At 33.9% G+C, this 70,104-nt stretch overlaps 9 protein-coding genes, 1 non-coding gene and 1 pseudogene across 12 annotated transcripts; 7 read left to right on the plus strand and 4 right to left on the minus strand.

Annotated features, from left to right (window-relative positions):
* The first annotated feature begins 14,686 nt into the window (after positions 1-14,686).
* LOC120196412 (NEP1-interacting protein 1-like) lies at positions 14,687-16,335 on the plus strand. The gene is made up of 5 exons (XM_039198222.1): positions 14,687-14,900; positions 15,332-15,510; positions 15,640-15,723; positions 15,814-15,981; positions 16,085-16,335. Exons 1-5 carry the CDS (start codon positions 14,747-14,749, stop codon positions 16,205-16,207), a joined length of 708 nt encoding a protein of 235 aa, XP_039054153.1. The 5' UTR covers positions 14,687-14,746; the 3' UTR covers positions 16,208-16,335.
* Positions 16,336-19,697: 3,362 nt separating this feature from the next.
* On the plus strand, positions 19,698-22,250 carry LOC120196946 (CSC1-like protein At4g35870). Its single transcript, XM_039198616.1, is given in 2 exon segments — positions 19,698-21,275; positions 21,278-22,250. Coding segments are annotated over 2 exon segments (2,406 nt in total). The 5' UTR covers positions 19,698-19,759; the 3' UTR covers positions 22,168-22,250.
* An 856-nt stretch (positions 22,251-23,106) lies between these two features.
* LOC120196906 lies at positions 23,107-23,810 on the plus strand. The gene is made up of 3 exons (XM_039198587.1): positions 23,107-23,320; positions 23,492-23,543; positions 23,631-23,810. The coding sequence occupies exons 1-3, from the start codon at positions 23,160-23,162 to the stop codon at positions 23,808-23,810; spliced, it is 393 nt and encodes a 130-aa protein (XP_039054518.1). The 5' UTR covers positions 23,107-23,159.
* Positions 23,811-24,277: 467 nt separating this feature from the next.
* On the plus strand, positions 24,278-33,006 carry LOC120196974 (aspartyl protease family protein 1-like). 3 transcript variants are annotated; one of them, XM_039198640.1, is made up of 10 exons: positions 24,278-24,694; positions 24,813-24,948; positions 25,232-25,467; positions 25,580-25,804; positions 25,917-26,052; positions 26,124-26,197; positions 26,287-26,386; positions 26,477-26,534; positions 26,711-26,782; positions 26,858-27,210. In XM_039198640.1, exons 1-10 carry the CDS (start codon positions 24,408-24,410, stop codon positions 27,067-27,069), a joined length of 1,536 nt encoding a protein of 511 aa, XP_039054571.1. In that variant the 5' UTR covers positions 24,278-24,407; the 3' UTR covers positions 27,070-27,210. The 3 variants fall into 3 exon arrangements, with proteins under 3 accessions (XP_039054571.1, XP_039054570.1, XP_039054569.1); XM_039198639.1 differs by lacking the exons at positions 26,711-26,782; positions 26,858-27,210 and adding exons at positions 32,473-32,544; positions 32,629-33,006 and having other exon boundaries at positions 24,313-24,694; XM_039198638.1 differs by lacking the exons at positions 24,278-24,694; positions 24,813-24,948; positions 25,232-25,467; ... (5 more) ...; positions 26,711-26,782; positions 26,858-27,210 and adding exons at positions 29,854-30,195; positions 30,642-30,777; positions 30,909-31,144; ... (5 more) ...; positions 32,473-32,544; positions 32,629-33,006.
* Positions 33,007-35,628: 2,622 nt separating this feature from the next.
* Positions 35,629-36,930, minus strand: LOC120196427 (aquaporin PIP2-7-like). The gene is made up of 4 exons (XM_039198237.1): positions 36,572-36,930; positions 36,180-36,475; positions 35,958-36,098; positions 35,629-35,860 (listed from the first exon to the last, which is right to left on the minus strand). The coding sequence occupies exons 1-4, from the start codon at positions 36,843-36,845 to the stop codon at positions 35,741-35,743; spliced, it is 831 nt and encodes a 276-aa protein (XP_039054168.1). The 5' UTR covers positions 36,846-36,930; the 3' UTR covers positions 35,629-35,740.
* A 1,467-nt stretch (positions 36,931-38,397) lies between these two features.
* TRNAE-UUC lies at positions 38,398-38,469 on the plus strand. Its single transcript has one exon. It is a non-coding gene; the product is annotated as a tRNA-Glu (tRNA).
* On the minus strand, positions 38,459-56,386 carry LOC120196733 (ubiquitin-conjugating enzyme E2-17 kDa-like). The gene is made up of 7 exons (XM_039198466.1): positions 56,275-56,386; positions 56,072-56,199; positions 55,717-55,995; positions 51,638-51,642; positions 50,826-50,833; positions 44,694-44,698; positions 38,459-38,470 (listed from the first exon to the last, which is right to left on the minus strand). Exons 1-3 carry the CDS (start codon positions 56,342-56,344, stop codon positions 55,747-55,749), a joined length of 447 nt encoding a protein of 148 aa, XP_039054397.1. The 5' UTR covers positions 56,345-56,386; the 3' UTR covers positions 38,459-38,470; positions 44,694-44,698; positions 50,826-50,833; positions 51,638-51,642; positions 55,717-55,746.
* LOC120196732 (SKP1-like protein 1B) lies at positions 38,484-54,710 on the minus strand. Its single transcript, XM_039198465.1, has 3 exons — positions 54,354-54,710; positions 53,383-53,574; positions 38,484-38,580 (listed from the first exon to the last, which is right to left on the minus strand). Exons 1-2 carry the CDS (start codon positions 54,642-54,644, stop codon positions 53,401-53,403), a joined length of 465 nt encoding a protein of 154 aa, XP_039054396.1. The 5' UTR covers positions 54,645-54,710; the 3' UTR covers positions 38,484-38,580; positions 53,383-53,400.
* A 6,110-nt stretch (positions 56,387-62,496) lies between the features above and the next one.
* On the plus strand, positions 62,497-64,499 carry LOC120196907. Its single transcript, XM_039198588.1, has 5 exons — positions 62,497-62,886; positions 62,964-63,266; positions 63,341-63,507; positions 63,678-63,802; positions 64,003-64,499. The coding sequence occupies exons 1-5, from the start codon at positions 62,497-62,499 to the stop codon at positions 64,497-64,499; spliced, it is 1,482 nt and encodes a 493-aa protein (XP_039054519.1).
* Positions 64,500-65,674: 1,175 nt separating this feature from the next.
* Positions 65,675-67,336, plus strand: LOC120196731 (L10-interacting MYB domain-containing protein-like). Its single transcript, XM_039198464.1, has 3 exons — positions 65,675-65,774; positions 66,169-66,540; positions 66,633-67,336. Exons 1-3 carry the CDS (start codon positions 65,772-65,774, stop codon positions 67,182-67,184), a joined length of 927 nt encoding a protein of 308 aa, XP_039054395.1. The 5' UTR covers positions 65,675-65,771; the 3' UTR covers positions 67,185-67,336.
* Positions 67,337-67,467: 131 nt separating this feature from the next.
* On the minus strand, positions 67,468-69,413 carry LOC120196908 (annotated as a pseudogene).
* Positions 69,414-70,104: the final 691 nt, after the last annotated feature.

Consider the following 70,104-nt stretch of genomic DNA (forward strand, 5'->3'; position numbering starts at 1 on the left):
TGCAACTTGAAGAATCATTATTTCAAGAAAAGGTTCGTTTAGGGCTAATGATCTCAAAGAAAGTAATGAGGAAAATGCTTCACTGCGAAGACGCATTAGAGATCTTGAAAAATTCGCACAATTTTCAAGTCAGAATCACTGAAGTAGAGCAGACTCTTGAAGAAATGAATGAACAGTGGCAAAAGTCAACTGAGTTTTATGTGGAAAGAAGTGAAGAAGAAGAATATGGTGTTCGAGGCCATGGGTACAAATGAGCGAAGTTGCTAGATATGTTGGGGAACTAGCTGAAGCCAAAATAATTGAGCATCATGTTGATCCAGTCTCTAAGTGCGGAAAGAAGGTGTCATGGTTAATGAAAGAAATTATAGAGCTTAATAGGAAAGCTAGCCTTATCTGTAGTTATGAACTATTATAAAGAAACTTTTGTATGCCGATTGAAAGTTGTTCTATGACAGTTAACTTTTTGGGATCAATACCTTTTTGCATACATACATTTGCATACATTCATCATTCATTTCATAATTTCTTATGAATAATTTTATTATTTTATTTTATTAAGATAAAATTCATTAATTAAAATTTGGAAAAAATAATATTAAAGATTTTTCAATCGAGTTATTCTGGCCAAACGAGAAATACAACATCACTACGTACTAGACAAGCTACTAAGAGAATATGGAGGATAAAAAACAGCGTATTAAGGAACAACATCATAAAGAACAAAAAGAAATGAGAATGAAGTTGGAAAAAATTGAAGCCAGTATTGCAAATTCACAAGACAGAATGATGCAAAAAATAGAGGACATGTTTAAAGGCAGGCTATCATTGGAAAAATGCTAAAATCCTGATCAAGAATCCTATGTATCCTCTAGGTTTTCCACCAGAACCAATTTATCACTCTGGTACTACACCTATACAAATCAATGCTCGTACATCTGCTTACAAGAAGTCAAACACATGAAGATCAACAAGTGAATCCTGCATCTTCAAGCAAAAATCCGCTTATATCAGATGTGAAAATAGGGGATCTTAATACTGATCATTTGATCCCAGATTGATGAGCTGAATGAGAAACAAAAAGTAAATGAAGAACTAACCAGACAGATCAAGAGCTTAGAAGAACGAAGAAATCCGTGGAAATAACTGAATCATTCTATGGGTTTGAATGCTAGTGAGTTGAGTTTGGTTCCAGACCTAATCCTCCCATCAAGTTCAAAGCTCCTGAATTTGATAAATATGACGGTACTACATGCCCTTCATCCCACATTACATGTTTTGTCGAAGAATGGCAGGATATGTGAAGGACGAGAAATTGTTAATTCACTGCTTTCAGGATAGTTTGACAGGACCGGATTTAAAATGGTATACTCAATTGACTAAAGCTAACATTAGATCCTGGAAAGATCTGGCTAAAGCATTTAGAGCAGTATCGCCACGTAACAGACATGGTTCCGATAGATGCTCCAAAATTTGGAGAAAAAGAATAATGAAACGTTCAGACAATATGCCCAGAGATGGCGTGATACAGCAGCCCAAGTTCAACCACCTTTGTCAGAAAAAGAGGCCACAGTAATATTTGTTCATACCTTGAAGACTTTTTTGTTATCTTGTAAAAGAAATTATGTTAAATATAAGAAATTTTCTTTAAAATTTTCAGATGGCAATTCTTTACATTTTCTTACATTTTTACATTTATTTATTTCATAAATTTACTATATTCTTTCGGAAATATGTCCGACTTAAATTTGCAGGTGTCACCATGTTAATAGCATGTTTATTCCTAAATTTAATCCAGTGATAAATTTAGAGCATCCTATATGTCTGGAAGAAATCAATGGGTGTGAGGATGAACTGGAATGTGATGTTCCTACTGAACTATTAAGATTGGAAGAAAAAGAAGACAAACAAATTCTACCCCACAAGGAAGAGATTGAGACTGTGAATTTGGGAACAGATGAAGAAATAAAGAGGTGAAATTGGTACTACTCTGACAATCCAGATAAAACAAGAATTGAAAATCTCCTTCAAGAGTTCAAAGATATCTTTGCCTGGTCTTATCAAGATATGCCTGGTTTAAGCACAGATATAGTGATACACAAGCTTCCAATCAATCCAGAATATAAACCGGTCCAACAAAAGCAAGCTTAGACGAATGAGGCCAGAAATGTTGTTGTAAATCAAAGAAGAAGTAATGAAACAGATCAATGCAGGTTTCCTACAGGCAGCTAAATACCCAGAATGGGTAGCCAACATTGTTCCCGTACCGAAGAAAAATGGGAAAGTTCGAATGTGTGTGGATTACAGAGATCTCAACAAAGCTAGTCCGAAAGATAGCTTTCCATTACCCCACATAGACACATTGGTGGACAATACTGCAGGGCACGCATGGTTTCATTTATGGATGGATTTTCAGGATATAATCAGATAAAATGAATCCTGAAGACATGGAAAAAAAAAAAACACATTTATAACCATGTGGGGCACATTCTGTTATAAAGTGATGCCATTTGGATTGAAAAATGCAGGGGCCATATCAAAGAGCCATGGTAACTTTGTTTCATGACATGATGCACAAGAGATTGAAGTGTATGTAGATGACATGATTGCCAAATCCCGAACTGAAGAAGAACATATTCAAAATCTGAGAAAACTTTTCCAGAGATTGAGGAAATATCAATTAAAGCTCAACCCCGCAAAATGCACTTTTGGGGTAACTTCCGGGAAACTTTTGGGATTTGTGGTCAGCAAAAAAGGAATTGAGATTGATCCAGATAAAGTAAAAGCAATTCAAGAGCTCCCACCACCCAATACAAAAAAAGAAGTTCAAGGCTTTTTGGGAAGATTAAATTATATATCTCGGTTCATTTCTCAATTAACTGACAAATGTGATCCAGTGTTCAAATTACTTCGAAAGAACAATCCTGAAGTCTGGAATGAAGAATGTCAAGAAACTTTGGATATTATTAAGAAATATTTATCCAATCCCCAATTTAGTATCACCAATGCCTGATAGACCATTAATTCTCTACCTGACGGTCTTCAAAAATTCGATGGGATGTGTACTAGGACAGCATGATGAACAGGAAGGAAAGAAAAAAGCTATTATTATCTGAGCAAGAAATTTACTGATGGTGAAATTCGATATCCACCAATACAAAAATTATGTTGTGCTTTGGTGTGGACTACTCGAAGACTCAGACAATATATGTTATACATACTACTTGGTTGATATCCAAACTTGATCCTTTGAAATTCTTGATGGAATCACCAGCTTTGACAGGCAGAATGGCTAGATGGCGATGTTATTATCTGAGTTTGATATATATGTCAACCAAAAAGCGATAAAAGGAAGTATATAGCTGATTTTCTGGCCAGTCGTGTATCAAATGATTATCAGCCTTTGAACTTCAATTTTCCCGATGAAGATTTGTTGTGCTATCCATGAATGAAGAAATCAGAAAAAATGACACATCTGCATCTTGGAAGCTTACTTTGACGGAGCATCCAATGCTTTGGGATGAGGAATCGGGGGCAGTGTTAATTTCTCCAGAAAATGTTATTATCCCTTTACGAGTAGATGGAGTTCTTTGCACAATCTATGGCAGAATATGAAGCTTGTGTCATGGGATTGAAAGCAGCTATAGAAAGAAAAATCAATTTCTCAGAGATATATGGAGATTCATCGTTAGTGGTGTATCAATTGCGAGGAGAATAGGAAACAAAAGACCCCAAATGTGGAATACCAAATTTTACACTCGAATTAGTGAAAGAATTTGAGAAAGTTACCTTCAATTATCTCCCTCGAGAAGAAAATCAAATGGCAGATGCTTGGCTACATTAGCTGCTATGTTTCAGGCAACTAAGAAAGTTGATGATGCCAATCAAAATGCAAGTATATGAAATTCCTGCACATTGTTATAGTGTGGAAGAAGAGGTAGATGGTAAACCATGTATCATGATTCTGCAATATATCAAAAATCAAAGTTATCCACCAAATGCATCAGAGAAATGATAAAAGAACCTTGAGAAGAATGGCTGCTGGATATTTTCTTGATGGCGAGATTATGTATAGAAGAAGAAGCAATGATCAAATGCTATTGAGATGTTTAAATTCCAGCGAAGCTCGAAATGTCATTGAAAAAAGTACACAGTGGAATATGTGGAACACATGCAAATGGTCTTTCCCCAGAAAAATAATGAGATGGATATATTGGGCTACCATGCACACAGATTGCATTGATTATGCAAGGAATGTCATAAATGCCAGATATATGCAGACAAGATTCATGTACCCCATCTCCTTTACATGTAATGACAGCACCCTGGCCATTTTCTATGTGGGGAATAGATGTCATTGGTGCAATCACACCAAAGCATCGAATGGACATGCTTCATCCTTGTGGCAATTGATTTTTACCAAATGGGTTGAAGCTGCTTCATATGTCAATATTAAAGGTCCACAGTCTGCAAATTCATAAAGAAAGAGATAGTTTGCCGGTATGGCCTACCAGAAAGGATCATTACAGATAATGCTCTGAACTTGAACAACAAAATGATGATCGAACTTTGTGCACAGTTTAAGATCAAACATGCAAACTCAGTGGCATATCGTCCAAAGATGAATGGGGCAGTTGAAGCAGCAAATAAGACCATCAAGAGAATCATTACAAAGACCACTGAAACTTACAAAGATTGGCACGAAAAGTTACCTTGCTCTATATGATACCGAACTACTGTTCGAACATCTACTGGGGCAACGCCTTTTTCTTTAGTCTACGGGATGGAAGCAGTTACCAATTGAAGTTGAGATTCCATCACTCCGAATATTGAGAAATAAATTGGATGAATCTGAATGGATCCAAGCTAGATTTGATCAATTGAACCTTATTGAGGAGAAAAGATTGAAAGCTATTTGCCATGGACAGATGTATCAAAAACGGATGATGAAGTCTCATGACAAAAAAGTACATCCAAGAGAATTCCAAGAGGGTGATCTAGTACTAAAAAAGATCTTGCCTATACATAAAGATTTCCGTGGGAAATGGATGCCTAATTGGGAAGTGCCATACGTTGTAAAAAAGGCCTTTTCCGGAGGAGCATTGATCTTGGCAGAAATGGATGGAAAAATTCTGAGGAATCCAATAAACTCGGATTCTGTCAAGAAATATTATGCTTGAAGAAAAAAAAAGAAAAAAAAAAAAGGGGGTCAAGGTGAAAACCCGCAAAGGGCATTTTGTAACCAAAGGAAGAATTTGAGTTGAAAACCTGAAAAGGCGGCTCAAATACAGATTGATATTAGGCATCCGGCAATTGAACTCTCTTAAGATTTTGACAGTTTGGAAGAAACTTCACATCTACAAGCATTTCGACAACGTTTGAGATCTTCCAGACAAAAGCTTACATCATCTCTAAATTGTGTCAACTTGATTAATTTAGAAATACTTATGCTTATAATTTGTTGAGACATTTGAATTTTTATCATTCTTATGCTTGCCAGAACTTTGAATACAATTCTATCTATTTTCAAGTTCAATTTATTTGAGATTCAATTTATTTTTGGAAATTCAATTTATTCTTCTATGAATTAACATATTTTTGAAATAATTTAAAAATTTCTGAATATTACTTTATGTTAATACTTTTAAATACATGGAATATAAAGTAAGCAAATCATCACCATCTTAAAGCCATGAACATCAAGATTGTTACACGGGATGTTACCGACAACAAGGTCGAATCCGCCAAATCTACTCATCAATTGCTCCAACCGATCACCATTCAGTTCTTGCACCTCTGTTTTCAAAAATATACTAAGACAATAAAAGGCGATCTTTGTAGCATTGATTTCAGCAAAAAGAAATAAGACATTGATATCACTGGGAAACATGTCTCTATACAGATCCTTGTGTATGGTTTTTAAGGAAACCTAGAAGCATTTCCACCTCATCAGGTTCAAGTGAAGCAACTTTATTCCTTCCAACCCATACTAGATTCCATTTTCAGCACTCATCAAGAACATACTTTTGGATACTCAAAGGTGGCTCATTGTCATAAGCTTCAAGAGCCTTACAGATCATTTCTGTCAATTTGACACTTCCTGTACATGTTTATAAACAGTTCAACTTGTTTCTTGGATCATGAAAGACATCATTTCTTTGTCAATGGAAAAGCATCAGCACATGGAGGAAGCAGAATAAGAGAAAATCTGTTCTTAATTGGTAGAATTATGAATATAGCCCTTTTTAGTGTAGTAGCATGGGAATGCTTCGAATCTATAAATTCTGGCTCTACATCAAATAAATATTGTGATATCCTAGTCCAAACATTAACTGAAAGATGAATTTGCCAATAGCATCTTCTGGAAGTGTTCTTTGAGTTATTTGATCTGGTTTGACAGAACAAATCATTGAATTTGGAAGATGAATGTTCATAGCATCTTCTGGAAGTTCTTTGAGTTATCTGATCTGGTTGGACAGAACCAATCATTGAATTTGGAAGATGAATGTGCTCATAGAATCTTCTGGAAGTGTTCTTTGAGTTATCTGATCTGGTTGGACAGAACCAATCATTGAATTTGGAAGATGAATGTGTTCATAGCATCTTCTGGAAGTGTTCTTTGAGTTATCTGATCTGGTTGGACAGAACCAATCATTGAATTTGGAAGATGAATGTGTTCATAGCATCTTCTGGAAGTGTTCTTTGAGTTATTTGATCTGGTTTGACAGAACAAATCATTGAATTTGGAAGATGAATGTGTTCATAGCATCTTCTGGAAGTGTTCTTTGAGTTATCTGATCTGGTTGGACAGAACCAATCATTGAATTTGGAAGATGAATGTGTTCATAGCATCTTCTGGAAGTGTTCTTTGAGTTATTTGATCTGGTTTGACAGAAACAATCATTGAATTTGGAAGATGAATGTGTTCATAGCATCTTCTGGAAGTGTTCTTTGAGTTATTTGATCTGGTTTGACAGAACAAATCATTGAATTTAGAAAATGAATGTGTTCATAGAATCTTCTGGAAGTGTTCTTTGAGTTATCTGATCTGGTTGGACAGAACCAATCATTGAATTTGGAAGATGAATGTGTTCATAGCATCTTCTGGAAGTGTTCTTTGAGTTATTTGATTTGGTTTGGTAAGAACTACAGAACCAATCATTGGAATTAAAAGATGAACTGCATGATCATCTTCATTAAGAAGTTTCTTTTCAAGCTTCTTTTATTCGTTTCCTAAAAATCATAGCACAAGTTTCGCCTTTTCTTGTAATTGGGATCATCACATAATGGCTTCCCATCTTTTACCGGAAGAAGTGCGTCAGCATCTTTAGTCATTTGAGCAGCACATATAAAATTTATCAATTCTGCAATTGATGAATCTGGACCACGTCTCTACATGGCTATTGAAGCTTCAGCATCTGAGAATCCCATTTTTGTCAAGTATAACAGTTTATTCTCCTCAGCAGAATCAGAATTCAAGATTTCTCGGTATTAGAAGAACTATCGATATCTGTGAAATCATCTTGAAAGGTCACTTCATAATCAGATGAGTTGTTATTAGAATCAACATGTTGTATGAATACAAGTTTTTCAAGAGCCTATACTATTGAGTTTATTCTCAAGGTTTTGTTACATAATATCTACATCTATTTGTCAAAGATGATAGATTCTCTGATTTGAAGAAGAAAGATCTATTGGGTTTTTACAATTGAAGAAATACTCAATTCACCGTCTGAAATCAAATAAATTAACATGCATCATATTTTAGGTGTTTACAAAAATAGGTGCATTTTCATTCATTTTCATCTATGTTGAATTTTTAACAGGAATTTCAAAGATTTAGCAAAGATTCAAATCTATCATTTGATGTATTGACATTTCCAGAGAAGGTTCATAATGAGAAGAACTCATCTGAAGAAGGAAGAAGAAGTTCATAATGAGAAGAATTTGTTCAACCTTTTGTCTGAATTCATCACTTGATGGATTATTTTTGCCAGAGAAGGTTCATAATGAGAAGAACTCATCTGAAGAAGGAAGAAGAAGTTCATAATGAGAAGAATTTGTTCAACCTTTTGTCTGAATTCATCACTTGATGGATTATTTTTGCCAGAGAAGGTTCATAATGAGAAGAACTCATCTGAAGAAGGAATAAGAAGTTCATAATGAGAAGAATTTGTTCAACCTTTTGTCTGAATTCATCACTTGATGGATTATTTTTGCCAGAGAAGGTTCATAATGAGAAGAACTCATCTGAAGAAGGAAGAAGAAGTTCATAATGAGAAGAATTTGTTCAACCTTTTGTCTGAATTCATCACTTGATGGATTTTTTTGCCAGAGAAAGTTCATAATGAGAAGAACTCATCTGAAGAAGGAAGAAGAAGTTCATAATGAGAAGAATTTGTTCAACCTTTTTGCTCAAATCTATTACTTGATGGGTTATTTTTTTCAGAGAAAGTTCATAATGAGAAGAACTCATCTGAAGAAAGAAGAGAAAGTTCATAATGAGAAGAACTCATCAAAAGCTTATTCAACCTTTTGAATGACTCTATCACAGAAAAAAAGGAGGTCATCATCCCAGCAGAAAGTTCATAATGAGAAGAACTCATCTGGAGAGAGAGAAGAATTTATTCAATCTCCATTATGATCAAGTGAAGCCAAATGGATAAAAAATTTTATTATCTTTTCATCTTTGCCCTATTCTTGTTAACACAAGAATGAGCAAAGAGGGGCAGCTGAAGATACTAATTTTTTACCCATATTATTATTATATTATTATTATTATTATTATATTATTATTATTATTATCATTATTATTATTATTAATATATTAAAACATATATAAATAATTAATTACAGACCCAATTACAACTGGACCGGCCCAGTTACAAACAAACCAGAACCGGTCCAGACCAACCAGAAACCCTAAACATTTGGGGGTTTCAGTTAGGGTTTCCTAAACCCTAATCCCAGCCGCCTCAGCTTGCTGCCGTTGGATCTGGCAAGATCCAACGGTCCAGATGGCTCCAGATGGAAACCCTAGGGTCTGATACCCTAGGGCCACGCGGCCGCCGTTGCTGTTCTCGCCGCCTCCGCCGCTGCCACGTCCCAACCGAAGGCTCCAGAAGCTCCAACGCCAGCCGTCCACGCCATGGCTACGGGGTGAGTCACCACTGGTAGTCTGGTGACTCACCGAGACCCCCTCTTCGGACCGGTCTGATGGCCACACCGGTGGTGGCTATAAAAGCCACCACCCGAACCTGAAAAAGAAACCAGAGACAGAGACAGAGAGACCAAAAAGAGAAAAGACAGAGCCGGAGAAAGAAAAAAAAACAGAGAAACAATAAAAAAAAAACTACTACCAACGATCTCAGTCAACATCCCACAACCAGCAACCAAAAAAATAGAAGAAAAAGGAAGAGAGAAACTCACCGAGGAAGCCGACCGTCGGATCTCACCAAAACCTTCGAAAAACCGAAGGTATTTTTTTTAGATTTGCTCCGATTGGGAGCCGTTTAAAGGAAAAGATCATCGGAACCGTCATTAGGACGGTCCGATCTACGTTTCGATGTAAAAAAAATTTTCCGGCCACCGAAGACGGTGGCCGGCGACGGTGGTTGACGGCGGACGAACGCCGACTGACGGCTGCCGGCCGGCTGGCTTCTCTCTGTTTTAGAGAGAAGCGAGAGAAAATTCTCTCTCTCAGAGAAGAGAGAGAGAAGGAAAATGAAGAAATGAAGCTGGCCCTTCGGGCCAGCCGGTTTTGGACCTTTTATAGGCCTTCCCGAACGACGTCGTTTCGGGAAGGACTATGCGCGTAATTAGACAATAGTTAAACCCCGTCCGCCGTCCTCCTAACTTGTAAACTTTACATTCTAGTCACTAAATCGATTTTATAATACTTTTAATTCAGATCTTAAATTTTAATTTCTTTTATTTTAGTCATTTTTATTAAAATAATATATTTAGGATAAATAACAGATTTAATCCCTTAATTTTAATAAATAATATTTTAATCCCTAGTTTATATTTTTAATTTATTTTATTCTAATATCCGAATTTTAAATAATTTTATTTTAGTCATTAAATAAATAAAATAAAGAAATAGCATGTTTAATCCCTATAATTTTGATTAATTATAAATTAGATTTTTAAATTTTATTTTTACTATAATTTAGTCATTTATTTCATATGTTTTCATTTATTTTACTGCTTTTAAAATATATTGTTTTAGTGGTATTTTATTTGTTTATATTTTTAAAATATTTTTATATTCATAAATATATATATAATAAATAGTAATTTTTAAATATTTATTTTTAATATCGAAGAAAAGGACAGTCTTAATACAACTGGATGTCCTATTCTGATATTTTAAAATTAAAAATTAAACAATATTATTTAAATTAATATTTATCAATATCAAAGAAAGGAGCTGTCTTAAGGCACCTAGAAGTTCTTTTCTGATATTTTTAAATAAATAAATATTTTTTATATAAATTTGAAATAATAGGATTATAAATTAAATATATTTTTGAATTTTTAAAATTTTAATAATAGAGACAATTTATAATTAAAAAGTACCAATTTTTGGGCGTTGTAGGGGTGCTAATCCTTCCCTAAATGTAACCGACCACGAATCCCTTTTTATTATTAAAAAGAACGAATTTTTGGTTATAAAACGCAGATCAGTTCATTTTGTTAATTGATGTTTTCTTAAAACTCTTTTAAAGAAAATAATTTTTAGGTATTCGACCTACCTGATCCAAAAGGCCGATGGCGACTCATAAATTATTTTCAAAATTATTTATTCACATCAATTTCCCTGCCAAGTATAATATTTCGTGCCCAGACAAAAACCGGTTACGACACAATCAATACACATTTATTGGTGCTTTAATCAATGAGGAACCATGCAAGCAATCATTTCAATATATACCTAAAATTCATTTTCAAAGGTGATTTTGGAGTGTGGTAAATTGAAACTTAGAAGGATGAATATATAACATCAATCATGTAGCAACGATGATGCAAGTGCAAAGGTTGCATCATTTTCCCATCAATGCCATCATCATCTTAACTTGAAAGGCATGCAATAATTTAGTTGGTTTCTTTTGATTTTTGTCAACTTTTTCTTATTATTTTTTTTATATGATTTATTTAATTTTGTTTTCCTTTTCCCTTCTTTGATGAATAAATAGATTTTTGATGAATTTATAGGAATAATACTAATTTCAAATAAAACTATTAAATTAGTATCTATAGTGCAAAGAAATCGATATGACTTTTTACATTAGAAATGTTGAGATCGATACGTACAAAGAAATCGGGAAAAAAAATCCACATACTCATTGATGAACTCTATGTGAATCAGTTCTATAGTGCGGTCGTCATTGATTGCACACTGGATTTCTTAGTATTAGATGGTCTTTCACATGATCACCATCGTCATTTTCATTGTTACTGACAGTTTACCCAAAATCATCGTGTACTAATGGGGTAGATTGATTCATTGGTCTCCTAGTCGTACAGTGATGGATAATGATCAGTGAAGAATAGTGATTGCAGAGGCATCTGATCAACAATTTCATCATTAATGAACTCGGTAAAAATATAAAGAATGACATCGATGAATAAAAGGTCGGTAACTAAGATTCTTGTGATAGAGGAGCAATCCTAGTTAATATCGATGCACATGCAACATACATCGAATATGACAATACTAATGTAGAAAACCCTTACATTGGATACGATGGAGATGGAACATACTACATTAACGAGGTCGATGGCAACGAATGTGTAGAGTGTAGGTATTGATGAGGATGAGGCAGAATGGTTCCCTCTTCTCTGATTCCTTCTTCCCTATTTAATTGGGGTCAATAGTATTGCATCGTTGGACATTTTTTCCTTTTTTCTTGAATTTCTCGGGCTCGATATGGATCAGATAATAGATACCCTTGCCATAACTCATAAATCATGACATATAAATTTTAGAAATTATCATATCAAGTCTTCAAATTAGTTTTTGATAAGGTAAAAAGGTATCAGAATGAGTCCCATATCACTAATCATTATGTGTGCTTTCAGGTACAATCTATATTTGGTTTAGCTCATTTATGACTCTGCTTTTTTTTTCCAAATCCATAGTTGGCCCAGGAATATATTGAATGTATTTAATCTGACGTAGCACATAATCAATTAGATACCACTTAATAATAGTGTAAAAGATAAAAGGCACGATCGCATGTCATATGTGCGATGTAGCCAAAATCTTGGTGGGATACATGCCATATATTATTGATTACAATATGTCATCCACTCAAACTATGATATATTAATATTCATAAACTAATAAAAGAATGTATATTTATTATGATATTTGTATGAAATTCGTAAATATATATATCTTTGCTCTTTCTCTTTGCTTCATTACTAATCGAATAAATTTTAATTCATTTACAATATGCTTATATCTTATATCGGTGAAAAAAAATTACATTAACACGTATGAAATTGTAATTTAAATAGTAGTTTGTTTATTTATAAAAAAGAAATTAAATTAACTAATGATGAGAGGAAATGAGATTGAAACATCATTACATGGAAGAAGAAAAGACATTTGATATCGTACTCATTAGATTGGTCTATCTACGCATTTCTCTAAGAAGAAATGCTAAGATAATTAATTATCGATATATGTGACAACTTCTTTGCAATCTTTTAAGTGTTCTATCCATATTAAATGCACTTAGTTGTAAAACTTATCAAGTAATAAGATACCTTGATGATCTTCAAAATATGTGCCTGAGCGAATGTATTTGCCTCCTTTTATGAGTAGTCATTCTTTGATGTATCAAAATTTTGATTTAGCCAAGTCAAATGAATTTTGCCACCATTGTATTCTTTTAAGACCTTCTCAAGCAAGTTTTGACACATATCATGCATCTTCCAACATTCATACTAGTTAGAACATGATCATCGACTATCATCTTTAAGAGTAATTATGCACTCTCCACATAAAAGATAATGCCGCAATAGGGTTTTAGACAAGGGGCGGGCGACAATGAGAGCAAGGATAATAATTAGGGTTAGAATAGAGAAATTTAGGACGAAAAAGAAATTTTGGGGTTTTTTTTATTTGAAGATGGTGAAAAAGTAAAGTATTGAAAGTTTGGGGGTAGTAAATAATATTTTTATAACATGTCATGTCATCAAACTAATGGGTTTAATGGTCTAATGATTAAAATATTATATATCGATAACAATAATGACCAAAATATTACTTTTTTAAAAATTGGTAACCAAAATAAAATAGACCAAAAATAAAAAGAACAACCAACATAGTTTACCAAAAAATCAATTAGGGCGAGTTTATGAGAGTAAAAAGCAGGCATCTTACTTTCGTGGAAAATAATGTTGACAGGAAAGGACAAACAAACAATTAAAAAAATATAAAAAATATAATAAAAAAAAGATGAAAGCAAAAGTAAAACGATCAGTTGAGTTTTGCTTGACTAGATAATGCCGATGAATATAAAATTATAAAACCCCCAAAATAAATATGAATATGCACTTTATTTTGTGGTAAACTATAACATTAGTGGTCAAACTAGTATCATTTTTATATTTTAGTCACTAGACTATTTTTTGGAAAAATCATCACTAATACTTTATTTTCCCCCTATTTTGATTACATGTCATTAAGTTTGACCGCTATTTAGCATAAATTGAGGTATGATAAAATAATACTTTTGATCCCTAAAACTTATAAATTGAATTATAGTAATTTTAATCACGTGTTATAATCTTATTGGAGGGTTAAATTTATTATATTGTTAAATTATTAAACTGATGACTAAATTGATATGATTTTAAATATTAATGATTTATTAAATTATTTTAAATTAGAACAAATTAATAATATGTATAAATTTTAAGACTAAAATTGTAATTATACCATATCATTTCCTTTAATTCAATTGTTAAACCCTTGATTTTATATCAACTAAGTTTATTATTATTATCACTACTATTATAAGGGTAAACTACACATTTAATATTTAAACTATTATTTATTTCAAAATCATACTTAACGTTTAGTTTATGTTTTAATTTAATATTTTCCGTTAAAAAATTAACAGAACTACTGATGTAACATTTTGTATTTTTTTAATAATGATGTGACATTACTTTATGATTACAAATTGACATGTCAACATCACCATTAAGCTTACTAAAATGAAACTTAGATGAAACATTAGGTATTATTATGAAAAAAATTAAAGTTTAAGTACAAAAATAAAATAAAAGTAATAGTTTAGATACTAAACATATACTTTAACCTTAGTGTTGCAATAAAGAGTAAGATTAGTGTTTAATCGCTTTATTTTATGTATGTATTTAAAACCCTTTGTTGGTGTATTAAATTGAAACACAGGCAAAGAGAGAGAGAGAAAGGAAGACTGCAAGTCCGACAATTTCATTTTTCAAAGAGAAGTGGGAGAGAAAGAGAGAGCCCTCCAACAAAGATAATCAAGCCTTAAATGCGAGTTGGTTGATTTAACTTTCACTTTTCATCTCTTTACCACTAAGCATCCATAAGCTTTCCTCCTCTTCTACTTTTTTCTTTTTCAGTTTTTCTTTCTCGTATAATAATAGTATATATAAGCTTTTCCTTACTTCACAAATCCCCCGAGTTGTACATCATCATAACCTCTATTTGGGGATTTCATTGAAAGAAAGTGCAAAAGGGATGGAATTTCACGAATTCCCATCTCGTTTACCTCGGTCCTCGCCTTCTTTGCTTGGAGATTCCATTGAAAAGCTTAAAGATTTTTGCAGTTTCGCCCTTTCTGCCATTATTGGGAACATTTTCTCTGCGATCTTAACCTTCTTCTTTGCATTAGGTTCGTTTCTTTCTCTCCTCTTCTCTGTTTTGCTTCATTGTTTCTATTAAAGCTTTTTCGATTTCTCGTTGCAGATCTATTTTTTTTATAATTTTGTTTTCATTCAAAGCATCCATACTGCAATAAATTGAATTTGATTTCTCGTTAAATTAGATTTCTCATATTGGTGTTTTGCTCCAAGTATGATATTATGTGGATTCAAGATAAATCAAATTTTGTTGCTGTTCTAATTTTGTTGGATTACAATACTGTGAAAGTATTTTGCTTGCAGACAAAGCAATTTTTGGATGAATTTGTTCTTACATTTAGCTCCGAAATACACCTAGAGTTAATGACAATGTTGTTTAGTTTCCTACAATTAATGCTTGAGACTGAGATTAAGCTTGATGTAGTCAAATATTGGTGAAGAGATTGATATTTTATGTGTGCAGTGGGCACCCTTTTAGGGGCCATGACTGGGGCTTTGATAGGACAAGAGACGGAGAGCGGGTTCCTCCGAGGGGCTGCGGTCGGGGCCATTTCTGGAGCGGTTTTTTCTATCGAAGTTTTTGAATCTTCTCTTGTTCTTTGGCAGTCTGATGAATCCAGGATCGGATGTTTTCTCTATTTGGTGAGCAGTTTTGTGTGTTATCCTGATTTCACTGGTTTGATTTGGTTGATGGTTTCTATGTCAATGAAAACAGGGATATAAAAGAAAATCTTGGCTGATCTAAACTTATTTTCCCTGCAACTTGTGTAGATTGATGTCATTGCAAGCCTTCTAAGCGGGAGACTTGTCCGGGAACGAATTGGTCCGGCGATGCTGAGTGCAGTCCAAAGCCAGGTAATATGCAAAGGGTAGTGGTTTGTTTGCCACAAAGTGATGGTTCTATCAAATAGCATTTTGCTTATGATATTCATTTTCTGTTATCAGATGGGAGCTGCTGAAACAGCTTTTGAGGAGGTCCAGAACATCTTTGACACCGACGATGTTAAGGGATTGGCTGGAGATTTGGTTGAAAAAATCCCAAAGATCATAATCACTAAAAATAACATTGTTGATGCTTCTGGGGAGAAAGTTTCCTGTTCAGTTTGCCTTCAGGTCCAAGTCCAATCACACACACATATATATATATATATATATTCGATTTTAAAACGAGTAACATAGAAGAAGCTTATCCAAGTTCTGTTTTATCTTTACGCAGGACTTTCAGGTTGAAGAAACGGTTAGGAGCTTGCCGCAGTGCCATCACATGTTCCACCTTCCTTGCATAGATAAGTGGCTTCTTAATCATGCTTCTTGTCCATTATGCAGAAGGGATCTGTAATGATATTTTTGTAAACTATACGATTAGATGAGTTGTTTATGTTTTTATTTATACCATGCTCTTACATGACTGGGCTGCTGCTTGTATTTATTCATCAAATCAAATGCTTGCCTATTCTGTCTAGGTACGTTATATATCGCAGATAGGGATGACCATAAGTTGGGTCTGCGATCTCAAACATTGTATAAAAGCTTTTCTCAAACATGTAATTACCCATCTTCATATTGAATCCTGTTTCCTTCCATAAATGACTCTTGTAAACAGGGTCTCTGGGTGTAGGTATTTCCAGTATGGAGTAGGTGCTTCTAGAATTTCTAGTTGAGCTTTTAACCATGTGATCAGTTTCACATGATTGTTTACACTATCGGTAGTATGCCTTTTTATTTGAATTAATCATTAATATCCGATCTATTGACCGATTAATCTAGACCGGATCTTGTATAGACCTATTATAGGAACGATTCTCAACCCAGTTTGCTTCATTTATAAATGTCGGGATTTGAACCTATGAACTTGTTTAAAGAATCTAGTGTCTCATCCCACTAGACCAATTGATTGTTGGTGGTATCATTCCACTAGACCAATTGATTCAATTGTTGGTGGTATGCTTTTATTCATACAAGAACATGATTTCAGTTCTATTATCTTTCACTTTCCAACATGACCTTAATGAGTTGACTTTGATGTTAGAATCTCATCCACACCGGACAACTCGTGAATTTATCAACAAAAGATCCAACCTTTTAATATGTGGATCTAAGTAATTTGTCCTAAAACTTGTCAACCGGGCAAAACCAAGAAATTACGATCTACAATGGCCTCGAAATTTCAACGTTAAGGAAGTCGACAGATGAAGGAGATCACAAAAAGGGTCATGAGATGGCTTTATCAAATTTGCTTTAGTATTTAAGTTCATTCATGTCCTCAAACTATGAGTCAAATTTTAAATTGATTGTAAAGTTTTGAACATTTTAATTAGGGACGGCAGTAGGGTAGGCCTAAAAGTTAACTTTAATGATTTTATTAAAGTCTGAATTTAATTCGATTTGTTTTTTTAATAATATAAGATGATTACAAGTAAGTATATGTTCATAATTTTTGTCATTGGCAACACATACACATTTTGTAAAAGTAACTGTTCCAACTCGGGTCTTCTAGGGAGAACAATAAATATTTATAATATTATGATATTATTTGATTCTAATTTAAACATTTTTATATTTATTTATGATATACATATATATTTCTTCATATTTTTCGTATGTGATACATATATACCATGCAAAGTTGAGAGACTTGAACTTGAAAATAACTTTACTAATTATTAAAAAATTTAGTTATTCGAGTTCTATTTTATAACTCAACTCGAATTTAAAATTATTTCGAATCGAGTCGCATTTATTACAAATCAAGTCATTCGATTTTTTTTGGGTTGAGTTTAGTTTTATTAACTCCTATATCTCAATACTTTTGATTTGAATTTCTTTTCTTCAGGTTTCCCAAAAATGAAAATATGTTTCACTTTTTATATCACTGGACATATAATGATTTAAATTTTGAAGTAAAAAAAAACATTTTTCTTCTTTTTTTTTTTATAAATTTTTTAAAAATAATTTATTTTTTCTTTTACTACAAAAATGTAATTCTTACTTCTTGATAGCAATATGTGAATCCAAGTGAAAGATTTTAAGCTGAAATTTCAAGTGAGGAGTCAACAAATAATTTTGTTCTTTATAAATTTGTAATAGGCTACATATCAATATGTAGACATGTAATCGGATTGTTAATAATAGTTAATCTTTTTTTAACAATTAAGTTACGGTTAATAAAATTTAACTATTATAACGATTAATCGAATCGTTTAAGTTAAATAGCATGGTTAACCTACCGTGAACATCCTTAAATTTACTTAACTCTTAGGTCAGTGAATTCGTTAATAAATAACGGCTGGTGACTTATATACTTGACAAAATTTTAGTTTAATGATCAAAACAGAATCGAGTCAATAGTTTAGTGACAATGAGAGTAGTTTAGTCATTAGGATAATAATAATCCAAGAGCTGTCGCAATTTGCAAGTTGTAAACAGGTACAAAAATATTGGTGTATGGGTACGTACGACATGGTTCATGGGTGGTCCCCCCCACTTGTTTCACGCCACAAATCAATAACACAACAAACCAATAAATAGGACCAGAAATGGAGAATAAAAGTAGACGAATTAAATCATGCTAATTTAATTGAATGAATAAAATCTAAAATTTTAACATAATAGAATAATTAAAACCATATATAGGCTCATACTTTATAAATTAAGATTTTATATATATATATATATATATATATATATATTTATTTTTAAAAATAGAATTTATATGAACCGATTTATTTGTTTTTATCCTTTGATCTCAGGTTCAAACATTATGTAAGAATAAAAACTTTCATTATTTAAGGATTTAGAATCTTTAAAACAAATTTTATCATATATTCACTGCTTAGATAAATATACATAGGCATAATTTCAATTCGGCCAGTGACTATCGGCATCTGATTCTCTTTCTAGAAAGTGACTGAAAGAATATTTTTTTAACAAAACATACCATTTTATCACTATAAAATTCAGTAAAATTAATTCCATGAGTAAATAACATAAAGAAAGCTCATTTCTTCGATACTTCACCATCTATTTTGCCATCCTTTGATGCCTTCAATCCTTTCAAAAACTTATGAGAGAATATTATAAACATAATAAAAAATTATAACATAATATTTTTTTATTATGATATAAATTTAGATTTTTGGTATTTTTATTTTTAAAGGAATGTTAATAATAATTTTAATATTATAGTTTAATTTTAAAGGAAGTTGAAGGATTTTAGGTTAGATTTGTTGAGTCCCGAGTATTTTTTTTATACATAGACATCGAATTTTCGTTTTGGAGGTCCAAAATGGGTTGATTGTAAATTTTGAGTTTAACGATCGCCAAAGATGACGACCAACGACGATTGATGACGATATTGATAGTGGTGGCAGGCAATTGTGCACTTTGATCGAATTCAAGGGTTAAATTAATATTTTATTTAAAATTTAGGAGTCAAAATGATTTTTATTTTTAAATTTAAGGGACAAATTAAAAATTAACCCATCTTGATTAACATGACACGTTATCAAACTAACATAAATTAACTGCTCAATAATCAAAATATAACGATGGATAACATAAAGGATCTATATTTAACAAATAGATAATATAAATAATTAAAATATATATTTTTTGAATTTAAACAATAAAAATGTACAAATATAAAAAAGTGATTAATCCTAGATGTAATGATTTATTTCAATTAGGATAAAATCTTTTTTTTTAAATTCCCATTACAACTCATGAATTACAGAGTAAATATCTTATAATTGTCCTAATAACCAAATTCTACACCCATAACTATTTAGAGGAAGCAAAACGACAAAAGTCTCCCTTCTCCCCCACACATTGAGTCGAAGCCCCAGAATCCTATTGCCAAACCCCTAATTTTTCTTCTATCGACGAATATCCGATGAACGACACGTTCCCTCCTCCGCCCTCCCCTTCATCTGACGAAGATTTCGCCATCGACGGAGCGTGGTATGGCAACATCCAGTATCTCCTCAACATTTCAACCATCGGCCTCCTCTGTTGCGTCCTCATCTTCCTCTTCCTCAAGCTCCGCAGCGATCATCACCGTATCCCAGGCCCCTCCGCTCTCTTCTCTAAGCTCCTTTCTGTCTGGCACGCTACCGGCCCTGATATTGCCCGCCACTGTGGAGCTGACGCCGCCCAGTACCTCTTGATCGAAGGTGGCAGCTTCTCCGTTCTCTTATCTGTCGCCGTTTTGGCTGTTTTCGTCTTACTCCCCGTAAATCTCTACGGCGGCACTGCTTTATTAAGGGATGAGTTCTCCAAAACCACTGTCAGTCATATTAGTAAAGGTTCAGTGTTACTTTGGGTACATTTCATTTTCGTACTACTTGTTATTATTTTCCATTATGGAATGTCGGCCATTGAAGAAAGATTAAGAATTACTAGGTTTAGGGATGGGAATGGAAATTTAAGTGATCCCAATTCCAGTTCGACTGCTATTTTTACGATTATGGTTCAGGGTTTACCTAAGAATCTAGGGGTTGACAAAGGTATTTTGCTCGAGTATTTTCAGTATAAATATCCAGGGAAAGTATACAGGGTAATTATGCCTATGGATTTATGTGCATTGGATGATTTAGCCACTGAAGTAGTTAAGGTCAGGGATGAAATTACCTGGTTGATAGCGAAAATTGATTTGCGTCTTCTGCCAGAAGAAAGTGAAGATGATGTGAATGGAGGTGAAGGATTTTTGGGTTGGATCCGTTGGTTGTGGAGGACAATCCAGCGTGTTTTTGATCAAATTATGAGTAAATTTGGGTTTTCAGATGAAGAAAAATTAAGGAAGCTGCAAGAATTGAGAGCCAAGTTGGAGACTGAATTAGCTGCTTATAAGGAAGGACATGCGCAGGGTGCTGGGGTTGCTTTTGTAATGTTTAAGGATCTATATACTGCTAATAAGGCGGTTCAAAATTTCCAGAATGAGAAAAAGAGGCGGTTTGGGAAGTTTTTTTCTGTCATGGAATTAAAGTTGCAGAGGAACCAATGGAAAGTTGAACGAGCCCCTTTGGCCACTGATATTTACTGGAACCATTTGGGATCTACAAAATTGTCACTGAAACTGCGAAGAGTGTGTGTGAACACATGTTTGTTGTTGATGCTTTTGTTCTTCAGTTCACCACTTGCAGTAATCACTGCCGTGCAGAGTGCTGCTCGGATTATTAATGCAGAAGCAATTGATCATGCACAGTCGTGGTTGGCTTGGGTGCAAAGTTCAAGCTGGATGGCATCTCTAATCTTTCAGTTTTTGCCCAATGTAATTATATTTGTTAGCATGTATATAATTGTCCCGTCAGTTCTTTCCCATCTTTCCAAGTTTGAACGGCACCGCACGGTATCTGCCGAGCAGAGAGCAGCATTGCTAAAGATGGTTTGCTTCTTCCTTGTCAATTTGATCTACTGAAGGCTCTTGTTGAGTCATCATTGGAGAGTGCAATCCTCCGGATGGGTCAATGCTATTTGGATGGAGAAGACTGCAAGAGAATTGAGCAATACATGAGTGCATCATTCCTTTCAAGATCTTGCCTTTCTTCTCTTGCATTTCTAATCACAAGTACATTCTTGGGAATATCATATGATCTAATGGCTCCAGTTCCTTGGATAAAGAAGAAGCTTCAGAAGTTTCGGAAGAATGACATGCTTCAGTTGGTCCCAGAGAATAGTGAGGAGTACCCGTTAGAAAATCAAAACCTGAATAATTTGCGGAGACCACTGTTGCCAGAGAGTTTATTCGACTCTCCTAGGATGGGTGGAATTGACATTCAGGGACAAGATCTTTCAGTCTATCCTATCAGCAGCAGAACGTCGCCTATACCCAAGCAGACATTTGACTTTGTGCAGTATTATGCATTTAATTTGACAATATTTTCCCTGACCTTGATATATTCTTGCTTTGCTCCAATCGTGGTGTCAGTGGGTGCAGTCTATTTTGGATATAGGTATGTGGTTGATAAGTACAACTTTCTGTTTGTATATAGAGTCCGTGGATTTCCTGCTGGAAACGATGGAAGGCTTATGGATACGGTATTGTGTATCATGCGGTTTTGCCTCAACTTGTTCCTCCTCTCGATGCTTTTGTTCTTTTCAGTGAAAGGAGACTCCACAAAGCTGCAAGCCATATTTACTCTTGGATTGCTAGTAATTGACAAACTGTTGCCTTCTGAGAATGATAGTTTTCAACCAGCCCTGTTGGAAGGCATGCAAAATATAGACAGCATTATAGATGGACCGATTGATTATGAGGTTTTCTCACAACCTAGATTCGATTGGGATACATATAACTTATGATTGAGACATTGACGTTCAATTAATTATTTCAATATTTGTGTAGTGTACCACGATGGCTTTTCTAATGAAGTATTTTTTAGGTGCAAGTATGCGTAAGCTTATTAATATTATTATTGCTCCTCCCCCCACCATCAACACATACCTGCTTTTATGGCTCTCGTGTATTCATGGATGTACTTCATGTCAGTCAAACACTTGATGTCCATTTGAAGCATTGAATTTATGCATACAAGTTAATGTTTAGTCAAATGTCCATATATAGTTCTCTTGATTTGTATATTTTTTGGGTTTATTTTTCAATCTAACTTAATGATCATCTCTTTGTTCTTCAGATGTTTAGACCTTTGTAAAAAAAAAAAAACACACAAACACACACACAGCTCCCTTGTGTGTAAACAATGGAAAGAGTCACTCGGTCGCATGTGAGTAAGAACTAAGAAGCCATGGAAACTACTATAAAAACACTGTAGCAGACATGATTTGCATTATATGATTATATGTGCGTGTGTATATATATAACGATATTTGGCAGAAAACAAGAAAGATTTGAAGCGAAAAACAAGGCCGAAAGTACCCCATGCAGAAATCGCTGTAGCAGGCTTCAATGGGAGTTTGTTTGAGATGTGCTGTGATAATTATTCTATAAAAAGCAAAGAGGGTATGCGACAGAGAGAAAATATGTGAAACAGTCCTGAAATAGGAGGGAAGAAAATTTCCAAGGGTGAGGAAACATGGACGAAATAATTTGTAGGCAAAAATTAGAAACCGAGGAAAACTAGGAGATCAAAATGCCAACTTGTCACCACCTTGTCTTCTTCACTCTCTGGTCTTTATATCAAACCACGTTTCTTTCTTAATTTATTTTCCATTCCCAATTGAATGAGAGATTAACTAATATAATAAACTCAGAATTAATAGACACAGACAAAAGTCACTGTGTGTCTTTGCTTGTGACTTGGAAGAATTTCGCTTCTTTGTTTGGAGAGAGAATCATGCAGCGTTTACCAGTTAAAAGCAAGCTTCTGGATTCAGATTCAGACACGACCAAGTTGGGGTTTGGAAGCTATGATCAGCAGCCTCTTTGCCCTAAACCTCGCCGCGTTGGACCTCCCATTCCCGAGTTTCTCAAGCCCCTCAAATGTACCAAGCACAGGTAGGCTTCACTGTCATTCCAATGTTTTTCTCACTCTTTCCTTTTTCTATTTTCAAGGTGTTAGTTTCTTCTTCCCTAGTTCCTCTATATTGGACCAAGGATTGACATTCTTGTTTTCAGAATTCCAACCACTGAAATAAGAACTAATTTGGTCTCCTATGTGATGAACAGCCAACAGAATACCGATGGGAGAAGTGGAGTTCTGAACATGATTGATGACAAGGTTAGGATTTCATTCTTCAAACCATAACATGTCTGTGTTTAGAGATATATAAATTTTCATTCTTTTAATACCAACATATGAACTCAGAAAACTGATGGAGCATGCACAGGTTGTTCGCCAAGCTGTTACGCAGGGTCACCGCCGGGAAGAACAGGCAACCCTTTGGTTCACGACGTGCATTTCGTTCATCGAATGGAGCTTCTCTCACCCTTCACCAGAACCAACCTTTCAGACAAATTTGGCATCCACTCTGCCTCTCCTGCTTGACATTGCACCAACCTTTTTCATGGGGATCTCTTGCACTGGATGGATGAAACTACCCTTATCTGGGATTTTTTTGGTAGCTTTAAGCCTGCCTTTGTTTTTTATCATAATCTATAATGGTTGTGGATCTTTAGCCTTTGTTTTTTTGTTGTTGTAAATATTATGAGTTGAAATGGACTCCGATGTCTCTTGTACATAAAAACATTTCCATCATCTTTCGTTTTCGTAAATTTTGTTTCATTCCTATACTTTTACAAAGGACTTTCAAAGAAAAAACACAAGGCAAAGGAAGAAGAAGAGAAAACCGCCACGGCCAGTTCAACTTCTTTCACTGTCGTTATATATATATATAAAACAAAAGAAAGGTGGGCCCCACCGCAGTCCACATTTCACCTCTACTGTAACAACACAAGAAGACTGAAGAACTGCAAGTACCCTTTTTTTCATATCCTCTCAACAATTCCAAATACTATAGCAACGCAAGATCCAAATCCAATCTTTTTTCTATCTTCAGTTTTTTTATCCATTTTTTGTTTCTTCCAAATGCAAATCTTTGTGGATGATCCACTTGCATTCTCCTGAAACAATCGTTAAAGGAAAATGTTTTCTTCCTCAAAGACTGTATTTTTCTTCTGGATCTTGAGCTTCAACCTCAGCTATGGCCGCATCTTCACTTTCAAGATGCACCACCTTTTCTCTGAACCCGTCAAGAACTGGTCCAATTCCACCGGTAAACTCTCTCATTGGCCTGCAAAGGGCTCTTTCGAGTACTACGCCGTTTTAGCTCACCGGGACCGCCTCCTCCGCGGCCGCAAACTCTCTGATATCAATGCAACCCTTTCTTTCTCTGACGCCAACTCCACCTTCCGAATCAGTTCATTGGGATTGTAAAGCATCTTTAATTCTTTATGCCCTTTTTTTTGTATTCTCTTGGAAGTTTAGATTTAGGGCATTGTTATAAAGTTGTTTTTATAATCTTGTTTGGGTTTTCTTTCTTGGGTACAGCTTACATTATACCACAGTAAAATTAGGGACTCCTGGGGTGAAGTTCATGGTGGCACTTGATACAGGGAGTGATCTTTTCTGGGTGCCATGCGATTGTACCCAATGTGCTCCAACTGAAGGAACTACTTATGCTTCTGTATGTTTTCTTCTTTTTCCCCCTTTATATTGTGAATTTTCATGTGTTTCTTGACGCCCCTAATTTAAACTCAGAGAATGTACTTCATATGTGAATTTGCAGCTCTATAGCAAAATTTTGCAGTCGGATGCATTTTTGTTCAATCTAGAATTCATATACAGTCCAAAGAAGCATAGTTTTATGAGTGAGGCTTATAGTTTAACCAGCGAGTATGGTGATCGGTTCTTACACTGGTATTCCTTGAATTTATATTAAACTATGCATTTATTTTTGGGGTTGGCAGGATTTTGAGCTTAGCATATATGACCCGAAAGGATCATCCACTAGCAAAAAAGTCACCTGCAACAGTAGCTTGTGTGCACACCGTAACCAATGTCTTGGAACATTCAGTAGTTGTCCATACATAGTGTCTTACATGTCAGCTCAAACTTCTACTTCTGGGGTTCTACTGGAGGATGTTCTTCACCTGACGACCGGAGATGGTCATCCGAAGTTGGTTGAGGCATATGTCACATTTGGGTAAGCTCTCTTAATATTCAGCTTAACTACTCAGCATACCTTTTGTGTAGGCCGATATTTGTTTCCCGACTCTTGTCTAGGTTCAGATGAAAATGCAATATGAATTGTGCAGCTGTGGGCAGGTACAGAGCGGTTCATTCCTCGATGTTGCAGCTCCCAATGGTTTGTTTGGGCTTGGCATGGAGAAGATTGCAGTTCCTAGCATTTTATCACAGGAAGGTTTAACAGCTAATTCCTTCTCCATGTGTTTTGGAAGTGATGGAATTGGAAGGATCAGTTTTGGTGACAAAGGTAGTCCTGACCAGCAAGAGACCCCATTTAATCTCAACCCATCACAGTAAGTGGTAATTTTCTTATTTTGCTGATCAACTGTTAATTTAGAATGGTGTAGTAATTTGCTTTGAAATGTTGTCTTACTCTTTAATATCTAGTCATGATTTATGCTGCAGTCCAACCTATAACATTACTGTAACTCAAATTCGGGTGGGGACAACTATAATCGCTGGTGATATTACTGCTCTTTTTGATTCCGGGACCTCATTTACATACTTGGTTGACCCAGCATATTCAAACCTTGCAGAGAATGTAAGTATTTTGCATGTTGAAAACCAATAAAACTAGGTGTTGCAACTTCATAATTTTGTGCTCTTCTACAGTTCCATTCTCAAGCACAAGATAGGCGTCGTCCACCTGATTCAAGGATCCCTTTTGAGTACTGCTACGACATGAGGTCTGTGAACGAGTCTTGCTTCACATATCGTTTTTCTCCACTTGGTTTGAATTTTGAACTAACTTATCGTTTTTCTTTGTGGAATGCAGCCCTGATGCAAATGCTACTTTAATACCCAGTATGAGTTTAACGATGAAAGGTGGACATCACTTTCCTGTACACGACCCAATAATCGTCATTTCTACTCGGGTATTCTGTTCGTGGACTTTATTCTTTCATTTTCTTTTGTACTCTGGACTGAAAATTTCATTAAACAATTTGATATCTGATGATTTGCAGAGTAAACTTGTATACTGCTTGGCTGTCATCAAGAGTACGGAATTGAATATTATTGGACGTAAGTCTTGCATATAGCATGATGTTATTTGAGTGCTTAAGTTGCACGTGGTTAAAAGGCAAACTTGGGTTGTTCTTTTGTTTCCCAACTGTATGAAGATAGGTGAATTATGCAACGTAACATAATTTCCAATATTTTATGTTTTTGCTTATTGGGTTGTTGTTTCTTCTAAACAGAAAACTTTATGACCGGTTACCATGTGGTGTTCGACCGAGAAAGATTTGTCTTGGGATGGAAGAAGTTTGATTGTAAGTGATGCTTTTCCTTTATGCTTTCTCATCCGAGCGTGTTTACATGCGAAAACTCAATGGCTTTTTACATAGGTTACGATGTTGAGGAAACTAATACATCAGAAGTAGAAACGTATGCTGCCTCTGAACCTCCTGCTGTTGCTGCTGGAATCCATAATTATTCAACCCCCGAGTCAAGTAATAAAGATGCCAACAATACCAATTCCGGCAGTTCTTTTGGCTTGCGATCTTGCCGTTTCCATATCTCTCTTCTGGCCATCTCCATATTGGCCCTATTATTATAGGGCATGCTTCACCTTCAGTCAGATCCAAGCATATGGCATATATGGTTTAGATGTCTACTTCGTTTTGATCATTTCAGATGTGCATCAATGCCATACAGATAGATTGTAGTATATCTTTTGATTTCCTTTTGATCATTTAGGAAAGAATAGGGATCGAATGTAGCACAGTTTTGCTGGAAATAAAACAATCAAACAGTTTTGCCCTGTATGTTTTGACTGCGTCTGAAAATTTCAACTTTGCAAATTGATGTTTGAATTTTGTTTTGACCTAGCATGCATGCATGCATGCATTTGTATGGGGCCAGCAATGCATAAGCTGACTCAGATAAAGAGTTGACCTTATTATCAAGGGACATGGATTTCACCAAATGAATTGTATCATATATTGGCAGGAGGCAACCACTAAATTTATTATTACAACTTTGAACAAAAAAAATAATAATAATTCAACTAGGGTAGATAGATGACTTTTTTTTTAATTACAATGTCATCAGTCCCTAAATTATTCAAGGAAATGACATATTCAAATCATTATTTAGTATACAATTTTGTTGAGTGAGCATGTTTAGCACATTTGTTAAGGCACGCTTTTGTCCTACATTAATTGAAAATATTTGATAAATATTCTCGAATGTTAAGAGATTGTGCCATGCAAAATAAAAATACGTTTTTTATTTGATAAATTGTATATTTATCTTATGTAACTCGTCACCTAATAAAAATATAACATTTCTCTTAATAATTTAGGAATGGATTAAAAAAAGGGGGCTAGACAGATGCAAGAGTCATCAGCGAATCAAGTAGGTAAGGCCCCAACTGTTGCCGCAAATTGGGTGTTTGTGAATGTAGGATTGCGTGCGACTTATTTTTTATATAATTGTCTCTTTCGTTTATGATTTGGATTGCTAACCAACCAAAAGTAGACATTAAGCAAAGGTATTCATGATATATAAAAATAAGAAAATAATGCCTAAAATTTTAATAGAGTATTTTTTAAAAATAAAAATAGATATATAATTTTTTTTAAAATTTTTTTTCATAGCAGTAAGTTAATTTGTATAATTTATTTTGAAATAATAGAGCTCTTAGTTCATCGGCCTGCACCTTGAAGTTGTTGAATCATTCTCTTTTGGTATTGCAATTGGGATTTTTAGTTTTGTTTTGATGGACCCATTCATATAAATTAATTAAAGAAATAAAACTTTTCCCATTTTGAATCATATCCTTCTTTCTTCCACACTTCGCCTTCACCCTATTCTTTTCACAATTCATTCCTTTTTATTTAATCATCATTAATTATGTTAATTAATATTTCCCTGTTTAACTAACCGCAATAGCTATTTACTTCATTTTTATATATTACATCAAAATGTCAAACTTTTAATATGCATATATATTACACGTAAAAAAGTTTCCAAGTGATTGCAAACAGAGAAAATAGTTAAGAAATTTGTTTTTAACTACTAATTAATTAATTTAATAAGATAATATATTAACATTTTTAAATAACAGAAAGTGTTCGAGTCTCAACGTTATAAATAAAATTAGAAAAAGCATTCTATAATATACCTCTACATTATTTAATTTGAATTAGTTGACCAATATCATAAGTTGTAGTTAAACTAAAAATTATTTTAAAATTTATATATATATTGTATATTTATTTATTTCACACACTAAGTTGATATTTGATATCCCATTAAATTTATTAGTTTTGACCAATAGAAGAGATCTAAGTGAGAAAACTCAATTATGAATTTTTTTTATTGCTTCATGATAATATTTGTATTGTTTTTTTCTTGAATAAGCTCACACACATATATCACACAGACAAATACTGTTCAAACTTAGATAACATAGAAAGAACGTATTACTCTTTGTCCACTAAGACCGCTCTTTGGGTTTCTATTATGAATTATTAAGTTAATATAAATAGATATAGATAACAAGATGATTTATTTCTAATTTTGTTAGTAATGATGCAACCACCTGTATGATGGATCTCATTCAATGAAAGGAATTAAACATAACTCACTAAAACTTGCATTGCAAAATGCATAATTTGAAAGGAACAAATAACTTATGAGAGGTTTTGGAGTTTGCATATTTTTTTTTTGTTTTTTTTTAAAAAAAGTGGATTTTCAAACAATTAAAGATATTATAAATTACTCTAATTACCCACAACACTCTAAACTTAACTCTGTACTTCCATTTCTCGTTTAATTTGTTTCTAAAAAAGAAACCATTTTCTGCATTACTAGTTTCTATCTTTATAAAAATTAGAAAATTAGTTTATATATTTTCATTTATTAGATTTTTGTTACTTCATTTTACAAAAACCAAAAAATAATAATTTAATTAATTAAAATTGTAAACTCTGTTGTTAAATCGGGGATTTGAAATCTATAGTTTATATATCTATGAAATTAATAAAAAAAATACGCAATAATCTATAAAATACAAAGATCAGATTCTAACAAATTAAAATAAGGAGACTAAATCTCTATTTTCGTAAAGTCATAGTTAAACTTATACATAAGTGAAAACCCTCCAAAATACAAGGGCTTGTCGAGAGAAAAAAAGAAAGAAAGAATAAATTTATTACATTTGCGAGGGTCCCAGATTTGAGTTGGCGTACCAAACTCGAGTGGCTTCGTCTGTTCATCAAACTCAAAGCTAAAAATCGTAATTTGACTTGCGATGTTTTTTTTCGTGAAAGCTCCAACCAAACCTCAAAACGTAATTTAAAGATTCGGGTTTCTTAAGTGTAGCTCCCAAAGGCCAAAACCCACCATAATTGTGTTTTTCTTTTTTTGGTTGGAGTTCAGACATGAGGGAGTTAAGTAGTTGCAGTTGTGTGTTGTTATTACTGGTGTTGGGATGGAGCGCGGGAACTTGTTGGGGCTTCGGAACTTTCGGCTTTGATATCCATCATCGCTATTCGGATCCGGTTAAGCAAATCCTGGCCATCGATGAGTTGCCGGCGAAGGGAAGTCCGGAGTATTATACTGCTATGGTTCACCGTGATAAGATAATTAAGGGCCGTAGATTGGCGACGGCTAATGATCAGACGCCTGTTACGTTTCTCGATGGAAATGAGACTTATCGATTGGATGACTTGGGATTGTATGATTTCTTTCCTCCTTTTGTTTTTCTTTATATAAATTTATTTATTTTGTTATTGGATAATTATTGGTTTTTTGCTCTTGTAATAGTTCAAAACTAGTTGGAACTTGGAAGCTGGATTTTGAGATTACTGGGGGCAATTTGTTTGTTCAATTTTTGTTGTAGGAAAAGCTGATATTTTTCCCTGCTTGTTTTCTGAGAAAAACTGGATTAGTTTCCTTTTGTTTTAATACTCGGCTTCACTATGCAGTAGGTTTGGACCTTGTTTTGCAGGTGGAAACTTAACAAGAAAAAACAAATTTGAGGGAAAAGAATTGTGTTTATGAATTTATATTGGGAAAAAATTGTGTCAATTATACATATTTCAGCTTCCTTCGTGGAATTTTCTTCTTGCAAAATGATTGAATTGTTGACTTATAGTTTTCCAATTTCTGGGGATTTTACAGTTTGCATTACGCCAATGTATCGGTAGGGACGCCTGTCTTGTCGTTTTTGGTGGCACTAGACACCGGCAGCGATCTCTTCTGGTTGCCATGTGATTGCACCCGTTGCGTGCAAGGCCTCAGGACATCTGATAATCAGGTAACCTTTTTCTTCTTTCAAATGTTATAACTAAATTCTTACATATTCTTCAACAACTTGTGATTTAATGTAGTATTGATGCATGAGCAACCATTTTTTTATGGTGTCTGCTGGTAACTTTTGTGTTTCAGATGATAGAATTTAGCATCTATAGCCCTAATACGTCATCCACAGGCTCCAAGGTTCCCTGTAACAGCGCCCTGTGTGAACAACAAAGCCAATGTTCTTCACCTCAAAGTGATTGCCCTTATCAAGTTCTCTATCTCTCGAATGGTACTTCTTCTATTGGGGTCTTGGTGGAGGATGTCTTGCACTTAACTACTGATGAAGATAAAACCAAAGCCGTTCAAGCTAATATTACTTTCGGGTTTGTAACTTTTAGTTCCCTTTGCATTAAGAAACATTGTCGTCAATGCCGGAATTCTACTAGGCTGTCTTGGAAAATAACTTCTTGTTTCCCTTGTGATTGTTGTACTCTATTGCAGTTGTGGGCAGGTTCAGACTGGATCATTCTTAAACGGTGCTGCTCCTAATGGTCTTTTCGGGCTTGGTTTGGACAATATATCAGTTCCTAGCATATTAGCAAAAGAAAACATTGCTCCGAATTCTTTTTCTATGTGTTTCGGACATGATGGGGTTGGAAGAATCACTTTTGGTGATCGGGGCAGCTCAGATCAAGGAGAAACACCGTTTAATCTCAGGCAACGACAGTAAGCGTCTACATTTTTTATGACTGCATCAATGACGATAATGAATTTTTTAGTGCAACATGCAGCCTTAGAAATGATTCTGATTTTGGTTTTTGCGGATCTCTTATTGATATTCATTTTCAGCCCCACTTACAATGTCAGTCTCACTCAAATAAATGTTGGAGGGAATACTGCAGATCTTGAATTCAATGCAATTTTTGACTCCGGTACATCGTTTACATATTTGAATGACCCGGCTTATACACTTATTTCTGAGAGTGTAAGTAGTTTAAATCACATATTCCATGATGTTTCCTCAGTTCCATTTTCTTCCCGTGTAAGTATTTTTCATTGTGTTTTGTGGCAGTTCAACAATTTGGCCATAGAGAATCGGCATACATCGTCTAATTCTTCCGACCTTCCCTTTGAATATTGTTATGACCTGAGGTATAATCTATTTGTTTAGACCTACAGAAAAGGACTTTGGTTTTATGCCTAAGGCCCTAGGCACTGACTTCAACTTTCACCTTGCAGTACAAATCAAAGCAGCTTTAAGTACCCCGTTGTGAATCTGACTATGAAAGGTGGAGATTACTTTTTTGTTAATGATCCAATCGTAGTGATTTCCTTACAGGTAAAAGAAGTACATTTTGATTCTATTTAGATGCACTTGACTTGCCTTGAAATTTAATCTTTTCTTTTTCGATTTCCAGGCTGGAGATGTATACTGTTTAGGTGTTGTGAAAAGTGACAATGTCGATATCATTGGACGTAAGTATCTTCTGGCACAATTAGCATTACTTATTTTTGTTGCTTATGTTCGTACTCGATAACGAATTCTGATCATTGGTATCAACAGACAGCATTGCCTAGTATAGCTCTGCATTCACAATTTGTTATAATGAATTCCATAACTCTCTGAGATACAACTTCTGATAACAGTGAACAATTGATAATCAGAGGATATAGCTTCTTACACTTTTTTCTTTTGTTACATGGAAACCAGAAAATTTCATGACGGGATATCGTATAGTTTTTGATCGTGAGAAGATGGTACTGGGCTGGAAACCATCCGACTGTGAGTAACTTATGTTTGTTTTCTCTGCGTTTAATGCTGGTCCGTTTTATCATCTCTTGAATTTGTAACAATGGATTTCAACAGGTTATGATAAAGAGACCTCAAACACATTACCAGTGAAGCCGTCAACTGCCTTCCCTCCTGCCGTTGCCGTCAATCCTGAAGCCACAGCAGGGAATAGGAATGGTCCTAACAATTCAGGGGCACCGTCATCCATTACAAATCCGTCAACCCGCCTCAAAACCTTGTTTTACACTTTCACACTTGCTCTCATTCCATTTTTTGCTTTGATTTGATCATATTATTTATACCAGACCTTGTACCATACGTACTGTTATAGGTATACACAGCAGAGGGAAGCATGCTTGCTTTTTGCTTTTCTTTCCCTTTCTTACACAGGGTTGTATATATGTTTTGATTTTGTGATACAGTTGATTATATTACAGTATTCCTTACATTTCTTATAAAACTTGGAGTCCATGTTTTGTTTAACTTGAGCTTATTCTTTAAAGCATGGTTCACTTGTGCTCCAAACAACAGACAGAAGTCCTTATCTTTCCCAAAGAACAGGACATGTTACCTTCTTAAAAGCCCCCAATCTTGCAAGCTGTGGACGATTCGGTTAAACATGTTGAATTTTCGAGCGGGCAGCTGCAGCTACTGATGCTTTGGCTAAGAACTGTTGTGGCTGTGTGCACATTTACTATGTTCCATTGCATGCTTGATGCAAGGTTTCACAATTATCATGGGCATTGCAAGAGCTTTGTTATGTATTTCAAGTATCTGAATATCATATGACAGAATGATATCAGAAGAAAACAATCTTCTTTCGACACACCTCTTATAGATCATAATGATTTAGTCATTCTAAAATATTAAACGTCTTGCGGAAAAATTATCGCTTTGAAATGAATCTTCAAAGAAAGATACTATAATATATATATATATATATATATATATATATATATATATATATATATATATATATATATATATATATATATATATATATATATATATATATATATATATATATCCACATAACTAACTAAATAATAACTGATAAAATTAATTTATTGTTAATTTATATATTCAAATATAAAGAAAAAATAACACTCCAACAAAATATAGCATAAGATATTAGTTCTTTGGGTTGTTTCCAACGTTACTTTGAAATTTTAATTTAATATTTTATTAATAATCTATAGAAACATAATAAAATTGTATCAGATTTATTATTTTATTAAGTAAATACCTTAAGTAATCCATAATTAGTATGGGAGCAGGCAGAGACCTCCTTTTCTTAATTTTTAGAGAAACACTTTGAAATTTTCTATTAAGATTTCTGTAGCAGCTCAAAGCTTGCTTTCAACGTAGCATTGACGTGATGATTTAGGGTTTCTTCTTTTTACCTTTCCTGTATTGGTCGTCAAAACATTTTAGGTTATTTGTTTAAAGTCTATCTGACCGTAATTGTTTAATGGAATATCATACTTTTATCTTACAACTAAAATATATTATATACATTTAGATTATATTTAATAAAAGAGAATTAGAATCAATCAATATCATAACATAAACTCAAACATATCTGATTTAACTTAACTCGAATAAACTTAATTAAAAAAACAATTAAAATTTAAACAATAAAACATAATTTATCAATTTAATTAACTCAAAATTTTAAATTTGACTCGACTAAATTTAGTAGACACATATTAAGGATTTAAATCTTTGGTTGACCATTAGTTAGTAGAAATACTTTGTTGAGAATCCAGACAATCCTTTTCAACTGCCCTGTTAGAAAGTTTGAAATGAACAAAGAGTTTGTCGAGGGATAATTTGCGGGGGATACCACATGAACGTAGATGTGTTTCCGTGACTAATAATTCAGGAAAGAATATATGATTTTATGTTAGCACGGATAAATTTTTTTAAAAAATTAGAAGAGAATAAATTTATAAAATTTTAGATCACGAAAATAAATTATCAATTAAAAATATAATATATATATTAATTTAAAATTTTCAAAAGAGATAATTATTCTAATATGTCGCTTCGATCCATCCGTAGACCTAACTAACATGGCACCCACTCTGTTGGAGCTGCCGGTCAATTTCTTCCAAAATGCGTTGCACGTCTACCTTGACTTATGAATTTATATTTTGTAGATTGTAGTTGCTCATTATTGTATATGTCCAAGGTTATCTGCGAAAAGTCTCATTATTATACATGAACCTAATTAAATCTATTTAAAATACGAACTTCACTCAATTAACGTTGGACCAGAGCTTTCTGGATTTTATCGAATATTATTTCTTATTGTTATGACTCACATGATTTTTACAATATATGAAAATTAAATATAAATATTAAAAAAGTATATTATTTATGTTTTAATAATAAAATTCAGATGAATATCGATCTAAGCACAACGCCCTACATCATGGAAAATTAAGTGCCTCTTCCCTTGATGTATCAGTTACCGCTAATGGTGGAGAACCAGAGACATGCTGTCCAATTTGTCTACCTTTTATTAAATAAAATATGTATATTCTACTCGGGACTTAATGTTATTGGTGGGGTCAAATATTTGGACCGCTAATTTCGATGACGACTTCAGAAGAAAGTTCATGCTATATAACATCGTCAAATACGAAAATCCGTAGATTATGGAGAATCTGTGGGGCTTTTAGCCACTAAATGCGGTCGGTCTTCATTTGCAAGAAAATTGTGTTATCAAAGTTCATTTTTTTTAACCGTACGATCTGATTATAAAATAATATTTATTTAAAATTTTATTAATTTATTAACAATGCGTATATACTTTATAAAAGTAACTATTTAAATTCATAAACGGTGAAATTTTTTCACTTTCACCACTTAATAGATTTACCCAAACTTATTTTGCATGCAAACATTTGGTGAATTAATGTTCACCCATGCAATTACATAAGCCTGCGGCTGCTATTCATCCTTCCAATTTTAAAACACAAAAATATATCATTAATAGAAAACATCTAAAATATATAATAATTTAAAATTTTTAAGAGAACGATTTTTCGTACATTCATCCCTAAATACCACTTAGAATCACAACACACGACAAGTGATGTATCACCGAGACACAACGAAAACTAGACTAAAAGAGCATAAATTGTCCAAAAGAAACAGCATAGACAGCAGGGGCAGGCGTTTAACTTGAATAGCTGCTGCGGAAAGATTTCAAGGCTTTGATGGCCGTAGCTCTCAGTGCGTACTCATGATATGCTGCCGCGGCCACCGCTCCAATGAAAGGGCCAACCCAAAATATCCACTATTTTCACCAAATTTTAAGTTAGTATTCAATCCACAATGGGCAGAATAAGTTGATCTACCATGCTGAAAAATCAAATTAGCTATATATGTACTACCTGATCATCCCACGCTTTTCCACTGTTGTACATCACAGCAGCACCGAGGCTCCTGGCCGGGTTAATGCCGGTTCCGGTGATCGGAATGGTGGCAAGGTGCACCACAAAGACAGCAAATCCTATTGGCAACGGAGCCAACACCTAAACCCACACCGAATCAGAAGAAACTCATATGCAAAACTGCACTAATACTCATTTAAGTGACTTTTCATTTATACTCACGGGGACATGGGAATCGCGTGCATTTCTTTTGGGATCGGTGGCAGAGAAAACGGTGTAGACAAGGACAAAAGTTCCGATGATCTCAGCTCCCAAAGCGGCGCCCTTCGAGTTCCCGGGAGCCACGGCGTTTACAGCGCCACCTAGTGTATCGTAGTAGTGCTTCGTGACAGACTTCGCTAAACCCACGCCAAAAATAGCTCCCAAACACTGCGCCACCATGTAGGCGAACGCTCGAACCAGTGAAACCTTCCGGGCCACGAACAACCCCAACGTTACCGCCGGATTAATGTGACCACCTGTTTAACAAATGTCAAAGTAACCAACATTGACCTATTAGCTCATAACAATGATTAATTAGCATTTAGCATAATGCTTTTAGGGTTACCACTTACCAGAGATTCCGGCGGTGCAGTAGACGAGAACGAAGATCATGCCACCGACGGCCCAAGCAATACCGAGGGGACCAACGCCGTCACAGGGACTGGTTTCCCTTTTGTAACCAATAACAGTGGCAACTAATACGTAAAGGAATAAAAGAGTAGCAACAAACTCGGCAAGGACAGCTCTGTAAAACGACCAGCTCTTAAGCTCCTCCATGTCCAACAAGGGAGATGGTGGAGGATCTACGTAATCCTTACCATGAACCCCATCTCCATTTTTCTCCATGGGAACGAACTCAGGTGATAAGTAAAACTACTTTATTCCTTTTTTGGCTCAAACAATTGTAATTATGGGCATATAGAGGCAGTCTCTATGAGAATAAATAGAAGTTGGAGTATGTAGCAAAAATAAATAAATAAAAGGCAGGGAGTAGTATTCGAGAGTCGGTGCATTGCATCCAAATTACAGGTAGCGATAGTTCCAATTAATATCGCATAGTTAAAGACTTATTGGTACTAAAAATGCAGCGGGCGAATGTGAAAACATTTATTTTTTATTTGGATTCTTCTCTGACATTTGATTCTAATTTATAATAAGTCTGTATGCATAAACATGCCTTCCACACATTCTGTTCCATGCCTTTTCAAACATTCTATTAGCTTAAAAAATACGAAATAAACATTCTTTTTCTCTCTTTTTTTCCCTCATAGCGAAAGTACAAGCTATTCAAAGATTGATTGGTTAAAGTTCAATCAATTCTTGAAACGAATGTATATGATTCAATTCAAATTCTTAACGAATTGAGACGAATTATTTAATACCCGATTCAAAAAGTTTGTGAATAATTAATATATTAAATTTTTAGATTTTCAAATTAAATTATTAATAATATTAACATTTATATGTTGTCCTCTCTATAAAAAAATATAGTACAAGAATTTCATGTACTTAAGATTCAAGCTCAAGCTCGAATTTGAACTTCAATCAAACTAAGTTTGAGAATATTTTGTTTTCTAGTTTTTTTGGAGCTCGGGTTGAATTTTATTTTTTTATTTCGAGTTCAAGTCAAACATGATAATTTTAAGCTCGTGAGTTTTCAAGTCAGTTAAACTGAATAATACTTAAATTCGATTAGACTCGTTTGCAACCCTAGCCTTAACAACAAATCTAGAATTGGTTTAACTCACGCTTTTGAACTATCGTTAAAACAGTTATGTGATTTTTTGAGTAATATATAATTATATAAATAACTATGAATGACAATGTTTAAAATATCAGTTATAATATAATTGGTTTTTCAAAATCAAATCAAATTGAAAAACTACATCCTAATACAAATATCAGATTCTGAAAATATTTTTTTGAAGGTCGAACACACGTATATATTAATTTCATAATTTTTTTATAATATGAACATAAATAAAATTTCAAAGTGAGCACAGTCAATAAAATAAATATTTATCTAAAAAAAATTAGATTTAAGTTCCACCGTAAACCCTTAGTGAATCCATCACCAGTTGTACTCGTTTTTAGGTATCAAAGAAAACAATAGAGGAGACAAAAAAAAAATACAAGAGTTTTAGATTTTATCAATTTCAAATAAAGGGGTTTGGACCGTTTATTTAATAACTACTATAGTAAAGAGATTATTGTTGATAAAAAGAACAACTTATTTTGAAATGAAGTAGATCCAGAAGAAAGTTTAGGACACATTCTAACTAAATTTATACTCTTATATATGTCCTGATATTAAAAATATAAGAAAACTTTTTGTCATTCTCTAAAGGAATCTTATGATTATAATTTAATATAGCTATAATACAAAACAAGTAAACATTCCATTGTCGTCCAGTGGTTAAGATATCTGGCTTTCACCCAGGAGACCCGAGTTCAATTCCCGGCAATGGAAACTTTCTTTTCCTCCAAGCTTTAATGAACAAACATAACATATATCAACATCTTGTTAAGGTAAACTTGCTCATCAACCGTTTTACGTATCCGTCTTCATCACCACATAGCCCTACTGTTTTTGCTTCCTCTATTCTTACACCAATCAAGTTGTAGGTGAAGCAACTATCTACTTGGCCACAACCATTTGCTTTTTGCAAAAATGTTAAACATATCCCCAATATATAATAACATACGACTTTCTACACAATTACATCCAAAGAAAGCAAAATTACTGCAAACGAGTTGTCTTGAGTGGTTGATATATACCCGAAATTGTTTCAATAGAAGCTAATATCACTTGATCGGCCGATAGGCGTAAACTGAGCTTCCTGTAATCAGATTCATTCGAAAAGATTCAAACCCGAACGGCAATCCGGATATCAGTTGCAGGCATATCCAATAGGTAAGTGAGTTAAATGTCCCATAACATCATCGTACAGTGGATTGGACAAGCATGCTTCTAAGTTATAAGAAAGCAACACGGTGATGGAATATAATTGACCCCAACCGGCATGAATCTTTTTCAGTTCTTGAGAAACCTTAGATTAATTCTAGTGTAATTTACAGGCAAAACATTCTTTTTCAAGATATGGTTCAATGCATAATGATATAGCACAAAAAGATTTCAATGCATTGAGTTTAGCAACACAATTCTCGAGAAAAACGAAATATTTTTATGCTCATTCCAGTAGCTTTGGAAAACACCAATCGTATTTGTTCTCATCCCAAGAACAGTTTTCCATTCTGAAATGCAATTCAAGGGGGAGAGCAAAGTAAGAAGAAGCAATTTACAAAGATAAATAGCAATATAAAGGGATCCAACTTACTTCCTATTCCTAATTCGTTGTAGCTGAATCCTGAGCAGCATTGCTATCCTTCATTGTGTCATCAGTATCTTCCCATCCGTTGGCACCAAACATGGGATCCCATCCTTAATCAGTGGCTTTAGTAGCTCTGCTCGATGTGTGTATGATCAGATCTTGTAACAACCCAATTATTAAGGCCACATATATATTGGCTGGTAGTGATAATTAGTTAGGTGTGTTAGGCCCAATGTCCTTTTCGGACACCTAAGGCCATTAATGTTTGTCGGCCACCTGTTTTGCTCGTAGCAATTATGTTTCATACTTTCAGTTTGTATTTCTATTATTTTTATTATAATCGTGTTGTGCCCAATCAAACACCTAGAAAAGCAAATGAGAGACTAGTCCAGCTGAGATGCACACTGCCTTCAATAATGGAGAGGAACTTCCAAGTTAAGAGTTGTAGAACAAGACATAAGGCTTAAGGATCTGATGTAAACACAAGAGGGATCACGATTTGAACCGGAGCTTCCTTCACCCAAGTCTGGTCAGAAGACATAGAGTACCGAAGGTGGGCTAATGCATGGGCAACTTAATTACCATAATGAGAATTGAGCTTAGAAGAGATGGATCGGGAGTCAACTTCGGGCACAATTCGATGAAACGCCAAGTCCGAAGCTAATAAGAGTCCCTGAATGGTTGCATCAGCTTCTGCGGCAAAAGAGGAAAGAACATGATGAGTAAGAGTATAGTTGCTCCCAAAATGTAGCCATCCATGTCTCTTATTACCACCCCAATTGCTACAGATTGTGTATTTAATTTGAAGCTAGCATCAACGTTCACTTTCATTGCAGGTTCCTGGGGAGCTTTCCATCGAATATTTTGTTGGGGAAATAGAGATTTAAAAGTTGCCAACTTCCATGGTTGCAGCACGAACCGAGGGCGAGAGGAACGCTATGGCCTTTGGTTTGATCCATCGAAAGAATTCCATAGATACAACATTCTTTGGACAGCCAATAACATCATGGGCTGTGCGTGCTAGGGAGGCAAGGAGGGAAGCCATCGCCGCTTATCGACTATGCATGGGTTGGTCTCGTCGTTGGGAATCTCCACCGGCTTTCTTCTTTTCCTAGCTGATTTAGTGCTTATCATTTGGCTATTTTAATGGAAAATAATAATAAATAAATGTAAATGGGAATAGCAAGGCACGTGGGTTGTGGGGGAATTATTGATATCATGCAAAAAGGGGTAAATCACAAGGTATGTCATCCAAGTTTGGTGAGATCTTTACGTTGTCTCTTAGTTTCCAAGTGGTTATAGTTATGACATAATAGTTTTTACAAGATCAATTTAGTCTCTAATTTAAGTAATTAACTATTTTGATGGCAACATTAGTTTTCAATTTTACCAATTGAGTCCTTAAATTATTATTTAGATTCTAATAAGTTATTTTTATGGTGAGGGAAATTATTTGGATACGAGTTAATAATTTTGATGGCTTGTATCGTGAGGAAAATATTGGAAGTTAAATTAAAGATCGAGGTCGTTCAAATGGAATTTAAATGGTTAATCGATATGGCACGGAAAATCGAGGTAATACATTACTACCTCTTTGTGCTTTATAGAACATGTTGGTATTGGTAAATGCATGAATGGAAATGTTTGGTCTCATATGCGTAATTAATGAAGTTCTACACTCGATATGAATGCGGTAGAAAATAGGTAACTGAATATGGCTCAGATGACTATTATAAGAATTGAAGGACAGTAGAAAATAGGTAACTGAATATGGCTCAGATGACTATTATAAGAATTGGAGGACAGTTGAAATTAAATTTCAAGTTCTGGAATTAAGTGATAAAGGAATCAATCATGGATATGTAGATTATAATTTATCTCATTAAAGATACTTGGATGATAAATTATGAGAATATTTCGATTAAGTAAAATTATGAAAATACCCCTATGTTGTAAAATGATAAGAATTGTACCTGAAAGTTGATTAATAACTCTGAAAAGACTTATAGAACTGATAAAACTACAGATGTGTATAAGAAATGCTAGTTTGCTTAGAAAATTTGGATAATAAGTTTTTAACCCCAAGAGGGTTTGTGCAAGATACTAGAAGTCTGTTAAGGGAATTATTTCAAGATCAGAGAATGTTCAAGAAAGCAATTAATCATTGGATCTCTATATTATATTATTTTTTTTAAGAGTTAATATTGAAATTATCTGGTTAAGAAATTATGAAAATGCCCTTGAGAGGTAAAATAGTCTGAGTTGACCCTGAATGAGAAAGTACTTTGAGGATTCGTACTTAACTCGATTAAGTACGGATTTGATTGTTAAGATCTTAACTTAGTGCAGAAAAATTCATGATATTCCGTTAGTAGCATCTGAGAAAGCATTTAACCTAGAAATCTCCGAGTTGAGTAAACACATGAAGAATAATTTATCGATGGTGTTATTTTATCAGAATTGTCGAAAGGCCTGAAGTAGATGATAAGTTTGAATTAAATAATAAGACCAGACGGAAGGAAATGATTGAAATACCCTAGATCTATAAAATGACCAAAATACTCTTGTAATGGAAATGATTAAAGAATATCACCAAGCCCAGGAATGAATGAACATCCTCAAGCTTTGAAATGAATGGAAAAATATTAAGCATCAAAATGACCAAAATACCCTTATAACATAGACTAAGTAGATGTTGGATCAATTAAGGAATCCAAATAAACATAGGTGTGGCACTGATCTTAAAAGTTATGGATCACATATTAAGCCGAGCAACCAATGCTACCGTTATATCAGTACCAGAACGGCATAGATGTTACTTAATGTGTGTTCGACTTCTCAAGTTTGATTCGATGATAATTTTGGAAGTATTCAGCCCAGCTTAATTCTAGATTGCATTTTGTACTAAGAAGGGGATATTCGTTAGACAAATCAACCATAAAGACCAAATTGAACGGAACAGGAGTACAATATGTATCCGAAATTCAGAAACGTACAAATTACTCTGGAAAACCCCGAAGTAACTGGAATGGACTTGACTGCTAAATAAATTAAGTAACCTCAAGGACTAAGGATTAAGTAAGTGATTTGGATGAGTCTAAAAATGTTAATGAACATACATGATGTAATGTTCTTATGGATCATGAATTACAAATCAAGTATGTCAACATTTCATGATATAGTGGAAGCGTGAAAATGAAATAAAGACATTGGAAGATTTATTCAGCGATGATTTCGAAGATGGTATATGGACTAGAATTTGTGGTATTAAAGTGTAAATACCATGTAAGGACAATGAATTGATCAGTCGACAAGCATTAATTTTGGGAGATACTCATTTGAAGTTGTTTGATAATGAAATCAATCAACATAGAATGTATGTTGAAAATTTTTTGATATTTTGATATAACAAATTAAGTTAAATGAATTTTAAGATTTTCCGAATGATTTTTTAAGTATATTTGATATAATTATTCGAATATCAAAACATTACTCTAAATCTTTCAAAAGTCATTTTTAATCCTTACTCAAGTGTAAAATTAAGTTTTAATCTTAAAACAATTTCAAAATAATTTTACAAAGTATTTCGAACCATTTCAAAGCCAAAAATTTCAGATTGCTCAGAGGGAACTGATTCCCCCCCAAGGGGGTACCGATTCCCCCTAAATGGTTTGGCTCCGAGAATTCCAGTATGCTCGGAGGGAACTGATTCCCCCCAGGGGGTATCAATTCCCCCTGTTTAACGGTCGAAATATTTGAATTTTATACTTAGGGAACCGATTCCCCATGAGGGGTACCGATTCCCCCACGCTCTAAGCTGTTGTATTAATGGTTTTCACACTTAAACGACTCTATTGACTCCACTAATCATCCCCAACATTCAAAATCAATTGAGGGAGTATTTAAACAAGTTTTGAAGCCTTTGATCAATAAGAAATCATAGAGAAACAAGAGAGAAAGCATCAAACACCAAGTTTGTGCAAATCAAGCCAATTTTCCTTTCAATATTCATTTTGCTTTCAAGAACACCATTTGTGCTCATTTGTAATTATTTTTTAGTGTTCTTTTCTTGTTCTAGAATTGTGCAAACATCTTACCTTGTGAGGTTTTCCTTGTAAGTTTGCAAATTTGTATATTTCTCTTTGAAAAAGAGTGTGCTCAAGAATTTGGGGTATAATTCTTGAGGGAGTTGTAAGGTTACTCTTTTTCCTCAAAATAAAGAACAAATTAGTGAATTTGTTGGAAAATCCTTAGTATGGATAGCTAAGGTAGTAGACATAGACTTTGGTTGAGAAAGTCGAACCACTCTAAATCGCTGTGCAATTACTTTCAATTTTCTGCAAAAGCTTCCACCAAAATTTTAATTGCCAATTCACCCCCTCTTGGCCGATTCTGTCAATCGATTAACTCAACAATTGGCATCAGAGCCTTACTCATTTGAAGGTTTAATCGCCTCTTGAGTCGATCCAGGAAGAGTTAAATCGATAAAGATGGCGTCTACTTCCGGTTCATTCTCCATGGAAGAATCCATATCTATTGACGTGCCTCCAAACTTCAATGGAACAAATTATCATCATTGGAAGAGGTGTATGATGATATTCATCAAAGCATTTGATATGGAAGCTTGGATGATAATCAAGAAAGGATATTCCTCTCATACTAAGAAGACAAAGAAGTGGAGTGTTCAAGAACGGAATGAAACTCAATAAAACTCAAAGGCTATGCACATGTTGTGTTGTGTAATTGATCCTAATGTATATAAAGGAGTTTCTTCTTGTTCAAGTGCCAAGGAAATGTGGGATAAGCTTGAGGAGATCTATAGAGACAAGGAAGAAGAAGAACCAATAAAAGTGATGTCTTTATTAGCTCTCACAAAGCCAAAGGTATCTTCTAACTCAAATATATCAAATTCAAAATCTTTTAATGAGTTACAAGATGCTTATGATAAATTATTTTTGGAGTTTGAGACCATGAACTCCAAATACAATAAATTGATTTCTAAATTTATTGCTAAAAATGATCTTCTTTTAAAAGCTAAAACAGACTTGGAAAATCAAAATGAAATGTTGAGAAAGGAGTTAAAGCTTTCAAAAATAAAATCTGAAAACTTTGAAAAAGAAATTTTCAAATTAAACAAACTTCTTCTAGAAATGAAAATGGATTTTGAAAATCAAAATGAAATCTTGAAGAAGGATTTAGAACTCTCAAAAATGAAATTTAAAAGTATCGAAAAAGAAAATTTCAATTTGAAAGATAAACTTGAATGTTTAACAAGAGAAAAAGAGATCATTCTAAATAATTCATCTAGTTCAATAATGACAATATGTTCACATTTTCATTATCATGGTCATAAGGAACATACTTGTCCTTCAAAGAAAGGAAAACGATTTAAAATTAGACAAGTATGGGTTCCAAAAGGAACAAGAGGCATTAAAACTAATGTTCAAGGATCCAAAGCAATTTGGATACCAAAATATACTTAAATGTCTCTTGTAGGTGTGTGAGAGCAATGGTGATAAAGATGATGATATTCAAGATGCTTTAGCCACACATAAAAAGGAAATGGGTAACCTCTAAACTTAATGTTTTTATTATTTGGTTGCTCATTTAGTTTATGCATGCATGAGGTTTTAAAATGTTGAATTATGTTTTATCTCATGTATGTTAAAAAAATATTGTATGATGAACATGGTAATTTTTTGTAATGTTTTATAAAGTCTAGTTCATCATATTATTTTTTGGTCAAATTTTTTTTAAATGTGATTGATATCTCTTTAACAATTGATATCGATTTTTCAAGAACTTTGGTTTTGCAAAATTTTGACTTGAAATTTTTCTTAATGTTTATGCATAGATTTTTGTTTAAATATTATAAAGTTTTAATGCATAACATTTTCAAAAACTTTATGCATGTGCTCTTAATCTCTATAATCAACATTGCATAATGTTTTATATATGAATGGGTTAAAAGCATAATCTTTTGAAAAATAAATTTGATAAAAGATACAATGTTTTATTTTAAATGATTGCAAAATTGATTGACATTATATCTATTTTCGATTATGCTTGTTGGTCATAAAATAGGGATATATACATGATGCATTTAAATTTTAATGATATGAATATTTTGTGCTTAGTTGCTAAGGATGAGCATGATAGTTGGTTATGGCATAGGAGACTATGACATGCTAGTATGAGTGTTTTGTAATGGCTAACTCAAGGTGATTTAGTTCGAGGGTTGCCTAAGCTTAAATTTGATAATGATAAAATCTGTGATGCTTGTGCTAAAGGAAAACAAAAGCGAGTTTCTTTTAAATCCATTAATGACGTATCAACTAGTAGAGTATTACAATTGATCCATATAGATATTTTTGGGCCAACTAGGACTACTAGCTTGAGTGGAAAACAATATGCATTTGTCTTGGTAGATGACTATTCTAGATATATTTGGGTTCTATTCTTAAGTACTAAAGATGAAGCATTAGAAAAATTCATCACATTTTCAAAACTAATCTAAAACGATAAAGGTTACTCTATAACTAGTGTTAGGAGTGATCATGGCACTGAATTTGAAAATCTTGGATTTACTGAGTTTTGTAATTCTAATGGTATTAGTCACAATTTTTCAGCACCTATAACCCCTCAACAAAATGTAGTTGTTGAGAGGAAAAATCGAACTTTAGAAGAAATGGCTAGAACCATGTTTTGTGAAAATAATTTGCCAAAATATTTTTGGGCGGAAGCCACAAATACCGCTTGTTATGTTGTAAATCGAGTAATGATTAGGCCTATTTTAAAGAAAACTCCATATGAATTTTTCAAAAATAAAAAGCCTAACATTAGCTATTTTCATCCTTTTGGATGTAAATGTTTTGTTTTAAACAACGATAAAGAAAACCTTGACAAATTTGATGCTAAAAGTGATGAAGGAATTTTTCTGGGTTATTCCTTAAATTCTAAAGCTTATCGAGTATTTAATAAAAGAACTTTAGTTGTAGAAGAGTCTATACATGTTGTTTTCGATGATAATCCCCTTCCGAGGAAGGATTCTTGTGTGAATGATGATGTAGGTATTATAAATACAAATGAAGTTAGACATGACGTTGATGAACCATCATCAAAGGAAGAAACGAAAAATGAGGAAACTCATGATCCTCTTGAAAATCCAACCATTGAAGAAAGGGAAGTATCTTATCCAAGAGAGTACAACTATGTCAAGGATGGTGAGATTATAGGTGATCCATCCAAAGGGGTAACAACTCGATCTTCTCTTAGAAATATTTGTAATTATGTTGCACTTATCTCATGCATAGAGCCTAAGAATATTAAAGAAGCATTAAATGATGAACATTGGATTATGTCTATGCAAGAAGAGTTAAATCAATTTGAGAGAAGTAAAGTATGGACATTAGTTGAAAGGCCTAGTAATAAATCTACTGTAGGTACTAGATGGGTATTTAGGAATAAGCTTGATGAGAGTGGTAATATAGTGAGAAACAAGGCTAGACTTGTTGCTCAAGGGTATACTCAAGAAGAGGGCATAGACTATGATGAAACATACGCTCCCGTAGCTAGGATGGAAGCAATTAGAATGTTACTAGCATTTGCATGTTTTCATGAATTTAAATTATATCAAATGGATGTTAAAAGTGCATTTTTAAATGGTTTTATAAAGGAAGAAGTGTATGTGGAACAACCTCCAGGTTTTGAAGATTCAAAATTTCCGGATCATGTTCTTAAATTGACAAAAGCTCTTTATGGTTTAAAACAAGCTCCTAGAGCTTGGTATGAAAGATTGTCAAATTTTTTAATTGAAAAAGGTTTTTCAAAAGGGAAGGTTGACACTACATTGTTTTTAAAGCATAAAGGTAAAGATTTATTAGTAGTTCAAATTTATGTTGATGATATAATATTTGGTTCTACTAATGATGTTCTTTGCCAAGAATTTTCTAAGCTAATTCAAAGTGAGTTTGAGATGAGCATGATGGGGGAGCTCTCATTTTTCTTAGGACTCCAAATTAAGCAAAGAAAAGATGACATCTTCATCAATCAAGCTAAGTACGTCAAAGATATGCTCAAGAAGTTTGGACTGGAAAATGGAAAACCTCATGACACTTCAATGAGCTCTTCAACAAAACTTGACTTAGATGAAGGAGGTAAATGTATAAATGTTAAATTATATAGGTCAATGATTGGATCTCTACTTTATCTAACTGCAAGTAGACCGGATATTATGTTTAGTGTTTGCTTATGTGCTAGATTTCAATCATGCCCTAAGGAATCACATTTACTAGCTGTTAAGAGAATCTTTAGATACCTTAAGGACACTCCTAGTTTAGGACTTTGGTATCCTAGAGACTCTAGCTTTAGCTTGCATGCCTTTTCTGATGCGGATTATGGAGGATGCAAATTAGATAGGAAAAACACCTCCGGTACTTGCCAATTCCTTGGAAATATGCTGATTTCTTGGTTTTTAAAGAAACAAAATTGTGTTACATTATCTACCACTGAAGCCGAATACATTTCAGCTGGTAGTTGTTGTGCACAAGTTTTATGGATGAAACAACAACTTTTTGATTATGGAATTGAAGTAGGTACCATTCCTATCAAGTGTGACAATACTAGTGCTATTTGTCTCACTAAAAATCCCATCCAACACTCTAGAACTAAGCACATTGAAATAAGACATCACTTCATTAGAGACCATGTCACTAAGGAAGATGTAGTTATAGAATTTGTTGATACTTTGCACCAATTAGCGGATATCTTTACAAAACCTTTAGACAAGGAAAGATTTTGGACACTTAGGAGAGAATTAGGTTTAACCAACCTATCTTCACTTAGTGTTTAAAATAATTTTAGCACTTTTAAGACTAAATGAAAAATGCTTAGAATAGTAATTTTTGATTGCATTCATTGCTATTAGTTAGGGGAAGTTTATGATTCTTGATGAAAATTAACTTTATGTTCAAATATAGTTTAAAGATTAATTTGATTGTTTGAACGTGATTAATTTTTTATATATGAGTTGCCAATACCACTAGAAAAGATTAATTTAGCATTTTGAGTGTTTAAAATACAGATTTTTGAATTATAGGGCAGAGGGAATCGATACCCCCTTAAAGGGGAATCGATTCCCCCTTTGAATGGGAACTGATTCCCTCATTTAGGGAATCAATACCCCCATGAGTTTTGGTTATTAAACAAAACCTTTTCTCTTAAAACCCTCTCTTCTATCTTAAATGTTGTTCATCCTCTCTTTCTCTCTAAATCTCCATTTTTGCCAAAATCATCAAATACAAGTCGAAATTAGATCTTTCTTCAACTTCTAATCCTTGCAAACAACATCACATTCTCATAAAATCCAAATTTTCAAGGTAATATTTCAAAATCCTTTATTTCATTGATTTTTGAACTTAGGACTAGTTTTGATTAGTTCTAAGATGAACATTACATCGGGCATTGGTTATATGATGATTTTACAACCAATTTCGTAAAAAACACTCAATTTTTCAAAATTATCTTTTAATTTCGAAATAAAAAAAAATCGAGAATTATTGCTTTAATTGATGTTTTGGATTCAATTATGTTGTTTTCATAAAAACTATGCGTATTATGATTTTCAAACATTATTTTCCAAATAATTTTTCAATACATTGCCCTTTAGGATTAGGTTTAGAGAACCTTGAAATATTGAGGACTCATTTGAGTTTTGGATTTGATTATATTGCATACATGTGTTTAAATTTGCAGGTTACATATTCTATTCTGATTCTTAAACCATGTCAAATCCTAAATGACCTAGGACATTGTCTAGTAGCTCAAGTCAAAATCGACCTCTTATTCCTCCACCCAATCCAAATAACCCAAATATGACCATTATGAACTCTTGTTTCAACGTACCTGGTTGTGGACAAGATCTATACCGTATGTACCATACTTGTTTTGAGTCATACAAAATCCGGGAAGAACGTATCCCTTCGATCCAAGCTATAGAAGATATGAACTTCCAATATCTTCCTACTCTTAAATCCTAGAAGTTTGATAAACTCTTTAAACTCAAACCTTTGGTTTATCATCAATTAGTCCACATTTTTCTATTCCAATGTGGTATGTGTCCAAAACGAGCGCCGATCTGAAACTATAGGAATTCGATCCTATCTTTTAGGACAATTCATTTTTATTGACTCCGGCATAATCGCTACCCATTTTGGACTAGATAACTCAGGTTTAATGAAAAAGAGACTGTGGATTCACCCTATAAGTCTAAGGATAATGAGAGTACCCTAAGAACTCATCGTGATAGATTCCTTCATTATTTGATCTCTTGGTGGTTTAGACCATCCGGAGGTAGGTACTCCTCCCTTAGGAACATAGATATATGGTGAATATATTGTATCCAACATAAAAAGAAGATTAATCTGCCACATATCATCTTTAGTGAGTTTCCATAAATATTGTTCCTTCCAAGAATATAGAAACATTGGTTTATGGTTGTCTCCTTAGTAATTTGTTTATCAAACTCGGTCATTGGGTCAATGTGTTTATCGTCCCGAACTCAGAACTTTTAATTGTGAAACATTTTGATGTTCATGGATTGTTTTATTTTGGGTGTTTTTTTTGGATAATTGGATATTTGAACTTACATGTTTATATATTTGGTTTGATTTTCACTTTCATTTTGAGCTTAATGTTTATTTTTGCATCATTTACATATTAGTTGCATTATGACCAATTTTTGCCATTTCACATTGTTTATGAATATTGAATTATGAAACTAATGGCTAACGTTTCTCTTGATTGTGATCTTAACAGCTTAAACTATATATATTCAATTGGCTAAATTATTTCAAAAACCTTGTTTAAAATCTTTTACGAGTCTTTTTGATTTAACAAAAAAGGGGAGAAGTGTTAAATGTTTTAAATGGGAGAAGTGTTAAAGTAAGGGGGAGTAATTTTTCAAAAACGTCATTTTTGATTTCAAAATCTTAAAATTACTAAAATGTTTTGTTATATCAAAAAGGGGGAGATTGTTGAAAACATTTTGATATTTCGATATAACAAATTAAGTTAAATGAATTTTAAGATTTTCTGAATGATTTTTTAAGTATATTCGATATAATTATTCGAATATCAAAACATTACTCTAAATCTTTCAAAAGTCATTTTTAATCCTTACTCAAGTGTAAAATTAAGTTTTAATCTTAAAACAATTTCAAAATAATTTTACAAAGTACTTCGAACCATCTCAAAGCCAAAAATTCCAGATTGCTCAGAGGGAACCGATTCCCCCCAAGGGGGTACCGATTCCCCCTTGAATGGTTTGGCTTCGAGAATTCCAGTATGCTCGGAGGGAACCGATTCCCCCTAGGGGGTATCGATTCCCCCTGTTTAACGGTCGAAATATTTGAATTTTACACTTAGGGAACCGATTCCCCATGAGGGGTACCGATTTCCCCCACGCTCCAAGCTGTTGTATTAATAGTTTTCACACTTAAACGGCTCCATTGACTCTACTAATCATTCCCAACGTTCAGAATCAATTGAGGGAGTATTTAAACAAGTTCTGAAGCCTTTGATCAATAAGAAATCATAGAGAAACAAGAGAGAAAGCATCAAACACCAAGTTTGTGCAAATCAAGCCAATTTTCCTTTCAATATTCATTTTGCTTTCAAGAACACCATTTGTGCTCATTTGTAATTATTTTTGAGTGTTCTTTTCCTGTTCTAGAATTGTGCAAACATCTTACCTTGTGAGGTTTTCCTCGTAAGTTTGCAAATTTGTGTATTTCTCTTTGAAAAAGAGTGTGCTCAAGAATTTAGGGTATAATTCTTGAGGGAGTTGTAAGGTTACTCTTTGTCCTCAAAAGAAAGAACAAATTAGTGAATTTGTTGGAAAATCCTTAGTGTGGATAGCTAAGATAGTGGACGTAGACTTTGGTTGAGAAAGTCGAACCACTCTAAATCGTTGTGCAATTACTTTCAATTTTCTGCAAAAGCTTCTACCAAAATTTTAATTGCCAATTCACCTCCCTCTTGGCCGATTCCGTCAATCGATTAACTCAACAATGTAAATATCTTGAACCTTCATTTCTTCTTTATCAGTTCAAGTCATATTCTGAATAACTGATGAATCTGTCAGTTATTAAACTCTTCCTATAGTGATTCTAAATTCCGACATTCTATCAGTATACTGAAGATCCGTATGTCTTTGCCTGTTAAGATTATCCTGTACCTCTGAATAATATCCATAATAATCACATAAATATTTTATCTGATTTCTGACTTGAATTCTTTTTATGATACATGACCTGAATTCAGTTCTGATTTCTGATATTAATTCTGTTATGAATTCTGTTTTGATTTCTGATATCTCCGTTTACCGACGGAAAAATGTTTTAATTGGGGGTATTGTTGAAGGAAGTATTTCTGCAGGTTCCTTGGCTTTGTGCTCAGGGCCTTACAGGTTGTGTAGGTTGGGTGTATGGTTCTGGGGAACCTACACAAACAGATTGTGAAAGGATGGGGGTATATATATATATATATATATATGTTTTAAAAGATCTGTATCTTTTTATTGGTTTTACGGGAACACACTAGATAGTCTATCCTGATTTCCTGAACCTAGACATCCGAAATATTTCCATCCGAAATATTATCTGTTACTACCTGAAATATCATTAGGATATTCGCTTAGTAGATGTTCGAAACCAATAAGGAAATATATGTTTATTTGTATCTGCACGTTCTTCAGCATCATCTGGTAGTTCTGTATTACTGAGCTTTCCAAAGCTCACTCTATTACTCACCTTTTCAGGTTAAAAGAATTGTACCAGTGCAGCTATCGACTTCAGTAAGGGAGTTCTTCCGGTGCTGTTTACAGAGTACGATACATGTTATTATGGGGCATGTAATTGTATTTTGTTTTATATACGAGTCTAAAAATCTGTTTTATTTATGCATACCGATAAATTATTTTATAAGTTACATGTTTTAATAAAAGTTTTAAATTTTCCGCTATTTTTACAGTGGGTTGCTCCGGTGACCTTAATGTGACACTCTAGATCGGATCGAGTTACCCGTATCAGTCTGAGGGGTTACAGATCTAGGAATAGACTGGAAAAGCGTGGTCAGAGGCACTTACCTCATCAAAATCTCAACTTTCATTATAATTTAAATATTTTCTTTATATTTTTATTGATACTTTATTTTTAGAGATGATAAGTTCCATAGCAGAGATTTGTTTTTACCATGTTATAGAAGAAGTACAGTTCATGAGACAAATGCACAATTTATTTACTGAAATCAAATGGCAAATAAAACTTGTTTTTGTTCGTTTCAAATTCATTTAACAAATCCCTTTAAGTTCATTCTAACTTATTCGTTGTTTGATTATCGTATCTTCAATAATATTGTCATTGCTTGCATATTTATTTTTCACTACAGAGTGAGGATCAGGCCCTCCAATACCAAGTGTGGCATGCAAACCGTTAAATGACTAAAATTTAGAGACTCCACATATAAATGTCACTTAAACTCAGACAAATATTAATGTCATTTAAACTTGATTATGTATAATATTTATGCTCTAACAACATTTTCATTTAAAAAAAATAAACTTTCTGTTTGGTTCTTAGAAAAATAATAGAGAAAGTTGTAAACGAAAATTTTAACATCTTTAAACGTTATCCTTAATAAATTTTAGTAAAATTACCTCGTAAATCTCTCATAATTTCAAATTTCATAAATTAATCTTTATTATAAAATATTTTAGAAGATTCATTTTAAAAGCTAGTACAGTGCTGCAAATCATTTGGGACATGCCTGGTGAGGATATCTGATTCTCTGCTCGGCTCATTTCAGAAGTATTCACCTCAAAAACCAAATATTTAAGGAACGGATATAATGAAATCATTTGATACTAAACATACTTCTGGTGAAATTGTACTGTATGAACATACAAGTCACTTAAAGAGCTCAGAAAATCTAAAAGTAGCAATGAAAACAGCGAAAGAAGGAAAGCCATAGCAATTAAATACATGTAATATGACATCCGAATAGGGAATACTTCATTCAAATGCCCACTGATTCTCACGGCGAACTTCCTCTTCCTCCTCAGGGGTGAAGTCATTCTTGATGTTAAATGTCTTCCTGATCTCTTCAGGTGTCTTTCCCTTTATCATGTCTGCAACGGTTTGACAAGTAAGATCCAGCAAGCCTTTGATGTTCAAATAGTTTGCTGCCTGCAAGATCACAGTAAAAAAAAGAGAGAGGATGTTTTCAACAAAACCTAATGAAAAAGAGAGAATTATTGTTCATCTGCAACAGTAATTCCGCTGAGTAACAAGTAGGCCTTACCTAAACTGCAACAAGTAGGCCTTACCCAAACTGCAACTCGCACAGAGTACCAATTAGTTATAGATTTAGTGTTCTTATTGTTAAATTGCAGTTATATGAACAATCTCAAAACAATCACTGATAAGAAGGTACCGAATTTCATGATTCTGATGCTTTTTTTTTTGCTTATGGTTACAACTTACACAAGGCATTAGTAAAGAAGCAAACTAGGCCATCTAATCACACAAGTTAGGCTTCTGATTCTACAATAACAGTTTCATCACTAAACGAAGAGAGAATCAAACAAAATCAGGGAATTTTGAGTTATACATAAGAAGTGCCACAGCATATTTGTATAGATCCTTTTAAAAACAAGATACACTACAATCTACAATAGTTTCTTCAAATTTCGGAAAACTCTACGACTTGTACACGATTGCGTGTTCATCGAAGCATAGATCACTAAAAGCAAACGATTTGAACACAATAAAGAAGATGCCCAATTACGCGGAAAGCCCATTCGCATCACAATTACCATATACCCAAAAACAACTAAAAGTTCAAATTGTATTTATTTTGTTCCTCCTATATCCCCTATTCCAAAACCCTAGCGGCCTAGCTAGCCATCGATAAAAAAGTTACAGATAATTGAAACATCAACAGAGAGAGAGAGAGAGAGACTAACCAGAATGAGATCGAAGAGAGTAGATTGATCGACCTTGACGAAGTCAGCGTCCCAAGTCTTAAGGTCTTCATCGGCTGATCGATCGTCGGTCTTAGGAGTGTCGACGTGCTTTTTGCAGTACTCAATAACCTTGGCGAGAATCTTACTGGTGACGTTGGGCAAGGGGATTCCGTTATCGGCGCAGTCGTCTTCGATCATATGCTTGATGGTCTGAGATTCCAAAGCCACCACTTCATCGACCTCGAAGGATTCACCGTCCGAGCTCTTCAAAGTAATCTTTCTCCCTGACATCTTTTTGAAATCAATTCTTCAACAGATTGAAAGCAAGAGATTGAACTAATCAGGGTTTTTTTGGGACAAATTACAAAAAAAGGTAGACTTTTTCTTCTATAGGATGAATTTACAATTTAGAAAGAATCTATTTCTTAAATAGAGGATGGGTTATCTTGACGAACGATGCAACCTCATCGTATAATACCCACTTAGAACCAATTAATTGCTGACGCGTGTTGTTGCGGATGGGAAGAATAATCAAACTCAAACTTGGGATTCCCCCATCCATTCCCATTTAATACACCAAAATAGTCTCCTGAGATTGTTTTTAATCCTTTGATTATAGAAAATTATAAATTAATTATTAAATATAGAAATATTATTAATATCTAAATTATAATGAAAGTTTACAATTACGATCATTAATACAATAGATTAGTCATTTAAGATCATAAAATGATTATATAAGGAGATGTTGAAAACCTAACCAAATAAACTCAAATAAAAGATAGATTCTAAAATATTAATTTTTATATAGTCATATTTTATGAAATGAAATAGGTAAATTTTAAAATAATAATAAAATATTAAAAAATCTATTTTTCTGTCAACCATTACTACAAGACTTAATATATAATTTAGTATCTAAATTTATCAAATTTTCCTAGTGTTATATTTATATTTTTTACCCTAATTTGAAATTTAAATTTAAAAATAACATTTCGATTTAATAACTCTAATCATGTACCCAAATGTTATGTTAAGTGAATCGCTATATCTATGATTCACCTTCTTGCCTTTCCATCAATCCTTCTCTTATTATTCTGCTTTGATTCCACGCTATCACCAAAGTTTCTTCTTTCTGTCTTCTACTTTTATGTTTTTCTTCCAATAAATTTATTGTTGAGAGTATATTTATTAATTTTAACGCCGACGTATAAATTCAATCCAATTAATTCGAATTTGATCATAAAAATCAATAATTTAAACTTAAAATTTGAAACAAATAAATGAATCTACAATTTCTAAAACCAATCAGAGCGACGGTGTAGCAGAAACAGAGTGATTCATTTATTTAGATTGAGGGTACAAAATTAAACATGGGAGGGTGTTGAGTGAGTCAACCCATGGCATACTTGTGAGTCCAGCTACGAGCTATCGTCTCGTACTTGAGTGCGTCAGTCTTGTACATATGAGCAATCTCAGGGACAAGTGGATCATCAGGATTAGGGTCCGTCAGCAGTGAGCATACCGAAAGTAAGACCTTGGAAATGGTGAGTGCAGAACTCCATTGCTCCTTAAGAATATCTAAACAGATATTCCCATTGCTGTTTATGTTTGGGTGGAACACTCTGGTTTTAAACGCAACCTGCCCGTCGTTTCTTAATGTTATCAACATTACCAAAAGTAGAGGGACTAAATCATAATTAAACCTTAGGGTTTACCTTGGGAGGCTTGAAAGGGTAGTCCGGAGGGAAGTGGGTGCTCACGATGAAAACCCCACCGCAGTAGGGGCTTTCACTTGGCCCAAGTATTGTGGCTTGCCATTGGAACATGTCTTCTGCCACCGGACCTGAATTTCACCACAAAATAGACGATCAAGTTAAACCCTAAATATCAGTTTTTGCTGCTGCTCCTGTATATTTACCTGCACTGCATGAAGTTGGAGGGTCTCTCTGCAATTCCCTGAGCTCCTTGAGAATTCTCGTTGATGCCATAAGAACAAGAGCTTCTTCACTTAGAATTATCTTTAATGCTGTAATGATTACAACAATCGTTTATATAGTGAGGAGGTGAATAACTTTGGTGAATGGGAGGTGTGGATGCATGCATGCAAATTGGGGTATAAGTTCCAACAAAAAGTTGTCAACTGTGAACCGTCCATTTTTGCCATATCCCATCTTTTTTTTATAAAGTAACCACACAATGCCTGTTTACTTGTAATTTAATGGTCTTGGAAGGTCAATTCAAATCCTTTTTTATGCTTTGAAATCTTAAGCGAGTTATCTTGGAGAAGGTTGATCATTGAATTCAAATTTTAAAATGCAAAGTAAAGGCATCTAGTTTGACGATGAATAAGATCCCATATGCAACTGAGCACTTGGAAAATAGATGAGTCCCATCACGCCAAAAACATCAAAGAATATATCGTACTCACTATTGCCACGCCCACACCCCACCTAATACTGATTTCACATTCCAACTTTTGCTCGAACTAAGAACGAGACAAGAGGATTTTGAAATAAAATGCGAGGATAGAAACAATGAAATTAGCACTTAAGTATTAGCGAATATATCTAAAACTAATACGTAAGAATACTTATTATCTTAACATGTGAATAAATATAACATTTGTTAGAAGGAGTAAACTCATAACATCTTCATGCGATTGAATTTTGCATTGGTTTTAAAATTTAGGCAATACACCTCAAGATGTTGGTAAAGTGTTCTAGAAAGGCTATCCAATGTCTTCTATAGAATGTGGTTAATTCTTTACACTTACATATGGTAATTTCATCAAATTTGTATTAATATAAATCATCTGAATCATAACTTTAAAATAATTAAAAGAGTTTTCGTAAATGTTTCCTCTAAATTTAAAAGTGAACTTATCAAGTTCTTAAAGAAACCACACAACTTGTAAGATACCAATTCATTAAGTGTATAAAATTCAACCTCCTATTAGTGAGTTCATCAAGTCATTCTCACTAGGAATATTCAATTTCTTGGATATGAACTCAATAAGAGTAAAGAACTCATCATTTTCACATTGGTGAATTCATCTCCGTTTTTCTAGGACCATCTAAATCTTAAGATATGAATTCATTAAGAACAAAATCACAATCTTGTGCATGTTCACCATTGAGATAGGTAAGAATTTACACTATGAGTCTTTCTATAGCTTCATTTGACCATATGAAACTTAGAAAATTAAGTTGGGTATCAATCATGAATTCTTAAAATAATAGACTTAAGGCTTAGACTTATGTCTTATAAGAATAATCTCTCTTCTTACCACAGTAAACTTTACTATAAACAACACAAATTACTACTCGTGAGTCATATAATAAAGATACACGGGGCGGTCGCAGATGTATGCTTTGTTTAGGGTGGACACTAAAATTTGAATTTTATTTGATTAATTACTTATTTTATCGATTGTGTGCACCCTGAAATTTTATTTATGCCCACCATGTACAAAAAATTTGTGTTATTAATATATATATATATATTTGGATTTACCACTGCATGTGGGGCTGATTTTCCCTATAAAATGATTTTTGCTAATCAATTCCTAAGGCACTCAACTTTAAGTCAATTAAGTTAAAAGTAGTGAGCTTTAATTCCACAGTGAAGCGAGTAATACATGTATACTAAATAGATTTCTGAAATAGTTGCTTCGCATACCCAATGGTATAGCTAATCTCATCATGACTACCTAGTTCGTATCACAATATCCCTATGTGATGGTAGGCTTTCAATCAATCCAATTTTCCAATCCATTGTACCTGTAAAGTACCTAAAAGTTTTAGAGCATTCAAATGCTCACTATTAAGATTATGAGTATATTTCAGTCTATTCTCTGTATTAGTAATATCAGATTGAGTGTAGTTCATTGAAGACATGAGGTAAAATTTTTCTATGGAGAAACTTTCAGAGACACAATGTCTTCAATATCGAACTTAATATCTCTAAGATTTATATTGGATTTTTGTCTATCAAATGCAACTATAAAAAAATCTCGGATCAATATATTTTTCTCAATTTCTTGAATTAATTCTAAACCAATTAATTCGTTTTGACCCAATTTAGACTAACAAAAAGGAGTACAAAACTTACGTTCATGCATAGTTTTAAAAGGATCCATTTGAATGGAAGATTGATAGTTATTATTGTACAAAAGTTTAATTAAGGGTAGGTATTTTTTCAACCACCCTCAAAGTAATGGAACAAGCCCAAAACATATCTTCTAAAGTTTGAATAACTCTATGGAATTATCCATTCATTTTTGGATGAAAGATAATATTATGATGTATACGAGTTCCTACATCTCTTACAATGATTTCTAGAATCAAGAACAAATTGATGATCTAGATCCAAGATAATAGAGATTGAGACACTGTAAAGTCTTAACACTTTCTTGAATGTATATTTTAACGACCTTTTCGAGATTAAAGTTTATTATGAATTTTTTCATCCTATACCATCAATAAATCTCTTAGTATATTTTTATAGAGCTTGAATAAATTGAAAATGAGTTGCAACAAGCCTTACAAAGAATACCAACTTTAAATCTTAATTATCGGATATACAAAGTCTATTTCTTCAACGGTGAGACTTATATTGTTGATCTTAAGTATCCTATGCCTTGGATTGTGAAACATGTATTTACTAATTGTATATCCTGTAAGCATGCTTATATTTATAATAATTTATGATGCATACATTCAATATTTGAATGTTTTCATTTGCAAGTTAGTGAACTTGAGTAGTTCAAGGAGCTTCTTCATCGAAAAATTCTAACATATGTTTTATGAATATAATATCTAAATACTTTAGTGAGTATATATATCTATAAGTAACTTACTTGTATTTGGTGTGCAAAACCTGTTTATGATTTGAGATTATTTTGATAAAATTATAAATGAAGCTCCTATTTGCAAACTTATTTTAAATACTTTGTAAATTCAATGGTTTGAATTTATTATGATTTCGATTTATATTGAAAAATAAAAAAAAATTAAATTGTGGTTGCTTGGATAACCTGATATGACATACTATGCTTAATCTTGTTTAGGGTTTTATAATTTAAAATTAATATTAAAAAATCATTTTAAAAAATATTTTTATTAATGATTTTAGTTTAAAAATATTTTTGATTCTAAAATCACTTTTAGAAAAGATAAAAAAGGGTAAACTACACCAATGATCACTGATGTTTGGGTAAATTTTCGTTTTCACCACTAATGTTTAAAAAGTTACAAATTGGTTATTAACGTTATCGTTTGTCACAAAATGGTCACTGGCCGTTAACAGCCGTTAAGAGCCGTCACGAAAAACACACGTGGAACGTTAGATGCTTACCTGGATGGTTTGATTGCCACAGTGGAGAACCTCACTTCTCCCGTTGACCAGTGTTTTACCAAAAATTTAGCCAAAAAATAATTAAACATAAAATGAGCAGGGAAAATAAAGGGGATGCATCTGATTCTATTTTGATTCCATTCTTCACTTCCTCTTTCACGAATGAAGCAGTTTCAGAGAGTTGCAGAAGGTGTTTGAGAAAACCATAAACCGAAAACTTGAGGAAACAAAGAGAGGAAACATAGAAAGCGATTAAAAGAAAATAACGAGCAACACTTCGATATAAGAGGGGTTCGAGGAAATTTTTAGGGTTTAAAGTAAAGATGGTTCTGACATGGAGGTTACGACAAAAAGGGGACAACGTCATGCTTTACGGTAAGCTGTATTTTCAATTTGAGAGAAAATATATTAACCTAGAATTTTGCCAGAAAATTGAATGGGTTTTTTTTTGAAATAATGTCAAATATTTTGTTTTATATTACTCTTGATTCTTGATTTTTGACAACTGTACTGATATTGTGTTGACATAAAATGTATGTGGTTTATGTTGAAATAATGTTGATTTTCTGTTGACAACTTTACTTGCAATGTTTTCTATTTTCTTTTGATAGAAAATGTATGTGGTTTATGTTGAAGTAATGTTGATTTTCTGTTGACAACTTTACAACTAGACTTGCAATATTTTCTGTTTATATGACCACTTTTCATGTTTATATGATATGTTGTACAACTTTACAACTCTACTGGCAATGCTTTATGTTATATGTTATATGATTTCTGTCCAACATAAAGTATTTGTACTTTATGCTATATGATATTTTCTTGATATGATCACTTTATATCCACTTGAAATCATGTATCCACTTTTCATGCTATTTGTTTGTTATATGCTTTATGTTGTAAAGGTTTTGACATGTGGGATATGTTGAATGTTGAAATTTCTGAAATATGTGGGATATATTGACTTTGTTTTTTTTGAGTTTTTTGTATGTTGAATGTTTTATTTTGTTGTAGACCATGCAATTTAATAATATTTTATGAATGTTGTAATGTTGTGATCCATACATGTTTGAAAAATAATGGTTAATATTGTGTTCTTGTGGACCACAAGGATTTGATAAATTATGCTGACTTTATGACTATTTATGTGTATATGTGTGATATGCTTGTAACTATAAATATTCTGAATATTGTATTGTTGCAGACCCTACATGTTTGCATGTTGAATATTGTAATAATATTGGATCATATGTTAATATGATAAAGTGTATATGTGTGTTATGGGTCCTACTATGCTGAATATCAATTCAAAAATCTTGTTACAGGTCGTGAAGATGAAAAATTTTCTGTTGTGTGTCACTACGATGGATCATTTGTACATTCACCTAGAATGAAGTTCACTGGTAACAAGATTGCTTATTTTGACTTGTGTGATTGTGACACAATCTCTTTGCTTGACTTTTGTGAAATAATGGAGCAAATATTAGTCCCTACTCCTTTACAATTATTCTGGTTACTGCCAAATGCAAAATTAACTGAGTCTTCCATTATTTCTTTAGGAACTGATTCTGATGTAATGAAAATGGTACAAAGTTTACCTAGGAATAGATATATTCACATCTATGCACAACTTAAGGGTATAACTGAAAGTGGTTGTTATAAAAGTGGTGGTGTAGAAGTGGATAATGCTGAAAGTGGTGGTGTAGAAATGGATAATGCTGAAAGTGGTGGTGCAGAAATGGATATTGCTGAAATGGGTAGTGTAGAAAGGGACAATGTTGAAATGGGTAGTGTTGAAAGGGACAATGCTGAAAGTGGTGGTGTATAAATGGATAATGATGAAATGGGTAGTGTAGAAAGAGACAATGCTGAAATGGGTAGTGTAGAAAGGGACAATGCTGAAATGGGTAGTGTAGAAAGGGACAATGCTGAAATGGGTAGTGTTGAAAGGGACAATGTTGAAAGGGATAATGTTGAAAGTGTTGGTGTAGAAATGGATAATGCTGAAATGAGTAATGTTGAAAGGGACAATGAGAAAGACAAGTCTAGTAATGAAGGTGTTAGAGGGACAGAAGCTGATTTTGAAGAAGTTGTGGTAGAAGATGAAAACAATGGATCTAATGAATCATATTCTGATTTTCAAGAAACTGATGGTGAAAATTCTTTTGATGATGAGGAGAGTTTACCTAGTATGGTAGAGGAGGATGTGATAAATATTTTAGGGGACATGGGTAGGCATGAGTTTAATAATAGATCTGATGAAATGTTTGACTCTAGTCCTGTTAATTCAGGGGAATTAAACAGTGACAGAGATTCTGACTCAGATGCTCGTCCTACCTTCCCTGAGTTCAATAAAGAGACTGATATGGAGAACCCTAATTTTTAAAAGGGTATGTTGTTTTGTAGTAAAGAGACTTTAAAGGAGGCAATTAGGCAATATGGGAGGGTGAATAGAATAACTGTCTTGTTTAAGGTTAATGACAACAAGAGATTACAAGCAATTTGTAGGGAGGGTTGTCCATGGAAATTATGGGCTTCCCCATTGCATTCACATGATTCTGATTCGAACACTTGGCATATTTAGACTTACGAGTCCAAACACACTTGTGCTAAGTTGTTGAAAAATAAGAATGTCAGTTATAGGTTCATCGAGATGAAATATATTCAGAAATTCATGTCTGATATGAATTATTCTTTGACTTCCCTCAAACAAGATGTGATGACTGACTATGGGACAATTTGTTCTTTGACTAAATGTGGAAGGGCTAGATAGCATGCCTTAGAAATGATTCAAGGTAAATTGAAAGAACAATATGGAAAGATCTATGAATATTTACTTGAATTAAGGAATACAAATGCTGGAACTACAACTGTTTGCAAACTAGATAATAGACTATTTCAAAGAATGTATGTTTGTCTTCAAGCTTGCAAAGAGGGGTTCAAAGTAGGTTGTAGAAGGATTATCAGCCTTGATGGATGCTTCTTGAAGGGTTATTATGCTGGTTACTTACTAGCAGCAGTTGGTACTGATGCTAATGGTGGAATTTATCCCATAGCATATGCTGTTGTGGAGAGTGAGAATCAGTATTCATGGTTATGGTTTCTGGAAATTCTTGGAAGAGACTTGGATATTGACAACTCATATGGATGGTGTTTTATGTCTGATAGACAAAATGTTATGTTCTTAACTTTTGCATTTATTATAAATTAGTAATCATATTATCATAATTATTTATTAAGTTATCCTTGTAGGGACTTGTTGAAGCTGTGACAGAGTTATTCCCTAATGCTGAAGCCAGGAATTGTGTAAGGCATATTTATGCCAACTTCAAAAAAGATCACAAAGGAAAAGATCTTAATGATGCACTGTGGAGAGCTGCTAGAGCAACTTATGATAGAGAATTCCAAGATGCCATAACAAAATTGAAGACTTTGTCTAATGATGCATTTGAGTGGTTGAAACATCTTAACCCTCAACAGTGGTCCAAAACACACTTCTCCACCACTACTAAATCTGACATGCTTCTCAATAACCTTTGTGAATGTTTTAACAAGGTAATCTTATTATAATATTGTTTATATATATATATTATTTTTCTATAACTCTTAATAAATTATATATTGTGCAGATCATTTTGGAAGCTAGAGACAAGCCCGTCCTTACTATGATGGAGCTAATTAGAACCAAAATTATGAGAAGAATTGTTTGCAGATATGAAGTAGCTGAAAAGATTAATGGGCCATTATGTCCAAATATTCAGAAGAAGTTGAACATTATAATTTATCAAGCAACTAGGTAACTCTTTTCAAATTTAATATTTCGTTGAGATATACTGACATATGCTATCAAATATGTTAAGATATGTTGTTGAAATATGTTGAGATATGTTGAAATTTGACATGTGCAGACCATTATGAATGTTTAAATATTCTGTCGAACAATGTTGTTTTTATTGATATATGCAGGTGTTGCGCTACACATGCTGGAGGGTTGAAATATCAGGTTGAATGTGGTCCAGGAAACCAACATGTGGTGGACATGGTCTCCCACTCTTGTTCTTGTAGAAAATGGGACCTGACAGGCATCCCATGTATCCATGTAGTAGTAGTCATACAACTACACAATGATCGACCTGAACCTTATGTTCATACATGCTACCACAAATCCACACAACTTGCAATATATTCTAATTTCATTTGTCCTGTCAAATGTGAACTACTCAACTATTTACATATACCTAAATAATTTATGTCATGTTAATTTTCTAAATTCTTTCTTCTTTGTTAATAGGTGCTAAGAAATGGACTCCTGTCACTGAAATGGAGCCTATTCTGCCTCCAGAATTGAGAAGACCGCCTAGAAGGCCAACCAAAAAAAGGAGAAAGGAAGCTGATGAAGGAAATAAGAATGAACCTAAATTAAGCAAGAAAGGTTCGATGGGAAATTGCTCTAAGTGTGGTAAACCTGGCCAGAATAAGAGGACCTGTAGAGGAGAAGTTGGCGGTAACAGGAGTCTAAACCAACATGAATCAGGATCCAGCCAACCACATGCACCTGACCAGCCATCCCAACACTCAACTCCAATGCAACGACAAGCTCGAACCATCCAACCTACAAGGCAACAAGTATTAAGGCCAAAATTACCTACAATGAGGCCACTTAATCCACCAACAACAGTCCGTTGGATGATGCCACCATCTACAACAGACCATGCAATGCCTGGCAGTCAAGAATCTTTTGTTTCTAACCCTCGCAATCAAGATTTGCACACAACATCAAAAGAATGAAATGGGTAATGTTGATGGAACTTTTTGTGTAGTTTACCTAGGAACTTGACTTACTTTGTCATATACCTATTTCTGCTTGATTGGCTTTGATGCATAGCCATTCTTTTTGTAAAGTTTACTTATTAACTATCCATATTTTGACATGAATTAAGCTTTAGGCTTAATGTGATATTGAATTAGAGTAGGTTTGACAAATTATTGTTCTTACTTGTATTTTGACTTGTATCAGTTTACTGATAATGAAATACATCATATTTTGACATTTCTTTGTAATATTCATTTTTTAATTATTCTTGCAGTTCAATGCAAATGAAGAAAAATTAAATGCACAATGCAAAAAATCAAAGTTTATAGACATACAAAGGAAGAAAAACCATTGCAAAATAATAGAACCATAAGAATTAATATGGAAACACATTCAAACTTCCATTACAAAGCTTTTAATCCACCATTCAAATAACAACATTTTCATTTGTTAACCCAAAGCTTATAGACACATAAAATCAAGATAACAAGCCAAAAAATCCTCTCATTTCTCCTTTCCCTTTCGACTCTTCTTAATTTCTTCAACAACCCTAAGCAAACAAATCTTTCCCGAGGCACCATGGGAGGATCAATCCAAACAAAAAAATGACATTTTGTACTCATTTTTTTCCCATAGTTTCGACAACCAAAAAACCTCCTCCCACAATTTTCATTCGTCCAAGCCGTCACCACCTTAGCTGGTTGTCCACAATTACAAAGTGGAACTTCAATAGAGTCTTCCATCTTCACCCTAGCGAGCTTTTATCTTGGGAAGGATTTGAGAAAAATTTCAACAAAGAAAAATATGAAGGAAAAGAGGTAGATTAGGGTTAGGGATTGGTTTTATTTAAAGGGGAGAAGAAAATGAACGTTAGAGTACTGCTTTCTTCCACCATGGCAATCAAACCATCCAGGTAAGCATCTAACGTTCCACGTGTGTTTTCCGTGATGGCTCCTAACGGTTGTTGATGGCCAGTGACCATTTTGTGACAAACGATAACGTTAGTAACCAATTTGTAACTTTTTAAACATTAGTGTTGAAAACAAAAACTTACCCAAACATCAGTGACCATTGGCGTAGTTTACCCTAAAAAACACTCTCACTCACCGAAAACGGGAAAAAACGCGGAGGCTGTTTGGGTGGGAGTCAAGAAGCATGGACGATTACTGTATTCCCATTTCAAGAAGAAGGGTTCCTCCATAATCATAATATCTCTTATTTCATCTTACTCTCTCCCAATTTCGTCGATGGTGAGTGAGTCCTTTCTTCCATTCCATTATAGATTCACGCCAATTTCTTTATCATTGTCCGCGTTAGGGTTCTAATTTTAGATTCTCTTTTCGCATTTTTGTTTGATTTTATGCCAATTTAATGCATCACTCCCTGCGTTTTTCTCTCCTTCTTTCAATTTTCTTGATTTTTAAAGCATTGTTCGACTTTGGCTACCGGCATTTCTTGTGTTACTATGACGTCATTAGAATTTCTGTCGTGTAGTGTCATGGAATTTGTTTCCCTTCTCTGAAATATATTATTATTTTTATCTGTTACAAGTGTGTTTGATACTGAATCCATGTTTGCTTTAATTTTAAAACACTGTTGAGTGTTGTGCATGGTTAATTAATGGTTTTGGTTGTTGATTTGTAGATGGCAAGCCGAGTTACTCGGTCAAGGAGACAACAACAGCAACAACAACCATCTCAGCAGCAGAAACAGCAGGCAAGAGCTCGATGGACGACATTCCTGACCAGGACACTTGCAGACCTGTTGGTTGAACAGGTTCACAGAGGGAATAGACGCAACAATTCTTTCAACAGGAAAGCATGGAAGTCTATGTGTGATGACTTCCATAAGAAAACTGGTTTGAAATGGGACAAGGAGCAATTGAAGAATCGATATGGGGTTTTGAGGAGGCAGTATGTTCTTGTGAGGTCGCTTCTTGATCGAAGTGATTTCAGTTGGGATGAATCTACTGGGTATATAATAGGCAAGGATGAAGCTTGGGCTGATTTTATCATGGTAAGGTTCTCTATATATGCTTGCTTGTCCTGTGTGAATTAAATCTCCTTCAATCCTTTGAACCCGAGCTCATACGTGTTCTTCATTTACAGGGTCATCCAGATGCTGAAGCCATAAAAACCAGTGGCTGCTTGATTTACAAACAACTTTGTACGATTTTGTCGGAGCCAACAACCAATGGGAAGCATGACTACTATGCTGAATTTGGCGGAGAGGTTCCTTCCTCCCACCCTTCTTTGGAACCATTGAGCACAATTCAAGAAGAGTCCTCATCCGAGTCCGAGGAAGTAGAGGATGTGGTAGATGATCCTGATGCAGTTCAACCTCTTGCTTCTGGTATAATTAGTAGTCGCAAAAGGGGACGCAGGGGAATTGATGATGCTATCGCAGCTGCAATATTGGAGATGGCAGCAGCTTCAAAGCTGAGGACAGCCGCTGTAAAGCAATGTAATGCTAGATATAGCATAGCTAGTTGTATAAAAGAATTGGATGGAATGGAAGGTCTTGAAGAGCGTGTCTACTTTGCTGCACTGGAGTTACTCAACAATCCTAATGCTAGGGAAATGTTCTTGTCTCTCAAACGAGACAAGCGCTTGACTTGGTTGAGTTGGAAGTGCAGAACTCCATCCAACGGGCCAAATTGATAGAAGGCAAAATTTAGTGTTTATTAGATCAGAAAGTAATTCTTGTGTGTATGACCACCAGTTACCAATGGCGGACTGTTGAGATTCACCGAAAGGATTCCAGTAGCATAGGAGACTTATACTTGAAATGAAGGTGAATTTTATTATTTTGATTTTGATGGGTGTGGATCCATATTTGAGAGGCATAGACTCAAACTTTTGAAAGTGTAAATAATGCCTAACCGCCACTCCTTTTTCAGGCATAGGAGTCAAGTTGGTTTAGAGAACAAGTTCATCTCCAACCTTAGAATAAGTTACTTACTAAACTAGTAGGCTTTAGGACACAAAGAATATCTTGGAAAACCTTAAGCTTCTTATCAATTTTCTTTTGAAGCATCCTTGGAGTCCTTGGTTCATTTATTGGGCCAAGAACTGTTGCAGCAATGATAGCCTCTTCAAAGTCATCGCTATCTGGTAATAAATCACCCAATTTGTCTCCTTTCTCTTTTGATGAAAGGGAGAGCTTCCTTCTTGCCTTAATCTCTGTTTTTTCCATTTCTGCAGATAAAGGCTTTATGCAATTTCCCACTACGATCAAGTTAACTGAGTTCCCTGACCTTGTCCTTTTAAGGGTCTCTTCGTCTGGTATGAATCACACGCTTTATGGGTGTAGCTTTATGGCTTGTAGCTTTATGGCGCCAATAAAGAGCTTTATGCAATTTCCCACTACGATCGAGTTAACTGAGTTCCCTGACCATGTTCTGTTAAGGGTCTCATGCAATTGATTCACAACCGGAACTTTCACCTCCTTCACGAATTTCAATGTGTAGAACGGTGGTGCAACAATATTTAGAGAATGTCCAACCTGTTTCGGTTGCGGATTGATGTTCTCATCGGCAAAATCATTGTGGGATTTGGCTGCTGCATTCGATGTTGGCAAGGTGATAATAGAGTCCTTGCAAGGCTGAGGTTGCCAAATTGATGATGAACCGAGGAATGCATCAAATAGGCGACTTTGGTCGACCAAATCCCCTTCTTTATTCATAGTCTCCGACTCAAGTCCCATTAGCATTTGCTGCGCCCTCTCATAGGCCTTAAGATGGGAATCTACCCCTCTTGGTCCATCAGCCACTGCCGGTTTCACTCTCCGCAAAGTTTCTTTAGACTCGCCAATTCTCCCTTGCTTCATCAAACAAATACCCAGATTACACATCTTGTTATTATCAGTAGAAATCGAAAGCACCCTCCGATAAGCATCTTCAGCTTCGACATAGTTGTTATGCTGCATCAATGCCCACCCCAAGTTTCCCTGAAAAAATATGGATGTTTCTTTAAACTTGTGTATCCATGGAGTGTGTAAACGAAACAAAGATGAAAAGACTGAAGGTTTTACCAGCAACTGGGTCGCTTCTTGCTCTACGGAGACCTGAAATTTCTTTCCGTTAGATCGGGCTGTCTTGGTGCGTTTCCCATTGAAAGCCAGCCCTTGTTGAATCAAATACAATTTGTGCTTCAATAAAGATATTTAGTCATCAAATCTTCCACATCTCTGCAGGATTGGAAATTAGAATAACCATCTGTTGAGATCAAAGCAATTTCATATAAACTTGATTAACTTCTACATTTGTGAAAGGAAAAATAAGAAGAAGAAGAAGAAGAAGAAGAAACCTTGTAGAGATCCAATAGGATGTTACCAAGAGACTCCTGAGCTTGATCTGAGCATCTACTTGACAGCTTCAATTGCTTCCTCTGCTCTATTTTGTTGCTTCATTACACTGGACATATCTTTCAAAGCACTATCAACACTATCCCCTGGATTTATGGCTGCCCAAAACAGAGGAATCGCCCTCTCCGGATCTTTTTCTACCAACCGAAACAAAAACAAAAATTGGTTTCTAATTTCCTTTGTAGACGAAGAAAGAAAGGGAAGAAATTAGGAGGGGAACAAAATTAGAGGGCGAGGAGCAGAGTGATGTGAGCGTGGCCGAGATCAGGCCCACAAACATCGGCCAGACGAATCAGGTAAAGCAACACAGGAAGTTCTGCTGTGCGGCGGTTAAAAAACGGCTAAAAAACGGTATGATTGATTAAACAAGTGACTGGTTAAAATTTAAATCGGTTATGTTATATCATTTAACCTGAAATATTATCAAGTTCAATAACATATTAGGTAGCGTTTATATAATAAAATAAGTAGCGTTTATATTGACCTATTTTCTAACTAAACCGGTTTATTTATACCTGTAACATTGCAAATTTACCTATTACATTATAATTATCGTTTTCGATGTTTTTGGGATCGATACAATTTAAATGTATCGATATTTTATGCGTGCACTTCGTTGGGCACTCATTTTGGAAAAAAGTATCGACACATATTTAAAAAGTGTCGATACATTATGTTGATCTATTCTATCATAAAATCAGTATATTTATACCGGTTACATTATAAATTTACCTATTACATCATAATTATCGATTTCGATGTTTTTAGGATCGATACTTTTAATAAATGTATCGACACTTTATGCGTGCACCTCGTTTAGGCATTCATTCTGGACAATAAGTATCAACACAAATTCCACAAGTGTCGATACATTATGTTTACCTGTTTTGTAATTAACTGATATATTTATACCGAGTACATTGTTAATTTATATATTACATTATAATTATTGGTTTCGATGTTTTTGGGGTCGATACTTTTAAAAAATGCATCGACACATCTTTTTACCTATTCTCTCATTAAACCGGTATATTTTACTTATTATTTTATAATAATTGGCTTCAATGTTTTTAGGATTCATACTTACAATAAATGTATCGACACACTTTTTTAGAAACTTTATGTTTGAGAATCATACTGGACAAAATGTTGGAAACAAATCTTTGTGTTTATTAATTTTGTCATTAAAAAAGTCTATTTTTACCACCTACATTG

This window comes from Hibiscus syriacus, unplaced genomic scaffold (genome assembly GCF_006381635.1).
Source record: "Hibiscus syriacus cultivar Baekdansim isolate YM2019G1 unplaced genomic scaffold, ASM638163v2 tig00117034_pilon, whole genome shotgun sequence".
In the NCBI taxonomy this organism is placed as follows: Eukaryota; Viridiplantae; Streptophyta; class Magnoliopsida; order Malvales; family Malvaceae; genus Hibiscus; species Hibiscus syriacus.

What these genes read in the sequence shown, in the direction of transcription:
- LOC120196412 (XM_039198222.1), top strand. Translation starts at nt 14,747, where the DNA reads ATGGAATTTCACGAATTCCCATCTCGTTTACCTCGGTCCTCGCCTTCT. An exon ending in AACCTTCTTCTTTGCATTAG is followed by an intron (nt 14,901 to 15,331) that starts GTTCGTTTCTTT and finishes TTATGTGTGCAG; the next exon opens with TGGGCACCCTTTTAGGGGCC. An exon ending in TCGGATGTTTTCTCTATTTG is followed by an intron (nt 15,511 to 15,639) that starts GTGAGCAGTTTT and finishes CAACTTGTGTAG; the next exon opens with ATTGATGTCATTGCAAGCCT.
- LOC120196731 (XM_039198464.1), top strand. An exon ending in CTTGGGCTGATTTTATCATG is followed by an intron (nt 66,541 to 66,632) that starts GTAAGGTTCTCT and finishes CTTCATTTACAG; the next exon opens with GGTCATCCAGATGCTGAAGC.
- LOC120196907 (XM_039198588.1), top strand. Translation starts at nt 62,497, where the DNA reads ATGATTCAAGGTAAATTGAAAGAACAATATGGAAAGATCTATGAATAT. An exon ending in TTATGTCTGATAGACAAAAT is followed by an intron (nt 62,887 to 62,963) that starts GTTATGTTCTTA and finishes TTATCCTTGTAG; the next exon opens with GGACTTGTTGAAGCTGTGAC. An exon ending in ATAATTTATCAAGCAACTAG is followed by an intron (nt 63,508 to 63,677) that starts GTAACTCTTTTC and finishes TGATATATGCAG; the next exon opens with GTGTTGCGCTACACATGCTG.
- LOC120196733 (XM_039198466.1), bottom strand. Translation starts at nt 56,344, where the DNA reads ATGGCATCAACGAGAATTCTCAAGGAGCTCAGGGAATTGCAGAGAGAC. An exon ending in TCCAACTTCATGCAGTGCAG is followed by an intron (nt 56,200 to 56,274) that starts GTAAATATACAG and finishes GGTGAAATTCAG; the next exon opens with GTCCGGTGGCAGAAGACATG. An exon ending in ACCCTTTCAAGCCTCCCAAG is followed by an intron (nt 55,996 to 56,071) that starts GTAAACCCTAAG and finishes AACGACGGGCAG; the next exon opens with GTTGCGTTTAAAACCAGAGT.
- LOC120196974 (XM_039198638.1), top strand. Translation starts at nt 29,900, where the DNA reads ATGAGGGAGTTAAGTAGTTGCAGTTGTGTGTTGTTATTACTGGTGTTG. An exon ending in TCAGGACATCTGATAATCAG is followed by an intron (nt 30,778 to 30,908) that starts GTAACCTTTTTC and finishes TTTGTGTTTCAG; the next exon opens with ATGATAGAATTTAGCATCTA. An exon ending in GGGCTGGAAACCATCCGACT is followed by an intron (nt 32,545 to 32,628) that starts GTGAGTAACTTA and finishes GGATTTCAACAG; the next exon opens with GTTATGATAAAGAGACCTCA.
- LOC120196427 (XM_039198237.1), bottom strand. Translation starts at nt 36,845, where the DNA reads ATGGAGAAAAATGGAGATGGGGTTCATGGTAAGGATTACGTAGATCCT. An exon ending in CTGCACCGCCGGAATCTCTG is followed by an intron (nt 36,476 to 36,571) that starts GTAAGTGGTAAC and finishes TTTGTTAAACAG; the next exon opens with GTGGTCACATTAATCCGGCG. An exon ending in GAAAAGCGTGGGATGATCAG is followed by an intron (nt 35,861 to 35,957) that starts GTAGTACATATA and finishes TGGTGAAAATAG; the next exon opens with TGGATATTTTGGGTTGGCCC.
- LOC120196732 (XM_039198465.1), bottom strand. Translation starts at nt 54,644, where the DNA reads ATGTCAGGGAGAAAGATTACTTTGAAGAGCTCGGACGGTGAATCCTTC. An exon ending in CTCTCTTCGATCTCATTCTG is followed by an intron (nt 53,575 to 54,353) that starts GTTAGTCTCTCT and finishes GTGATCTTGCAG; the next exon opens with GCAGCAAACTATTTGAACAT.
- LOC120196906 (XM_039198587.1), top strand. Translation starts at nt 23,160, where the DNA reads ATGCAGCGTTTACCAGTTAAAAGCAAGCTTCTGGATTCAGATTCAGAC. An exon ending in CTCAAATGTACCAAGCACAG is followed by an intron (nt 23,321 to 23,491) that starts GTAGGCTTCACT and finishes TGTGATGAACAG; the next exon opens with CCAACAGAATACCGATGGGA. An exon ending in TGAACATGATTGATGACAAG is followed by an intron (nt 23,544 to 23,630) that starts GTTAGGATTTCA and finishes ATATGAACTCAG; the next exon opens with AAAACTGATGGAGCATGCAC.